The 51,973-nt window shown below is 46.5% G+C and overlaps 1 protein-coding gene across 1 annotated transcript; it reads left to right on the forward strand.

The window, feature by feature from the left end:
* Positions 1-5,042: 5,042 nt before the first annotated feature.
* Positions 5,043-31,057, forward strand: LOC136625192 (titin-like). Its single transcript, XM_066599210.1, has 4 exons — positions 5,043-5,161; positions 15,169-15,453; positions 27,007-27,261; positions 30,723-31,057. Exons 1-4 carry the CDS (start codon positions 5,107-5,109, stop codon positions 30,797-30,799), a joined length of 672 nt encoding a protein of 223 aa, XP_066455307.1. The 5' UTR covers positions 5,043-5,106; the 3' UTR covers positions 30,800-31,057.
* The last annotated feature ends 20,916 nt before the right edge of the window (positions 31,058-51,973 follow it).

Below are 51,973 nucleotides of genomic sequence, written 5' to 3' on the forward strand. Positions count from 1 at the left end.
TGTCCTTTAAACTCTTGAGCTAAAAGTCATTACAACAACAAAATACATTTGGGTTATATTAATCGATAGACATTTTATAAATAATCATCATGTCTATCACATCCCGCTGCTGGCTCCTGAACTGCTGGCTCCCCCCGCCTTCCGGATTCCGATCCCGACCTGCAGCTGCCTAGGAGTTCCTCCAGCCACCCGGCTCCGTCACGGTCGATAGCCTCCCGGATCATCCTCTGCAAATCCTCCATCTGTCTTGGGACTTCTCTCTCTTCTGTCAACTTACAGCCCTCCGATCGCCTTTCTTTCTTCTTCACCGCTGCACGTCCGATGCTGCAACCGCTTGACTTCTGCTGTGCTGCTTGGCTCTTCACCTGGTCTCTTCCCCGCTCTCGTTCTGCTGCTCTGCTTTTAAACTTTCTTTATCTTCTTACACTGCCGTCTTCTCCGCTCACAAACCACCCTCTTCTCCTCGTGTCTTTCTTCTTCTGCTTTCCTTCTTCCGCTCCCCCCTTTCCCACATCCTGTCCTAAGCTCCGCCCCTCCCCCCTTGGCTCGCTCACTTACTTTCCCCCCACTCTCCTACCTCCTGTCCCCAGTCACCTGCTGTTTTCTTAAGCAGCTCACAGCATAAGATGCACGATGTACATTACAAAGTGCATTAATATGGCCATACAGAAGTGTATAGACCCACTTGGTTTCGCGAGACAACCCCTTTAATAGTTTGAGGGATATCAGTCTGTCTAATAAAGGATGAAAGAAGTGGATTCAGTCGTGGACTAAAGTGTCAATTTATTTAGTATAAAGCAGAGATGAGTATTGTGTTTCTCAGTGTCAGGTTCGCTGACTCCTAATAACAGCTCTCTGCATCCTAGTATCAGTATCTATCATCCTAGTATCAGTATCTATCATCCTACATCCTAGTATCAGTATCTATCATCCTAGTATCAGTATCTATCGAGTCGCTTCCTCAGTTACTTATCACACTGTAACTGATTCATCACATTGTGACACTTTAGACAGGTGTCCACATAGAGCTCTCCTGGCTCAATACTTTCATATAATCGGCCGTTAAGATAAGTGTCAAGACTAAAGCATATATCCACAATAAGCCCTAGTGTGGGACTGAGTATACCATATGCAGACAACTCTGATGAGGAGTTGAATATTGGGTTGTATGCATGCATCCACAGATAACTATGCACGGCCGCCAGATTCAATGTCACAGTCAAGCCGTATATCTTACAACTAGCCGCGATACCAGGCTAGATGTGAACCAAGCAGCCTCACACACATACAACCGCCAGTACAAAGTCCCTGCACTGACTGACAGACTCAGTATAGGGGTATATAGTAAGTATATATTACCTCACATGATGGGATTATAAAGTGTAGGGGTATATAGTAAGTATATATTACCTCACATGAGGGGATTATAAAGTGTAGGGGTATATGGTAAGTATATACTACCTCACATGATGGGATTATAAAGTGTAGGGGTATATAGTAAGTATATATTACCTCACATGATGGGATTATAAAGTGTAGGGGTATATAGTAAGTATATATTACCTCACATGAGGGGATTATAAAGTGTAGGAGTATATAGTAAGTATATAATACCTCACATGAGGGGATTATAAAGTGTAGGGGTATATAGTAAGTATATAATACCTCACATGATGGGATTATAAAGTGTAGGGGTATATAATAAGTATATAATACCTCGCATGAGGGGATTATAAAGTGTAGGGGTATATAGTAAGTATATAATACCTCACATGATGGGATTATAAAGTGTAGGGGTATATAGTAAGTATATAACATCACATGAGGGGATTATAAAGTGTAGGGGTATATGGTAAGTATATACTACCTCACATGATTGGATTATAAAGTGTAGAGGTATATAGTAAGTATATAATACCTCACATGAGGGGATTATAAAGTGTAGGGGTATATAGTAAGTATATAATACCTCACATGATGGGATTATAAAGTGTAGGGGTATATAATAAGTATATAATACCTCGCATGAGGGGATTATAAAGTGTAGGGGTATATAGTAAGTATATAATATCACATGAGGGGATTATAAAGTGTAGGGGTATATAGTAAGTATATAATACCTCACATGATGGGATTATAAAGTGTAGGGGTATATAGTAAGTATATAATATCACATGAGGGGATTATAAAGTGTAGGAGTATATAGTAAGTATATAATACCTCACATGATGGGATTATAAAGTGTAGGGGTATATAGTAAGTATATAATACCTCACATGATGGGATTATAAAGTGTAGGGATATATAGTAAGTATATACTACCTCGCATGATGGGATTATAAAGTGTAGGGGTATATAGTAAATATATACTACCTCGCATGATGGGATTATAAAGTGTAGGGGTATATAGTAAGTATATAATACCTCACATGATCAGATTGTAAAGTGTAGGGGTATATAGTAAGTATATAATACCTCACATGAGAGGATTATAAAGTGTAGGGGTATATAGTAAGTATATAATACCTCACATGATGGGATTATAAAGTGTAGGGGTATATAGTAAGTATATAATACCTCACATGATGGGATTATAAAGTGTAGGGGTATATAGTAAGTATATAATACCTCACATGATGGGATTATAAAGTGTAGGGGTATATAGTAAGTATATACTACCTCGCATGATGAGATTATAAAGTGTAGGGGTATATAGTAAGTATATAATACCTCTCATGATGGGATTATAAAGTGTAGGGGTATATAGTAAGTATATAATACCTCACATGATGGGATTATAAAGTGTAGGGGTATATAGTAAGTATATAATACTTCACATAAGGAGATTATAAAGTGTAGGGGTATATAGTAAGTATATAATATCACAAATGAGGGGATTATAAAGTATAGGGGTATACAGTAAGTATATAATATCACAAATGAGGGGATTATAAAGTGTAGGGGTATATAGTAAGTATATAATACCTCACATGATGGGATTATAAAGTGTAGGGGTATATAGTAAGTATATAATACCTCACATGATGGTATTATAAAGTGTAGGGGTATATAGTAAGTATATAATACCTCACATGATGGGATTATAAAGTGTAGGGGTATATAGTAAGTATATACTACCTCGCATGATGAGATTATAAAGTGTAGGGGTATATAGTAAGTATATAATACCTCTCATGATGGGATTATAAAGTGTAGGGGTATATAGTAAGTATATAATACCTCACATGATGGGATTATAAAGTGTAGGGGTATATAGTAAGTATATAATACTTCACATAAGGAGATTATAAAGTGTAGGGGTATATAGTAAGTATATAATATCACAAATGAGGGGATTATAAAGTATAGGGGTATACAGTAAGTATATAATATCACAAATGAGGGGATTATAAAGTATAGAGGTACATATTCAGTACATAACATCACAGATAAGGTGATTATAAAGTATACGGGTATGTAGCAAGTAAATATCACATATAAGGGGATTATAAAGTGTAGGGTTATATGATAAGAGTATAATATCAGAGATGAGGGGATTATAGTGTAGGGGTAAATAGTAAGTATATCATACCTCACATGAGGGGATTATAAAGTGTAGGGCTATAAAGTAAGTATATAATATTAAATGAGGGGGTTATAAAGTGCAGGGGTATATAGTAAGTATATAATACCCCACATGATCAGATTGCAAAGTGTAGAGGTATATAGTAAGTATATATTACCTCACATGAGGGGATTTTAAAGTGTAGGGGTATATAGTAAGTATATACTACCTCACATAAGAGGATTTTAAAGTGTAGGGGTATATAGTAAGTATATAATACCTCACATGATGGGATTATAAAGTGTAGGGGTATATAGTAAGTATATAATACCTCACATGAGGCGAGAATAAACTGCAGGGATATATGGTAAGTATATAATACCTCACATGAGGGGATTATAAAGTGTAGGGGTATATAGTAAGTATATAATACCTCTCATGATGGGATTATAAAGTGTAGGGGTATATAGTAAGTATATAATACCTCGCATGAGGGGATTATAAAGTGTAGGGGTATATAGTAAGTATATAATACCTCACATGATGGGATTATAAAGTGTAGGGGTATATAGTAAGTATATAATACCTCACATAAAGAGATTATAAAGTGTAGTGGTATAGAGTAAGTATATAATAACACACGAGGTGATTATAAAGTATAGGGGTACATATTCAGTACATAACATCATAGATGAGGTGATTATAAAGTGCAGGGGTATATAGCAAGTAAATATCACATATAAGGGGATTTTAAAGTGTAGGGTTATATGATAAGAGTATAATATCACAGATGAGGGGATTATAGTGTAGGGGTAAATAGTAAGTATATAATACCTCACATGAGGGGATTATAAAGTGTAGCGGTATATAGTATGTATATAATATTAAATGAGGGGTTTATAAAGTGCAGGGGTATATAGTAAGTATATAATATCTCACATGAGGCGAGAATAAACTGCAGGGATATATGGTAAGTATATAATACCTCACATGAGGGGATTATAAAGTGTAGGGGTATATAGTAAGTATATACTACCTTGCATGATGGGATTATAAAGTGAAGGGGTAAATAGTAAGTATATAATACCTCACATGAGGGGATTATAAAGTATAGGGGTATATAGTAAGTATATAATATTAAATGAGGGGGTTATAAAGTGCAGGGGTAGATAGTAAGTATATAACATCACATATGAGAGGATTATGGGGTACAGGAATGTGTAATAGATATTTTATACCACACATGGGGGGGGGGGGGGGGAGAATACAGGGGTATGTAAAATCACAGAGGAGGTGATCATACAGAGGTGTGTAATAAATATATAATAGCACTCCAGGGGATCATAAAGTACTGGGGTGTATAATATGTATATAATATCATACATGAGGTATTCCAGTGTACAGCGGTATATAATAACGGTATAATATCACTCTCGGCCGTTATACATCCGGTAATTACAAGCTGCGGGTTTCCAGTTTCGGTTTCCCTCAGTGCCGCTTCCTATCACCGAGACACCGGAGCTCGGCTACACGGTGCGGTGATGGAGTCCACGGCTGCGCTTCTCCTGCTGCTCGGGGTCGTTGGCTGCTGCCGGGGTGAGTGACGAGGTGATACCGGGGAACTGGTGAGAGGAGCGGGGGACGAGGGGCGGCCACACCGGGGAGTCCCGCGGCTATCGGGAGACATGGAGCCGTCACGCCGCGACCGGAGATAACACGGCAGGAGGTTTACCTCCCAGCCGCCGGTCATGGCGCCCGCTCCGCACTGTACCGTATCGGGACCGGCTCCTCGTCGGCCGATCTGGTCGGCTCCTCCCCCACCGGGTTAGATATTACTTATACTTAATGTTCGCTGAGATTTTAGTTTTCTTCAGAAAATCCACCCCCAATATTACTACAAGATCCGTGATGGCACTAAGATTCCTGCCGCCGATCCGCTGCAGATCCGCATGAGGATCACCCCGTTGTTCGTCATTGGGGACATAATTTAGCATTTTTGCCCCAAAAATTGGGCCACGCCAAAAAATCCACCGCGGGGTGCAGATGGTATTGTTGTCAGACCTGAGGCATACACAGGGGCAGTATATCTATTAAAAATCGGATGGAACTCCCGGTAGCGCCCTACATATGAATGAGTGAAACGCACATGGGGGTTTAAAGGGCCCTCGCACAGCCGGAGGTTTCCGCATTCCACACTGCAAATCAGGGTAAATTCTGCAGCAAAACCCGCATGGCTCACTGTGGATTTTGATGCAGAATGGAAATGTCGTACAGGGGTTGTCCGGCCGCGCAGGGCGACATTCTTTTATAATAATGCTGTCCATACATGGGTTCAAAACAGCAGCTCTGCAGACGTATCACACATCATCGGCTTAGATACGTCTGCAGAGCTGCTGTATCTAAGCAGATCCTGTGGAATATGTCTACTAAGCAGATATATCTAAGCTGATCCTGTGTGATTCAGCATCTCAGCAGATGTATCACATTATCGGATTAGATACAGCATCTCAGCAGATGTATCACACAGAACCGGCTTAGATACAGCGTCTCAGCAGGCATATCGAAGCAGATCCTGTGTGATACGTCTGCTAAGACGCTGTATCTACGCTGGCGGCATATGAGCGATAATCATTGCGTGTAAATGCTACCATCCTGCACTTTTTGTCTGAAGGATTATTTTTAGGTGAGTTTAAAAGCCATCATTCAGGCCGCACACTGTGTTCTCCAGGAGAGCAGGGGGTAACGTTGTTTTCTCTTAGGGGCCAGAACAATAGAGCTAATTGCAGAGCTCAGACCACCTACTGAGTTTTGCAACAGCTCCAAGAGGCTCATTTGCACTCTAATGAAGCTGCTAAAGTACTAATGGGCATTAGTGTCTATTAGTACTTTATGCAAAACGATCGCTAAAACTTTCAATTTTTCAGTCTCTTGAAAGATTATCTTTGCGTGTAAATGGGTCTTAACATTTTAAAATCTAATGTACATCAACATGATGGATAGACTGAAGACTACATTTCTAGCTCAAATGTAATGGGAACAGGACCGTACGGATTCTGCTGCTTTGAAGCACTGGGTCGGTGTACTGCTCGTTGCTTGTCATTCGTTCTTACCGCATCTCTCAACCAGAAGGCAAAGTATGAATGAGATCCCGATAAAGAAAAGAAATGACATGTAGACTCAGCCAAGGCAGGTGACAGAGAAGATTCCTTGATGACCTGAGGAGGGTAATAGAGAACATTCCCCAATGAGTCAAGGAAGAACGTAGAGAAAAAGTTCCTGGAAGAGTCAAGGAAGATGTTTGAGAAGATTCCCTGATGAGCCGGGGAGGGTGATGGAGAAATATTTCCTGATTAGTCGAGGAAAAGGAAATAAGATTCCCTGATGAGCTCAGGAGGATGATATACAAGAGCTTTCTTAAAGAGTAAAGGAAGGTGAAGGAGAAGACCTTCCTCGGCTCAACAGGAAACAGAGACGATTCCCTGATGAACTAAGGAAGGTGACAGAGAAGATTCCCTGATGAACTAAGGAAGGTGACAGAGAAGATTCCCTGATGAACTAAGGAAAGTGACAGAGAAGAAATTCCCTGATGAGCTAAGGAAAGTGACAGAGACAATTCCCTGATGAACTAAGTAAGGTGATGGAAACGATTCCCTGATGAACTAAGGAGGGTGACGGAGACGATTCCCTGATGAGCTAAGGAAGGTGATGGAGAAGATTCCCTGATGAACTAAGGAAGGTGACGGAGAAGATTCCCTGATGAACTAAGGAAGGTGACGGAGACGATTCCCTGATGAGCTAAGGAAGGTGACGGAGACGATTCCCTGATGAGCTAAGGAAGGTGATGGAGAAGATTCCCTGATGAACTAAGGAAGGTGACGGAGAAGATTCCCTGATGAACTAAGGAAGGTGACGGAGACGATTCCCTGATGAACTAAGGAAGGTGACGGAGACGATTCCCTGATGAACTAAGGAAGGTGACGGAGACGATTCCCTGATTAACTAAGGAAGGTGACAAAGAAGATTCCCTGATGAACTAAGGATGGTGACGGAGACGATTACCTGATGAACTAAGGAAGGTGACGGAGACGATTCCCTGATGAACTAAGGCAGGTGACACAGACGATTTCCTGATGAACTAAGGAAGGTGACGGAGAAGATTCCCTGATGAACTAAGGAAGGTGACGGAGACGATTCCCTGATGAGCTAAGGAGGGTGACGAAGACGATTCCCTGACGAGCTAAGGAAGGTGACGGAGACGATTCCCTGATGAGCTAAGGAAGGTGACGGAGACGATTCCCTGATGAACTAAGGAATGTGACGGAGACGATTCCCTGATGAGCTGAGGAAGGTGATGGAGAAGATTCCCTGATGAACTAAGGAAGGTGACGGAGACGATTCCCTGATGAGCTAAGGAAGGTGATGGAGAAGATTCCCTGATGAACTAAGGAAGGTGACGGAGACGATTCCCTGATGAACTAAGGAAGGTGACAGAGACGATTTCCTGATGAACTAAGGAAGGTGACGGAGAGGATTCCCTAATGAACTAAGGAAGGTGACGGAGAAGATTCCCTGATGAACTAAGGAAGGTGACGGAGACGATTCCCTGATGAGCTAAGGAGGGTGACGAAGACGATTCCCTGATGAGCTAAGGAAGGTGACGGAGACGATTCCCTGATGAGCTAAGGAAGGTAACAGAGAAGATTCCCTGATGAACTAAGGAAGGTGACGGAGACGATTCCCTGATGAGCTAAGGAAGGTGATGGAGAAGATTCCCTGATGAACTAAGGAAGGTGACGGAGAAGATTCCCTGATGAGCTAAGGAAGGTGACAGAGACGATTCCCTGATGAGCTAAGGAAGGTGATGGAGAAGATTCCCTGATGAACTAAGGAAGGTGACGGAGACGATTCCCTGATGAGCTAAGGAAGGTGACGGAGAAGATTCCCTGATGAACTAAGGAAGGTGACGGAGACGATTCCCTGATGAGCTAAGTAAGGTGACGGAGAAGATTCCCTGATGAGCTAAGGAAGGTGACGGAGACGATTCCCTGATGAGCTAAGGAAGGTGACGGAGAAGATTCCCTGATGAACTAAGGAAGGTGACGGAGACGATTCCCTGATGAACTAAGGAAGGTGACGGAGACGATTCCCTGATGAACTAAGGAAGGTGACAGAGAAGATTCCCTGATGAACTAAGGAAAGTGACAGAGAAGAAATTCCCTGATGAGCTAAGGAAAGTGACAGAGACAATTCCCTGATGAACTAAGTAAGGTGATGGAAACGATTCCCTGATGAACTAAGGAGGGTGACGGAGACGATTCCCTGATGAGCTAAGGAAGGTGATGGAGAAGATTCCCTGATGAACTAAGGAAGGTGACGGAGAAGATTCCCTGATGAACTAAGGAAGGTGACGGAGACGATTCCCTGATGAGCTAAGGAAGGTGACGGAGACGATTCCCTGATGAGCTAAGGAAGGTGATGGAGAAGATTCCCTGATGAACTAAGGAAGGTGACGGAGACGATTCCCTGATGAGCTAAGGAAGGTGACGGAGAAGATTCCCTGATGAACTAAGGAAGGTGACGGAGACGATTCCCTGATGAACTAAGGAAGGTGACAGAGACGATTCCCTGATGAACTAAGGAAGGTGACGGAGACGATTCCCTGATGAACTAAGGAAGGTGACAAAGAAGATTCCCTGATGAACTAAGGATGGTGACGGAGACGATTACCTGATGAACTAAGGAAGGGGACGGAGACGATTCCCTGATGAGCTAAGGCAGGTGACAGAGACGATTTCCTGATGAACTAAGGAAGGTGACGGAGAAGATTCCCTGATGAACTAAGGAAGGTGACGGAGACGATTCCCTGATGAGCTAAGGAGGGTGACGAAGACGATTCCCTGACGAGCTAAGGAAGGTGACGGAGACGATTCCCTGATGAGCTAAGGAAGGTGACGGAGACGATTCCCTGATGAACTAAGGAATGTGACGGAGACGATTCCCTGATGAGCTGAGGAAGGTGACGGAGAAGATTCCCTGATGAACTAAGGAAGGTGACGGAGACGATTCCCTGATGAGCTAAGGAAGGTGATGGAGAAGATTCCCTGATGAACTAAGGAAGGTGACGGAGACGATTCCCTGATGAACTAAGGAAGGTGACAGAGACGATTTCCTGATGAACTAAGGAAGGTGACGGAGAGGATTCCCTAATGAACTAAGGAAGGTGACGGAGAAGATTCCCTGATGAACTAAGGAAGGTGATGGAGACGATTCCCTGATGAGCTAAGGAGGGTGACGAAGACGATTCCCTGATGAGCTAAGGAAGGTGACGGAGACGATTCCCTGATGAGCTAAGGAAGGTAACGGAGAAGATTCCCTGATGAACTAAGGAAGGTGACGGAGACGATTCCCTGATGAGCTAAGGAAGGTGATGGAGAAGATTTCCTGATGAACTAAGGAAGGTGACGGAGAAGATTCCCTGATGAGCTAAGGAAGGTGACAGAGACGATTCCCCGATGAGCTAAGGAAGGTGATGGAGAAGATTCCCTGATGAACTAAGGAAGGTGACGGAGACGATTCCCTGATGAGCTAAGGAAGGTGACGGAGAAGATTCCCTGATGAACTAAGGAAGGTGACCGAGACGATTCCCTGATGAACTAAGTAAGGTGACGGAGAAGATTCCCTGATGAGCTAAGGAAGGTGACGGAGACGATTCCCTGATGAGCTAAGGAAGGTGACGGAGAAGATTCCCTGATGAACTAAGGAAGGTGACGGAGACGATTCCCTGATGAACTAAGGAAGGTGACGGAGACGATTCCCTGATGAACTAAGGAAGGTGACGGAGAAGATTCCCTGATGAACTAAGGAAGGTGACGGAGACGATTCCCTGATGAACTAAGGCAGGTGACAGAGACGATTTCCTGATGAACTAAGGAAGGTGACAGGGAAGATTCCCTAATGAACTAAGGAAGGTGACGGAGAAGATTCCCTGATGAACGAAGGAAGGTGACGGAGACGATTCCCTGATGAGCTAAGGAGGGTGACGAAGACGATTCCCTGATGAGCTAAGGAAGGTGACGGAGACGATTCCCTGATGAGCTAAGGAAGGTGACGGAGACGATTCCCTGATGAACTAAGGAAGGTGACGGAGACGATTCCCTGATGAACTAAGGAAGGTGACGGAGAAGATTCCGTGATGAACTAAGGAAGGTGACGGAGACGATTCTCTGATGAACTAAGGAAGGTGACGGAGACGATTCCCTGATGAACTAAGGAAGGTGACGAAGACGATTCCCTGACGAGCTAAGGAAGGTGACGGAGACGATTCCCTGATGAGCTAAGGAAGGTGACGGAGACGATTCCCTGATGAGCTAAGGAAGGTGACGGAGAAGATTCCCTGATGAACTAAGGAAGGTGACGGAGAAGATTCCCTGATGAGCTGAGGAAGGTGATGGGGAAGATTCCCTGATGAACTAAGGAAGGTGACGGAGACGATTTCCTGATGAACTAAGGAAGGTGACGGAGAAGATTCCCTGATGAACTAAGGAAGGTGACGGAGACGATTCCCTGATGAGCTAAGGAGGGTGACGAAGACGATTCCCTGATGAGCTAAGGAAGGTGACGGAGACGATTCCCTGATGAGCTAAGGAAGGTGACGGAGACGATTCCCTGATGAACTAAGGAAGGTGACGAAGACGATTTCCTGATGAACTAAGGAAGGTGACGGAGATGATTCCCTGATGAACTAAGGAAGGTGACGGAGAAGATTCCTTGATGAACTAAGGAAGGTGACGGAGACGATTCCCTGATGAACTAAGGAAGGTGACGGAGACGATTCCTTGATGAACTAAGGAAGGTGACGGAGAAGATTCCCTGATGAGCTAAGGAAGGTGACGGAGACGATTCCCTGATGAACTAAGGAAGGTGACGGAGACGATTCTCTGATGAGCTAAGGAAGGTGACGGAGAAGATTCCCTGATGAACTAAGGAAGGTGACGGAGACGATTCCCTGATGAACTAAGGAAGGGGACGGAGAAGATATTTCTGATGAACTAAGGAAGGTAACGGAGACGATTTCCTGATGAACTAAGGAAGGTGACGGAGAAGATTCCCTCCTTTACCTGAATACAGTACAAGAAGCAGAAAAAAATCTCTCCAAAGCAGACACACCTGGTATTCAGAGATAGCCTTTATTATATGCTGGCGCACATAGCGGATTCTATCAGTCCTCCAGTGTCTGTCAATGTCCTCCCGCAATACGCAGATCCCACAATATTTCCGCAGTACTCACTGCGGAAGTGCTGCGTGACGGACAGCTTCTATCGACTTCAATGGAAGCCGGCCGTGCGTATGCCGCACAAAACCGCAGCACGCCGCGATTTCTCACCCGCGAACGGAAAATCGCAAATGATTTCTGCTAGTGGGAGGGAAATTACGTTTTGCCATAGCATGCCATGGGCTGGATTTGCTGCAAAATTCTGAGGCAGAATCCCGCTCTGGATTTCACAATGCAAATCCGCCCGTGGGAAGGAGGCCAATGTCCGGAGACAGGAAGTCAATGCTAACAGATTGATTTGTAGTCTTGGCCACAGTGACATTTACACAGTACCATAAGCGTCATGTATAATACACCTGTAACGTACACATATGTAGTATACACTGATAATATACATGTACTGTTGTAGCAAATTTTTACTGGACCCTTGATTCGTTGAATGTTTTGTGTCACAGTTTATTTCCCCTTCAATAGCTTTTCAATGGCTTTTGTTTTGATAAGATAACTTGTTGCAGAAAGTTGTTAAACTTTGCCAAATCTGTATTTATTGTATTATTATACTGTACCTGCATATAATGTACCTGTATATAATGTACCTGTATATGATGTACCTGCATATAATGTACCTGTATATAATGTAGCTGTATATAATGTACCTGCATATAATGTACCTGTATATAATGTATAGCAATATAGTTTACTTGTGTACTGTGTATTATAAATGCACCATGTACATGACCCCAATCTAATTCAATCAAGGGCTCCTTCACAGGGATGTAGGCGGGTCTACCACAGCGTTGTACACATTACAGCCCATGCGCTCTGCAGGCAGAGACTGCATACGGGCTGTGTATGGCACTGTGCATGCCCATGAAAGACGTGGTCACGGACATGCGCAGTGTGACTTTTCTGTGTAATGCATACGTACAGGCAGCGTGTCATACGCAGAGAAATAGAGAATGCTGTGGCTTATTTCTCCAGCGTATCAATACGCAATGCCCAAAGGCAGGTGTGCATAGATCAATGAAAGTCCATTGGCTTTCATTGACTCCATTCACCACGTTACGCACGGGATATACACGCGTGTAATACACGGTGACAATACGCCCATGTGAATGAGCCCTAACTGTGCTGTGCAAAAACTTCTTGTTCTCACAATCCAGCAGTGTAAACCAGAGTGTCATGTATCCTGTGAGTATCAGCTGCAGATATACTGCTGCTGCAACTGTGACAAAGTCCTCAACTGTGAGCAGGTCAGGGAGGGAGAAATAACAGAATAAAGCCATAAACAGCTGATAGTGTTATGTACTGTATGTACACAGTGACTACACCTGTCCACCAGCAGAATAGTGAGTGCAGCTCTGGAGTATAATACAGGATGTAACTCAGGATCAGTACAGGATAAGTAATGTATGTACACAGTGACTCCACCAGCAGAATAGTGAGTGCAGCTCTGAAGTATAATACAGGATGTAACTCAGGATCAGTACAGGATAAGTAATGTATGTACACAGGGACCCCACCAGCAGAATAGTGAGTGCAGCTCTGCAGTATAATAAAGGATGTAACTCAGGAGCAGTACAGGATAAGTAATGTAATGTATGTACACAGTGACTCCACCAGCAGAACAGTGAGTGCAGCTCTGGGGTGTAATACAGGATGTAACTCAGGATCAGTACAGGATAAGTAATGTAATGTATGTACACAGTGACTCCACCAGCAGAACAGTGAGTGCAGCTCTGGAGTATAATACTGGATGTAACCCAGGATCAGTACAGGATAAGTAATGTATGTACACAGGGACTCCACCAGCAGAATAGTGAGTGCAGCTCTGAAGTATAATACAGGATGTAACTCTAGATCGGTGGGGGATAACTAACGGCCTGTATTTCCGTACAACCTGCACCCTGGGGTTCGCTCATCACTATCATCTGTTTGGGGTTGGTAGAATTGTTATATTTTTTTTAACTTTGTTTTATTAGCATATTGCAGAACAATTATTACAGTCAGTTTGTACAATATATTTCTTATTTGCTCTGTATCTTATTTCACTGTTCAACAATACAGTTTCATTTGTAACTAGAGATGAGCGAACCTACTCGGCCACGCCCCTTTTTCGCCCGAGCACCGCGATTTTCGACTACTTCCGTACTTGAGCGAAAAGATTCGGGGGGCGCCGTGGGTGAGTGGGGGGTTGCAGTGGGGAGTGGGGGGGGGGAGAGGGAGAGAGAGGGCTTCCCCCTGTTCCCCACTGCTACCCCCCGCTCCGCCACGCCTCCCCCCGGCGCCCCCCGAATCTTTTCACCCGAGTACGGAAGTACTCGAAAATCGCGGTGCTCTATCGAGTAATTACTCGAAACAAGTAGGTTCACTCATCTCTCTTTGTAACGTTTACCATATAAAATAACAAAAAACCAACCTTTTGATGTGTTTGGTTGTGTATGTCTATGCTTATTTATTATTCTAATTATAGTGTGTTGTATGAGTTTGTCCACAAACCCCATACTTTCTCATATTGTCTGGGCACCCTTTGTGTTGATATACCACCATTTCGTATGGTATTATAGTGTCAACCATTCTCCTCCAGCATGAGGCGGAGGGCGCTCTCGTTGCCGTCCATCTCATAGCCACTGCTTTTCTAGCCACAAATAGTGTTTCTCTGATAAATATTTTATCATGGTGAGTCCCTGCCTCTTCGTCTATCTGCCCTAATATCGCTACTTTGGGATCTAGCTCCTGGGGGACTGGTAGCAATCCAGAAATAAAGGTGATGACTTCTTCCCAGAAGGTTTTAACATGCGTACATTCCCACATTAAATGCCAAAAGTCAGCATTTGGTTGACGGCACCGATGACAAGATGTTGTGTTAGTTCTTCCCATTTTGTTCAGGCGAACTGGCGTAAGATACGCTTGGTGTATAATATATAGTTGAGTGAGTCTGTTATTAATTGCCGGTGATACTAATAGGTGTGACCCCATTGCCTCTTGCCAGTCTTCTGTTGTCAGTGTGGGATGTCATTTTTCCATTTGTCATAGATTGACAGTGGTTCGTGATCCATTTTGGTTGATAGCAGGTGTGTATAAAGTAGCGATATCTATCCTTTGGGTCCCTGTGTTTTAAGGATCCCTACTGTTGGGTATTTGGTGGGAATTGAGCATTCAGAGCATGTCTCAATTGAAAATATCTGCAGATTTGTTCTTCAGGGGTTTGTACCTTCTCCCGTAGCTGCATGTAGGATAGCATTATATTGTCCTCATATATATCGCCCAGTGTCCTTACCCCTAGTGTCTTAGAATTGTTATATTTGTGAACATTTGTATTTCTTTTCAGGTTTGGAGCCGATTGCGGTATGTTCTGGCAGCGATGTGACATTTAGAGCAGCAGCTTCTGCCCGACCCTTGGAGATCAATTGGTTCAAGGATAGCAGTAAAATTGTGGAAGTGGAAGAGGGGAAGGATCCATTCTACTTCACCTGTCAGGGCAGATGTATTGTAAATCTACCACGAAGGACCCTCATCGTCACGAATGTGACTGCGGAGGACAGTGGAAGTTACAGAGCTGCGGTTTTAGTCGGGGGTACATTAGAGGACACGAACTTCAGACTACAAGTGGACGGTGAGTGCGGAGCTGGAGCCATTATTTGCATCTGTTCATCACTTTGACTAATAGTTGGTGCGCCCCTTCATGATTTCTGTATGGCTCATCAGACTATAAGCACACTGATCAGATTACTAGAAGCCATAATCCAGAGTAGATAAAGGGGTATTCCGGTGACATTAAGTTATCGCCTGTCGGCAGAACAAGGTCGCCTGCGCACGACTGGGTGGGATCCTGCAGTGGAATCCGACCCTGTGCCCAGCTGGTTACCCTGCGTACCTGTCCGGATTCTTCTTTATTTTGTACTGTGGATGTGCCGACTGTTGCGTCAGCGCACATGCGCAGTGCTAGGCGATAATACGGATCCTGCAACCTTTCTGCAATGATGATTGACCCCTACTGTTTGCGAGAATGGGGGTCCACTGACCCCTGAGAGATTGGCAAAATGAGCAGAATGGGAGCGCGCATGCTTGGCCATTGCTCCATGCATTTCAATGAAAGCGCTGAAATCAGATAACGTAATGTCACTGGAATGCTCCTTTAAGTGATCAGTAGTAGAAGTGATCGCTGACGGCCAGCATTTAGCTGTAGCTGGATCCGTTTTTAATTCCAATAAATTTTTATTGTGATGTTAGGTAACGTTACATAGTAATAATCATATTACTGATAGGGAGAGGAGTGGGGGGGGGACATGGGGGTGTGGAGGTAATTAGGTGCATCTCTGTTTCCGACCAACATATCACTTTATTCCTTTCTTTTTTAGCAGGACCACGTGGTGCGGCTCTGTAGCCCATCCTATTTTTTGAGGGTTAGCTCGGCTCCCAAGGAATCAAGCCCTTTTTGATCCCCTCTATCCAGGGTTGCCAAGTTTTTTTTAAATTTGGTGATTCTATCTTGTTTTATTGCAAATACGTTTTCGAGTGTGCTGTGCTCAGATAGCATTTTAGTGAGGTTTTGTGCTGTGGGTATTTTTGTGGATTTCCAATTCCTGGCAATCAGTAATTTAACACAGAGCAGCATTTGGGTTATAGATTTTCTGCACTGGGGGGGGGGGGGGGGGATTCCTCCATCTCCAGTAATAAAATCGTCGTCTGTGGTTTTAATTTGATTCTGATCCCCCATAATTTATGGACAATCGTAGGTACCGCATTCCATATTGGGCGGAGACTGGGGCATTCCCAGAATATATGTAGAAGGGATCCTTTTTCTTCGCAGCCCCTCCAGCAGTTCCCCGGGGTACCCGGAAACAGTTGAGCTAGTCTCTGGGGAGAATAATACCACCTCGTTAAAGTTTTTTGGTGAACTTCTAGTAATTTGGCGCTTAGAGAACATTTGTAGGCCCAGTTACAGGTTTTGGTCCAATCATTTAGTTCGTATGAAGCTTTTAAGTCCTTTTCCCAGTTAAGTATATGAATTTGTTTCCGTTTGTTGGGGTCTCCTGTTGCTTCTCCATTGTATATCTCGTACCAATATTTTAATGTACTCTTTGGTATGTTCTGTGCATAAAATAGATTGTACAAATACAGAGGTAATGATAGTGCAAGGTTTTTATTGCGTGACAGGTAGCTTTTTATTTGCATGTATTGTAGGAGGTCTGAATTGGTAAGTTTCATTTTTTCGCATAGTGTGTCGAAGGGTATAAGTTTAGAGTCGTTTTGGATGTCTAGTAGTGAGTTAATTCCTTTGTGTTTCCAGCTGTTTAGCGATAGATTAGGGATCAGTGATTCCAGGACATCGATTGATATCGGTATTTGTTTTCTCAGGAGGTGAGAGTTGGAGATTCTAAGTATGGTCAGCCATGTTTCTATTGAAGCTTTAATAGGTGGGCAGTTCGGGATTTTGATATTTGTGTCGATTGAGGCTGCTAATAGCATTGTGCGGAGGTTCTTCCCTCCTCCCAGGTGTTTTTCAATTGCTGGCCAGCTAATGTTGTTTTGTGGGGCGCACCGGGCTCTTAGCTGTTGTGCTATGGTGGCTCTACAATACGCTGCTATGGTAGGGACTCCCATACCTCCCCTTCCTCTGGAGGAATATAATATGGAGGCTGCCATCCTTGGCCTCTTTTTTTTCCAAATAAATGTTAGCATTTGATTTTGTAGAAGTTTGAGGTATTTTTGGGGAATGGGGAACATCATAGTTCTGAATATGTATACAATTTTTCGTAATACCATCATTTTGTATAACACTATTCTCCCTAGCCATGTGGGTTCTGTTTTTTCGAAATTGTCTAGGTCTTTTTGAAGGGAGCTGAGTAAGAAGTTTAGGTTAGTTATCGGCATGTTACTCAGGGGAATCGTAAGTTTTAGTCCCAGGTACGGGATCTCCTCTGTTTCCCATGAGTATGGAAATTCTGTTAAACCATTTGGTTTAACAGACGCTCCAGTCCTTTATCAATGAGGTCCTCTATAAGTTTCTTCTCAAACAACGGACTAGACCATCAGATAATAAAGTACGGGTCATTGGAACATGTGATGATGGAGTACCATTCATGCAAGGGTTACTACAAAAATATTGGCATATCCTCAAAGACGATCCGGATATTCGAGACATCGTTCCAGAGAGGCCCCTCTTCACTTTTAGGAGGGGAAGGAATCTTAAAGACCATTTGGTCAAAAGTCATCTGGACCCTTCTGTTAACACACGCACCTGGTTGGGCCAGGCTCGACCTATTGGTACTTTTGCATGCGGAAGGTGTGAAGCTTGCACATACATCAGTAAGGGCGACAAATTTCACAGTGTGTCAACAGGTACCTCGTATGTGATTAAGGACTTCATTAATTGCAAATCCTCGAACTTAGTCTATGTTGCCACATGCCCATGCCCCAAGAATTACGTCGGCAAGACAATTCAGCAATTCCGCAGACGTATCTTGGGGCATGTGGGCAATATCAGCAGGGGAGAGAGCACCCCGGTGACAAACCACATGCGTCAGGTACATGTGGGGGACGAACTCAATATCAAATTCCAAGGTGTAGAACTTATACGCTCCTATGGAAGAAGAGGTGACGTTAACCGCAAAGTTTTACAGAAGGAATCACAGTGGATCTATCGGATGGATTCCGTGGCCCTAGGGGTCTAAATGAGATGCTACCCTTTGGGTGCTTTCTCTAACTTCTCTCTGGTTTCTAATTATTATTTATTATTTTACTTTTTACTGTCTTTTTCCCGGTTACTTTTTCTTAGGTCTTATTCATCGTCCCTGTTTTCATTCATTTTAAATATGCAGTAGGCATTTCTCTTGAGTATATATGCACACTTATCTATGTCACCTGGCATTGATGTGGTCTTGCAGTCCATAATATCAGTTATGCGGCTTTTTTCTTTCTTCACAATATCCAATGATGCGCATAAATATCAATTTTCTCAATTATAGCACTTGCAAGCCTATTCATATTGCTTTATCATGCATATCTCCCTTTCTTTTATCGCTTTGTATTACAGTGGTACATCCTCATACTTCATCAATTATCCTAAGTTAACCTTCATATTAATGGAGGCCACTGTTCTCATGTGTATTACTAATTGAAATGCTATGTTCTGCTTAGCCACACTTATTAATAATCATCCATATGCTTACTAACATCATCTACTGCTGCTGTGCATCTTCTATCGTATAGTCATAAGCACCGAATAACGAACGAGCATATCTCTCCGGTCTCCATGACTACGGACTGCTGTTTGTTTACCTACTAGCCACAAGCACATGTGCCATCCTGCGGCTTAACCCCTCCCCTCTCACGTCAGCAGGCCCCCGCCCTGTCCACAACGTTGCAAGGGGGTGGTTTCCCTTTTCTTTTTTTTTTTTTTTTTATTATGGATGGTCACTCATTGGCTTACAGGGACGTGCCCCCAAGTGGGGCGTTAGCCTCCTTTCCTCATTTAAGACACACAACTCCTGTGCAGTCATCATTTCCCTCCTGTCTACCAGCAAGACAGGAGCTGCTGTTCTCACTCTTTTCTTCCAACTTTTCGCTCTGTCTCCTACCGGATTAGGGTTTACCTTTGTGTTAGAAGCTTTCTCCACATATCGTGGGGTTGCTGGTTTTCTGTGGATATTGTTCCCAGTTTGTCATTTCTATCCCAAAACTCCCCTTTTTTAGGGGTTTAATCAATTTTTGGGCTATTTGGGACGCGTTATCTTCTATTTTAGTGTCCCGTTTTAATCTGGTTAGGTTTATCTAGAGGAACGAATTCCTCCTTTTCTCATCCAGGAGGACTTAACTACTTAGGGAAGTTCAGGGTTTCATATTCATTGCCTGATAACAGCATTATTTTCAGTGTATGGCACCTTTGTATCATAGATTAGAGAAACGTTATAACTACCAAGGACAATTTCGTGTCTGATGACACCATCATAGATTACGGTTCCTGATGAGTCTGTGTATGACAGAAACGCGTTGAACCAGTACGAACCATTTCTGCATTAATAATTCTCTCAGAAGGTTTTTCTGAATCTCGTCCTGAATGGTTATTGAAGCTATATTCTGCATGAGAACGCATCAGTACCTTAAGTGTGGTTCTCTGGTTATTTCTAGCAGAATTTGATTCTTCATTGATTGATAACCTGTGGTTGATAATCTATCAGCCACTTGTGTATTTTTTCTCGGGGGGCATCAGCAGAAGCTTTGCTTGTGGTTTGTCCATTCTAAACGAAACTATATACAGTTCTTTTTTCATCACGGACAAGGACCTATCATAGGCTGCTGCTGGTGTCCTACTGTTTCAGCATCTTTAGCCCGGTGCTATTATCCAGATAGGGCAGTTACCTGGTCAAGAACCAGATTTTATCTCTTACTAGCGTACCCGTCGCGCGTTGCTGCGAAGACAGACAGACATACATACATTCGTTTTTATATATCTAGATGACGGCAGCAGCGACCACTGAGGTTTTGTAGGCCGCTGCTTCCCCCTTGCGGGCTGAATAAAATAGCCGTTGTGTGGAACATCCAATTTATCCGGCTGCTGTGGCTTCTTGGGAAGATATCCTAGTACATGTTTGCCCACTTCCAACTCCAATGGAGACTGACTGTAAATGGCTGGCGTGCTCTAGTATTTATGGTTCCTAGCTGTACGTGTCATTGCATACAGTCTATCTATCTATCTATCTATCTATCTATCTATCTATCTATCTATGACATCAGGAAATGAGAGAATTAGATTCCGTACGTAAAATTTGAACGCTAATTCTTTGGCGCTTTGAATTGAATAATCGAGTTGGGACCCATTAACTTTTCCTATTTATGACATAATCAATGCTCGTGCCAAATTTCAAGTTTCTATGACATTGGGAAATGAGAGAATTAAATTCCGTACATAAAATTTGGACGCTAATTCTTTTGCGCTTAGAATTGAATAATCGAGTTGGGATGAGACATAAGGCCTTGCCCATAAGCATTCCCCAACCTCCAAGAACTGAACCTACCTACCTGAATGAGATTTTGTAGGCCGCTGCTTCCCCCTTGCGGGCTGAATAAAATAGCCGTTGGGTGGAACATACAATTTATCCGGCTGCTGTGGCTTCTTAGGAAGATATCCTAGTACTTGTTTACCCACTTCCAACTCCAATGGTAATTGGCTGGCGTGCTCTAGTGGTTCCAAGCTGTACGTGTCATAATAGAGCCTTAATGACATCACAATGCAGCTTATGAGAACATGTTGTGGCATGTTCGCGCGTTGCTGCGAAGACAGACATACATACATACTACGTTTTTATATATCTAGATGACGGCAGCAGCGACCACTGAGGTTTACCGCTGGGGTATGTCACTCTTATTACTAATGGGGGGAGTGTCACTATTATTACTGCTGTGGGATGTCACTATTATCGCTGGGGTGAAGGTGTCACTATTACCGCTGGGGTATGTGTACATGTGGCAGAAATGGGCAGGGCTCTTTCAGAATAGACCGGGTGCAGATTTTGACTGCTTTTTAGATGCGGAAATGCTGCAGAATTTTCCACAGAAATCTCCGCTGAGGACATTCTGCAGTATTTCCGCGTCCAAAAAGCAGTCAGAATCTGCACCCGGTCTATTCTGAAACAGCCTTGTCCTTTTTAGAACGACGGGGGTAAAATCATACGTTGTGATAAGCCCCGCCCCCTGACGTGTTGGCACTTTGCGATACATAAGTGGGTTTTGGGTTGTAGTTTGGGCACTCGGTCCCTAAAAGGTTCGCCATCACTGGCCTAGTACATGTTTGCCCACTTCCAACTTCAATGGAGACTGACTGTAAATGGCTGGCGTGCTCTAGTATTTATGGTTTCAAGCTGTACGTGTCATTGCATACAGTCTATCTATCTATCTATCAGGGTTATTGCATACAGTCTATCTATCTATCTATCTATCTATGACATCAGGAAATGAGAGAATTAGATTTTGTAGGCCGCTGCTTCCCCCTTGCGGGCTGAATAAAATAGCCGTTGGGTGGAACATACAATTTATCCGGCTGCTGTGGCTTCTTAGGAAGATATCCTAGTACTTGTTTACCCACTTCCAACTCCAATGGTAATTGGCTGGCGTGCTCTAGTGGTTCCAAGCTGTACGTGTCATAATAGAGCCTTAATGACATCACAATGCAGCTTTATAGAACATGTTGGGGCATGTTCAAGGGCGTCCGATGTTGATGACATCAGTGATGACATCACAATAGCAGGTGGCTTACTTATTCGATCTACGTGGGGGGGGGGGGCGTAACTTTCGACGAAGCTCGCGCGCCATTTATCGTAGGATATTTGTACTATGCCTATAATCTTCCCAGGAGTGTACTCAACAACTTCCCAAAGTTTCATGGCGATCGGATGAATGGTGTAGTAGCGCATAAAGGACAAACACGCACGCACGCACGCACACACGCACGCACGCACGCAGACAGACATACATTCAATTTTATATATATAGATTTAAGAGGGTTTGTGTACTAAGAAGACATAGGCCTGGTGGCCTCTTGTCATTTCACCTCTAATAATTCTGATCCTTGTTGATGAGACACAATAGGAGCCCGAATGTACGTCACCATTGGAGGTGTTCCGTAAACCACTTACCTTGATGGAACGATCATCCTCCTTTCATCTTTTTGTGAAGGACGCATCCTAATATGGTCCTCTAATCTTTATTGGGTGACATCCATCCCCAATGGTTGACTGAAAAAGAGTGCATTAGAGTGTCTCACGTTGCAGGATACTTCTGCATTGTAATAGAGGTGTCAATTGCATGTATTTTCTCTGGTCCTTTTCCAGGGTTTAAAATTCTTGCTCTGTGTTTGTTAGTTCCAGTTTGTCTGTTTTTTGTGAGGCCCAATCATTTTATATTTATAGATTAATAAAAGTTATATTTTAAGGGATATACCCAGTGAATACCTCTATAAGTTTATCGGCCGCTTTGTTCTGGTTTACCTCAATGATAATCTTATCTTTTCGGCAGATTTTGAGTCCCATATTTCTCATGTCCGTCAGGTCCTCCAGGCATTGCGTGATAATAATTTGTTTGCAAAAAAGGAAAAGTGTGTCTTTTCTGTACAAGAAATCACAATTCTGGGACACATTATTATCCCGAGGGGGTTCAAGATGGATTCGGAGAAGGTCCGGGCGGTACAGGACTGGGTGCTACCAGAGAATGTGAAGGCGCTCCAGAGGTTCCTGGGTTTCGCAGATTATCAGAAATTTATTAGGGGATTTTCAGTGGTGGTCAAACCTTTGACAGATATGACAAAGAAAGAGTGCTTCCCTTCTAAATGGTCCCCAAGGGCATTACAATCTTTTCATGCTTTGAAGAAATGTTTTGCGACGGCTCTGGCTCTGGTGCAACCAGGCTCCTCCAGAGCTTTCGTGGTGGAGTTTGATGCTTCTGAAGTTGGCGTTGGGGCGATGCTGTCCGAGGGAACGTCCTTGTGCGTTATTCTCATGTAAATTTTCTACTGCAGAGCAAAATTCCGATGTTGGTGACAAAGACCTGTTGGCTATTAAGTGGGCTTTTGAGGAGTGGCGGCACTTCTTAGAAGGGGCTTGACATAAGGTGACAGTTTTTACGGACCACAAAAACCTGATCTAGTTAGAGTCAGCCAAGAGACTTAACGCAAGACAGGCTCGGTGGTTACTGTTTTTTTGCGCTTTGACTTTATGGTTACATATATTATCCTGGCAGTAATAATGTTAAGGCCGATGCGCTTTCCAGGAGCTTTGTTCCGGTGGTCTCAGACGAGCCCCCCTGCGCCTATTCTTTCTGAGGGGGCTGTAGTGTCAGCAGTTTCACTAGATTTGGAGGAGTAGCTCCGTAAGGCACAGGATTTAGCCCCAGCGAGCCTTCCAATGCGAAAGCTTTTTGTCCTTGTGAATTTAAGGCCCCTTGTCCACAGCTGAGGCTGAATGTCGCTAGTGATATTCCACCGCGGGGGAGGTGTGAGGAGCTCGGACAGGTCTCCGAGGTGAGCCTATCTGATAGATAGGCCTACCGCGGAGAATTGCGGCATGCCGCGATTTAAATCCTGTGAGCGGAGAATCGCTATGATTCTCCGCTGATGGACACTGGCGCTGCGCTTTTCATAGCAACTCTATGCAAAGCTTCAGAGAGTGTAATCCGCGGGCGATTTATGGCCCGTGGACAGGCAGCCTAAGGCTGCAGGTACTGTCTCAGGTATATACGGTAGTTATGTGATAGCTGGTCATCCGGGGATTAATAATACCCCAAAATTACTCACAAGAACTTTTTGGTGGCCGTCATTACAGCAAGATGTTTTCAGTTTTGTCTCTTAGGCTGGGTTCACACAGGGCGGATTTGCCGCGGTTTTGCCGCAGCAGATCCGCCTGCGGCTGCTAATCTCGGGATTAGCCAGCCATGTGGACAAGATTTCTCAGAAACCTCATCCACACGGGACGGCAAATCCGCTGCGGTAAGTCCGGCTGAAACTGCGGCTGCGTCCGCCGCAGCCACGGTTTCAAAAGAAGCAGCATGTCTGTTTATCTTTTCTTTTTTGTTTATTTATGTCACGGCCGCGCTCTCCTCTATGGGAGCGCCGGCCGCAACGGAAAAGCAAGCGGCCGGGCCGCAACGGAAAACCGCGGCGGTTCTTCTGGCGGAAATCTCGCGGGTTTTTGCTGTGGCCAAACCGCGAGATTTCCGACGGGAATCCGCCCTGTGTGACCCCAGAGTTATTGTGAGGTTTGTGCCAGAACTAAATTTCCTTGAACTGCCCCTGCCGGGAGGTTGATGCCTTTGCCGATACCAGTGAGACCTTGGACTCATTTGTTTATGGACTTTATTGCGGAATTGCCGCTTTCAGAAGTTAATACCATCATCTAGGTTGTGGTAGATCGTTTCAGCAAGATGTGTCATTTTGTGGCTCTTCCCGGTCTTCCCAATGCTAAAATCTTCCCCAAATTGTTTATTTCTCACATTGTGAGATTGCACATGTTACCAGCAAATATCATCTCCAACCTTGGGGTCCAGTTTGTTTCCAAGTTCTGGCGTTTTGTTTGCTCTCGTTTGCGATTTCAGCTCTCGTTTTCCTTTGCATATCATCCAGAGAATAATGGGCAAACTGAGAGATGTAACCAGAGTCTGGAACAATACTTGCGGTGTTATGTCTCAGAGAGGCAGGAGGATTAGTCCAGGTTTTGCCTTTAGCTGAGTTTGCACTTAACAATAGATTGTTGGAATCTACGGGGACGTCGCCTTTCTTTTGTAATTATGGGTCCCATCCATGTTTTGGTCCCTTTTCTAAGGATGTCGGAGGTACCTGAGGAGAATGAGTTCTCCTCTAACATTGAGGCGGTGTGGGAAGATATTCAGAAGAATCTTCAAAGGACGGTTACAAGTTTTAAGCGGGTGGCGGATAATAGACGTTCTGAGGGGATTAACTTCTTGGTGGGGGACTTAGTTTGGTTGTCAACTAAGAACATAAAAATCAAACTCATGTCTTTTAAGTTAGGTCCACATTTTATCGGCCCGTTCAAAATCATCGAAAAGATTAATCCGGTGTCTTTTCATTTGGAGATTCCTAGTTCGATGAGAATAACTAATGTGCTTCATAAGTCTCTGTTAAAAACGTTTGTTGACTCAGGTAATGGTTCATCTCCACCCGCCCCGGCTATGGTTGATGGGGATATTCATTTTGAGATAAGTCGGATAGTGGACTCTCGTCTGGTTAGAAGAGCACTACAGTATTTAGTGCATTGGCGTGGCTATGGTCCTGAGGAGAGGACATGGGTACGGGCGGCAAATGTCCATGCAGATCGGCTTGTGAAAAATTTCCACAGACTAAATCCGAATCGGCCTGATCCTAAGTGTCCTGGGGCCCCTTCTGAAAGGGGAGGTACTTTTGTAGCGGTTTTGGGATTGCTGCCTTGTAGACAGTCCGGTGCTGGTTTTGGACATGTTTCTACATCTTCTGGCGCAGTGGGTATGCTATTTGGTGTGGGGTGCTTGGTCACACCTGGGGATGATTACTTGGGCTATTTAGCCTGGCTGGACGCTGAGCTGGGCTGCGGGTGATTCTCAGTCTCTCCCTGACTGAGCTAGCAGTCAGTAGGTTCCTGCTGGATCTCTTCCAGTCACTTGCTGCAGCGTACAAGCTAAGTACTGCATTTGTTTTGCATTATTATTTTGGTTTTCTGGTTTTGTTTCTTTTCCCCACATAGGGTCAGCTAGGGCGGAGGTGCGAGTGTGGGTCCGCACTTTTCAGATTGATCGGCCCGCTGATTAGGCAGGGTCTTTCCCTGTGTTTGTTTACATAGGGACAGTGTTTCCCATATTTTTGATCCATTTTTTTTTTGTTATTTATATGGATTTCTGGTAGATCTGTGAGTGACAAATCCAGCATGTCCAGGGTGAACGTGACACTCAGCCAGGAGAAGATGTGGTAAGGAGACTGATGGGGGAGGAATAGATTTTTTTTTTTTTTATAATGACTAAACCCTTTAGGCTGGGTTCACACGGGACAGATTTGCCATGAAAATTCCATGCAGAATGTCTGCGCGGCAAATCCGCCCGTGGCTCCTATTCCCGGGATTAGCCAGCCATGTGGACGAGATTTTGCAAAAATCTTGTCCACACGGGACGGCAAAGCTTGGCGAAACCAGCGATGCTGCGCGGAATTGACAGCCACATCATGTCAATCTTTTTTTTTCTTTTTTTATTCCGCTGTGGCCTCACTCCTCTCTATGGGGAGAGAAAGCTGCACCAGAATGTTGGTGGATGAACCGCTTCAAAACCTGTGGCGAAATGCCGTGGGTTTTGAAGCTGCAGCTCTCCCGCGGAAATCTTTGCGGCTTTTCGGTGTGGCCAAGCTGTGAGATATCTGCAGGATTTCCGTCCCGTGGGAACCCAGCCTTAAGTTGCTATACTCTATGAAAATGGAAATTCCTTACATGTGTATGTATTAGCAGAGTGGCGGAGGACGGCTCGCTGGTATCCTCAATTTTTTCTCCTTACTGGAAACTCCTCTATTTTTGTTAGATTTTCACAATATTCTGTTTTAGTAAAAACAGAGTGGATGCATGTGAGCAGTGGGAAGGGGGTTCACATAGTTATATGTACAATGTCATGCTGTCATCATTATTAATGGATTATTCTTCTACAGATCCTGTTTGTAACGTCACGATCCGTAACACGACTGTCCAGAACAATGTTACGCTGCAGTGCGTCTGCTCCTCCTCTGGCGCCGCTCCTGCAAAGTGTGAATGGTATAAATGGGACAGTGGAAATTACCGCAGTGTGTCTGACGGGTGCAGCATCACCGTGCATAAGGAGGAAAAACCACAACAATACGAGTGTGTCGCCTTCAATGGGGCCTGCAACAATTCTGCCACCTTCACAGTGCCTGGTAAAGAACCAGGTGAGTGCGGCTGGTATCCGTCAGTCTAGGGGCGGTCTGGATGCAGCTGTCACTGGTCATTATTATTAATGAGGAGGAGGGATTCTCATTATACCTGCAGTAATGGAGGAATTATCACAGCAGCCATGTGCCAAGTCAGTGTGCCAGCTGTGTACCAATGTGTACGGTCCCTCAGACCAAGGTTACTCTGGTTGGGGAGCAATGAATAGAGGATGACACTTTCCGTATACAAGTAACTTGCAGGGACCATCTAATGCAGACAAGTCCGGTGAATACAGGAGAACCTGGTCTGTAAAACCGTGGTCTAAACCAGAGCTGTATCGCAGCGGGCGTGGACCTGCTGTGCCACTGACTGATTTGATTTCGGGTTACCCCTGAAGGCCGCACTAGGGGGTCCCCTGGTCTTCACCCTTTAGCCAATTTTTTTTAGAGGGATCTGATCTTTACTGAGACCAGTGCTGGTGAAATGACCAGGAGGTTTCCTTGTAGCAAAGTGGCAGCTAGACCCAGACAGGTCAGAAGACCACAAAGGAAGGTACCAAAGATACAGAACACCTTCACTTGGATCACTAGGAGCCTTATTGCTCAGACACATTCTGGAGGGTGCTATAAAGGGTTGTTTGACTTTTTTTTTTTACATATTGTTAGGGAAATCCTCAGATTTCTTAGCGAGTTTCATTGTCTGGTCCGAATTATATGAGTTGTGTACACAAATCACTGACACATGACACAGCCAGTATCATCCAACAATGGTGCTCTTCCAACTTTATTAACACCCTCACGGTTCAAATATACCCTAGATTACGTATCAGACATACACTACCCTGTAATCATAAGAACTGATGATTAGTTCTAGGTGCTAATGGTTTAACCTATGTTAACGCCTTGAGGTGTGTTACTACTAAATACGTAATTCCTAGGAACTGAAACTGGGGCTTCTTTCACATGAGCGCATATCTGCTGGCCGTTTTCACGCCCGGCCGATATACGCTACATTGAAAGAGGGAAAATCTGGTGAACGGGCGCACAAATTAAACATTTGTGCGCCCGCTCGGCGCAAGTGGGCTGAGCTCACCAGGCCATCACCCTCCCAATCGCAGGCTCACCTGTCGTTCTTCCCCACTCATTCTATGCAATAGAATGGGGCCGAACGGGGGCGGAGCTGAGCGCCAGTCCACCCCCAAATTGATGGCTATAGACAAGAGGCGGGAGATCGTGGGCGCTTAGCTCCGCCCCCATCCATAGCCATCAATGGGAGGGGTGGACTTAGCCCCACCCCCTCCCATTGCACAGAACGAGCGAGGAGGAACGACAGGTGAGCCTGCACGGGGGAGGAGAACAGAAGGAGGGAGTTTAGTAGCCACGCTGCTAAACTCCCTCCCACCTACGGCCGCTACCATGGACTCCCATAGGAGCCCATGCAGCGGCCAATGTATTCCCGGCTTAAAAGTTCCAGGACTATCTTTTTGGCCCAATGTAAAAACGCCCGGAACTATATTGGCCTGGCCGGGAGTTTTTACATCACGGGAATACGCCAATGTGATCTGATGCATTGGAATCCAATGCATCAAAACACAGCGCATATCAGCCGATATGTGCTCATGTGAAAGAAGCCTTAAGAAGGGGAATAGGCTCTATTTCATTGTTCAAGCTGCCCCTCTCCGAAGGGAGGGGGTCAGAACACGCTAGCTCAGGACATTCCTAAGCCAGGAAAGCACATGGGGGAGTATGAGTATATATATAACAGTGTACAACTTAACAAGTTAACCATTTAGATGCTAGTTATCTACTAAGAGGGAAGATATACCCATATATACATATACACCCATGTGTTTGCCTAGGCTGATGTAAGAAACATATATACACCATAGAATACATATATTATTACTATAACAATATTTAAGCTCCTACCCGCCCCATACTGTTGTCTAGTAATATACTTTCCAAAATGTTGTTTCGACACTTCAGCATCTGACCTGTGATGTCACCAGGTCTGCTAGCCCAGTGACGTTTCATAAACAGGTCACATGGGCTTCTAACATAGAAGCCACGGCGATGACGTCCTGTTTTGGGGCCTCCTATTGACTGCAGCAGTCACATGGGTAAAGAACCACATGACCCCTGCAGACAAGGTAGTCAGAACTATGAGGACAGGAGCGCATCCGAGGTAGGTGTATTATTATTTTCATTTATTTCATCCCACCACTGTCACCAATGTATTTACAGTATATATGGGGAAAAACCCTTTAAATAACATGGGGAGCAACTGGATAGGTTGGTGATGGGAAAGCTGGGTGCAAGTTGGTCCTTTAACCCTTTCCAATCCACTGTCTGACGTCTGAAGACATTCTGATTGAAGGCTGTACAGCTCCAATGTCTTAAGACATCCAGCAGCGTATTCTTACTGTATATTACTGGCCGCTCTGTTGTCGGAGGGCCTCTCTAACATCTACATGGCCAGCAGAAGGCGCCATTGTATAATGGCAGAAAGAGAAAGCCCCCTAGGAAACCCTGAATCCAAATTTGGATTGCAAAGAGTTAAGAGACAGTTTGTGTGCGCACTCCCATAGACAGAAAAAGGAGACCAATGTGGTGAGCAGATCCCGGCGTGTACAGGAGAGGATTGATATATACAGGAGAACCTGCGCTGATATTTGTCCGCACCGTAGTAGAAATCTGCACGAATAAGCAGCATGTTCATTAGGTTTGTTCACGCTGGCAACATTTGCATCAAAAAGTCCTGACATGAATTTACCTCCTAATCCACAGCAGGAATCCAAGGCTGAGACAACTTTCATTTTGAATGTCACTGATCTGCACATGGATTTACCCCTATTCATTGGGACAGATCCACACGCAGGCACCCAGTGGTGAAACCATCAGGATTTGGCATTGCAACATCTCAGAGGGGTGACCCTGGGCACCTGGCTAACCTGAAGACCTGGGAGGTATAAGTGCTGACTTGTCACGGTGGCTCTTACTAGGCTCTGGTCCTGGAGGGATGACACACAGCCAAGGCCAGTGTAGTATCGCAGGCCAGCTTCAACACCCCTAGGATAGGGAATGCCAATAAACGGGATGGGGGTAGTAGTACTAATCACTTGTGACGCCACCGTTCGCACACACTGGTATGCTACGCGCCGGAGAAATGAACACAGAGATTTGTGTCTAGTACCTCAGGTCCCCAGAAACGGTTAGGGCCCAGTATAACCTTTAGTTTTTATAACAGGTAATGCGGGTACAATTCACAGTAACAGGTTAGTAGGCTATTGCTCAGAGGTAGTGAGAAGGTACAGGCTCATAAAATCTGTCTCAAAATGGACGCTAGATACAAAATGGAGCATTATAATATATAAATAAGCTTGTGCGTAGTGAAACAATAATTCACGCAGAAATAGCTTTAGAGCATGAGATACGGTGCAATGTCTAATGATTTGTTTTTTATTCTTCCGGGAACCAAGCCTGGAACAATCGTTATCAGAAGGGACCCTCCCTGAGCTCTGGGAAAAGAATGAATCGTGCTAACAAGACGCTGTGACCATCCTAACTCACAAGGGAGGACGAGATAACGTCCGGGAGGAATAAACATTTGACGGACATTTCATATATATTCTCACACTGTGCTGTAATGTTTTTTTTAACCCAATGAGACTAACCCCGTGACTAATGACGCATTCCTTTCCTGTATTGAGAAACGCTATGCAAAGTTAATAAAGATTCAGAGTACGTATGCCTTAAGCAGAGTGAGCTGTATACTTGCCGGGGCTCTCTCCACGTATCTGAGGAGAACTGGAAACTGTCTCCTTGTGTAGTTTTTGGCCTCCTTGATGCATCCAGGTACGAACTAATTTGGAACCCAAGGCCTGAAAGGTTAATGTGACCGCGGTGCAGCGGTCCTTAATAGTAGGGAGGATTACACAGGATGAATAAGGTCCTACAGTCCATGTTATCTGTATGTCACCAGTCCTGGATTGAGAGCACTCCAGAGGAAGAAGGGGGGTAGGGGTCACTCCGCAAACTCTCTGGCAGACAATTATTAAAGGCTTAGCCAATACACACCCCGCACGGCAGACACGTGGGTGTCACAATAAAGTACTTCTGTGCGGTGATCCGAACTAGGGACGTCCGCACAGGAAAAGCCTGTAGTGGGGACTGGTACCTTGTTTAGAACTCTTTCTCTCTCTCTGCTGACGGGACTGACTCCTTCACATCCACAATCCACATGCTACGGGATATTGCTCCTCTTCTTTCATCTTCACCTACATGGAAGCTTAAGGTGCTTTAAGGTTGGGACATCGAAAACAGATATATCGATATATCGCTAATGCTTTGGCGATACTTTTCATCGATATTGTTATGTCCGATATATCGGTAACATCGATAGTTTAAGGCGATATAATATTGCTTTTTGTAAAGAAACGTGTCTTGTTGTCTAGTGACAATATGTTCTTTCTTTAGATTCTGCCCTTGCCTTTGAGTTGGCACAGGATGTAGTTTTGCTCGAGGCACTAATGAACTTATAAACAAGTTCTAGAAACTTTTGGAAAGTGTCAGGTGACTCTTTGTCACCAAGAAGGTTTGCACCAGGCAAAACAACTCTCAGAAAAAGTGGGGTCTTCAGCCCCTTTTCCACATGCGTTTGTTCATCGCGTTAGACGCAGGCTCTGAATGCTTGCTCCTAACATGATTGCTGTGGGCAATGCTTTCTAAATGAAAGCATTTCCACATGTAGATGGAGGGCTGCGCTGAATGCACGAAGGTCGCGTCCAGAAAAGCAGAGGCGACATGTCGTGCGTTCAGCATCTAACGCAAACGCAGTGCCCATAGAAATGATAGGAGACCCATCTAACGCAATTACAATTGCGTTCGGGGCACTGCGTTCGCGTTACCAGACCCTGCATTGTTTACAAGTTGCCATGGAGACCGTTGGTCCCTCAGTGGGAACTTGAAAAAATGCAGGGCACGCAGCCCCACAAACACACAGAGACCATGCTCACATCCCGTCAGGTCCAGCGTCCAGCTTCTGGCTTCCTTGTAGCTGGCAGGACCTTGTTTCAGTGTGTTTACCTCTAATCAACAACGACCCCCGCCCCCCCAACAACTTTTACTTCTGAAGCCCTCATTAGCAGTGCATACCTTAGCTAAGCACCACACTACCTCCAACAAAGCACAATCACTGCCTGCATGACACTCCGCTGCCACTTCTCCTGGGTTACATGCTGCCCAACCCCCCCCCCCCCCCCCCGCACGACGCAGTGTCCACAGCGCACACCAAACTGTCCCTGCGCAGCCTTCAGCTGCCCTCATGCCACACCACCCTCATGTCTATTTATAAGTGTGTCTGCCAGGAGGAGAAACCGCAGGCACACACTGCAGAGGGTTGGCACGGCTAGGCAGTGACCCTCTTTAAAAGGGGCGGGGCGATAGCCCACAATGCTGTACAGAAGCAATGAGAAATATAATCCTGTGCCACCGCCATCAGGAGCTGCACACGTGGGCATAGCAATGGGGAACCTATGTGCCACACACTATTCATTCTGTCAAGGTGTCTGCATGCCCCAGTCAGACCGCGGTTTTTTATAAATAGTCACAGGCAGGTACAACTCCGCAATGGGAATTCCGTGTGCACCCACAGCACGGGTGGCTCCCTGGAACCCACCGGCTGTACATAAATGTATCCCATTGCAGTGCCCATCACAGCTGAGGTAACGTCCGATTAAATGCAGGTGGGCTTCGGCCCACACTGCATTCCCCAGTCAGACTGGGGTTCCTTAGAAGTAGACACATGCAGTTACAACTCCGTGTGGACCGACAGCATGGGTGGGTGCCAGGAAGCCACCGGCGGTACATAAATATATCCCATTGCATTGCCCAGCACAGCTGAGGTAATGTCATGTTTAATGCAGGTGGGCTTCGGCCCACACTGCATGCCCCAGTCAGACTGGGGTTCTTTAGAACTAGACACATGCAGTTACAACTCCCTGTGGACCCACAGCATGGGTGGCTCCCTGGAACCCACCGGCGGTACATAAATATATCCCATTGCAGTGCCCAATACAGCTGATGTAACGTCAGCTTTAATGCAGGTGGGCAAAAAATTAATTGGATTACACTGTAGGCGAGGGCCCCAAAAAATTGGTGTACCAACAGTACTAATGTACGTCAGAAAAATTGCCCATGCCCAACCAAGAGGGCAGGTGAAACCCATTAATCGCTTTGGTTAATGTGGCTTAATTGGTAACTAGGCCTGGAGGCAGCCCAGTTAAAATAAAAATTGGTTCAGGTGAAAGTTTCAACGCTTTAATGAGCATTGAAACGTATAAAAATTGCTTACAAAAATTATATGACTGAGCCTTGTGGGCCTAAGAAAAATTGCCCGTTCGGCGTGATTATGTGAGGTTTCAGGAGGAGGAGCAGGAGGAGGAGGATGAATATTATACACAAATTGATGAAGCTAAAAGGTCCATGTTTTTGATGGTGATAGAGAACAATGCTTCCATCCGCGGGTGCAGCCTACGTATTGTTTAGGTATCGCTGCTGTCCGCTGGTGGAGAAGAGAAGTCTGGGGAAATCCAGGCTTTGCTCATCTTGATGAGTGTAAGCCTGTCGGCACTGTCGGTTGACAGGCGGGTACGCTTATCCGTGATGATTCCCCTAGCCGCACTAAACACCCTCTCTGACAAGTCGCTAGCCGCAGGACAAGCAAGCACCTCCAGGGCATACAGCGCGAGTTCAGGCCATGTGTCCAGCTTCGACACCCAGTAGTTGTAGGGGGCAGAGGCGTCACCGAGGACGGTCGTGCGATCAGCTACGTACTCCCTCACCATCCTTTTACAGTGCTCCCGCCAACTCAGCCTTGACTGGGGAGCGGTGACACAGTCTTGCTGGGGAGCCATAAAGCTGGCAAAGGCCTTGGAGAATGTTCCACTGCCTGCGCTGTACATGCTGCCTGATCTCTGCGCCTCCCCTGCTACCTGGCCCTCGGAACTGCGCCTTCTGCCACTAGCGCTGTTGGATGGGAATGTTACCATCAGTTTGTCCACCAAGGTCCTGTGGTATAGCATCACTCTCGAAACCCTTTCCTCTTCGGGTATGAGAGTGGAAAGGTTCTCCTTATACCGTGGGTCGAGCAGTGTGTACACCCAGTAATCCGTAGTGGCCAGAATGCGTGTAACGCGAGGGTCACGAGAAAGGCATCCTAACATGAAGTCAGCCATGTGTGCCAGGGTACCTGTATGCAACACATGGCTGTCCTCACTAGGAAGATCACTTTCAGGATCCTCCTCCTCCTCCTCAGGCCATACACGCTGAAAGGATGACAGGCAAGCAGCATGGGTACCCTCAGCAGTGGGCCAAGCTGTCTCTTCCCCCTCCTCCTCATCCTCCTCATGCTTCTCCTCCTCAACCCGCTGAGATATAGACAGGAGGGTGCTCTGACTATCCAGCGACATACTGTCTTTCCACGCCTCTGTTTCGGAGCGCAAAGTGTCTGCCTTTATGCTTTGCAGGGAACTTCTCAAGAGGCATAGCAGAGGAATGGTGACGCTAATGATTGCAGCATCGCCGCTCACCATCTGGGTAGACTCCTCAAAGTTTCCAAGGACCTGGCAGATGTCTGCCAACCAGGCCCACTCTTCTGTAAAGAATTGAGGAGGCTGACTCCCACTGCACCGCCCATGTTGGAGTTGGTATTCCACTATAGCTCTACGCTGCTCATAGAGCCTGGCCAACATGTGGAGCGTAGAGTTCCACCGTGTGGGCACGTCGCACAGCAGTCGGTGCACTGGCAGATGAAACCGATGTTGCAGGGTGCGCAGGGTGGCAGCGTCCGTGTGGGACTTGCGGAAATGTGCGCAGAGCCAGCGCACCTTTCCGAGCAGGTCTGACAAGCGTGGGTAGCTTTTCAGAAAGCGCTGAACCACCAAATTAAAGACGTGGGCCAGGCATGGCACATGCGTGAGGCTGCCGAGCTGCAGAGCCGCCACCAGGTTACGGCCGTTGTCACACACGACCATGCCCGGTTGGAGGCTCAGCGGTGCAAGCCACCGGTCGGTCTGCTCTGTCAGACCCTGCAGCAGTTCGTGGGCCGTGTGCCTCTTCTCTCCTAAGCTGAGTAGTTTCAGCACGGCCTGCTGACACTTGCCCACCGCTGTGCTGCCACGCCGCGCAACACCGACTGCTGGCGACGTGCTGCTGCTGACACATCTTGATTGCGAGACAGAGGTTGCGTAGGAGGAGGAGGAGGAGGGTGGTTTAGTGGAGGAAGCATACACCACCGCAGATACCACCACCGAGCTGGGGCCCGCAATTCTGGGGGTGGGTAGCACGTGAGCGGTCCTAGGCTCTGACTCGGTCCCAGCCTCCACTAAATTCACCCAATGTGCCGTCAGGGAGATATAGTGGCCCTGCCCGCCTGTGCTTGTCCACGTGTCCGTTGTTAAGTGGACCTTGGCAGTAACCGCATTGGTGAGGGCGCGTACAATGTTGCGGGAGACGTGGTCGTGCAGGGCTGGGACGGCACATCGGGAAAAGTAGTGGCGACTTGGAACTGAGTAGCGCGGGACCGCCGCCGCCATCATACCTTTGAAAGCCTCCGTTTCCACAACCCTATACGGCAGCATCTCCAGGCTGATAAATCTGGCTATGTGCACGTTTAACGCTTGAGCGTGCGGGTGCGTGGCGGCGTACTTGCGCTTGCGCTCCAACACTTGCGCTAGCGACGGCTGGACGGTGCGCTGAGAGACATTGGTGGATGGGGCCGAGTACAGCGGAGGTGAGGGTGTGGGTGCAGGCCAGGAGACGGTAGTGCCTGTGTCCTGAGAGGGGGGTTGGATCTCAGAGGCAGGTTGGGGCACAGGGGGAGAGGCAGCGGTGCAAACCAGAGGCGGTGAACGGCCTTCGTCCCACCTTGTGGGGTGCTTGGCCATCATATGTCTGCACATGCTGGTGGTGGTGAGGCTGGTGGTGGTGGCTCCCCGGCTGATCTTGGCGCGACAAAGGTTGCACACCACTGTTCGTCGGTCGTCTGCACTCTCAGTGAAAAACTGCCAGACCTTTGAGCACCTCGGCCTCTGCAGGGTGGCATGGCGCGAGGGGGCGCTTTTGGAAACAGTTGGTGGATTATTCGGTCTGGCCCTGCCTCTACCCCTGGCCACCGCACTGTCTCTTCCAACCTGCCCTGCTGCTGCACTTGCCTCCCCCTCTGATGACCTGTCCTCAGTAGGCGTAGCAAACCAGGTGGGGTCAGTCACCTCATCGTCCTGCTGCTCTTCCTCCGAATCCTCTGTGCGCTCCTCCCTCGGACTTACTCCAATTACTACTACCTGAGTGATAGACAACTGTGTCTCATTGTCATCGTCCTCCTCATCCACTGAAAGGTCTTGAGACAGTTGCCGGAAGTCCCCAGCCTCATCCCCCGGACCCCGGAAACTTTCCAAAGGTTGGGCATCGGTCACGACAAACTCCTCCGGTGGGAGAGGAACCATTGCTGGCCATTCTGGGCAGGGGCCCGGGAACAGTTCCTGGGAGTCTGCCTGCTCCTCAGAATGTGTCATTGTAATGGAGTGAGGAGGCTGGGAGGAAGGAGGAGCAGCAGCCAGAGGATTCAGAGTTGCAGCAGTGGACGGCGCAGAACTCTGGGTGGTCGATAGATTGCTGGATACACTTTCTGCCATCCACGACAGGACCTGCTCACACTACTCATTTTCTAATAAAGGTCTACCGCGTGGACCCATTAATTGTGAGATGAATGTGGGGACGCCAGAAACGTGCCTCTCTCCTAATCCCGCAGCAGTCGGCTGCGATACACCTGGATTAGGAGCTCGGCCTGTGCCCACACCCTAACTTGGGCCTCCGCGTCCTCGGCCGCGTCCATGTCCTCTAGGCCTACCCCTACCCCTCAGCATGGTGTATTACCAGTAGTGCAGAAACAGAACGCTGTAATTAAATGTGCCGCTTATTGGCCTGTGGTTGGAGGCTGACTTCGCTTACGGAACGCACAGCAGAGGCAGGAAAGAATTTTGCGCAAGCCTGCTGTAACACTTAGCTGGCTGCGTATGAATTAGGACAACTACCCCCAGCAGAGACCCAGTACACTTGAGGACAGGAATACAGCGGTGATGTAAGAGGCAACACAGAGGCAGGAAAGAATTTTGCGCAAGCCTGCTGTAACACTTAGCTGGCTGCGTATGAATTAGGACAACTACCCCCAGCAGAGACCCAGTATACTTGTGGACAGGAATACAGCGGTGATGTAAGAGGCAACACAGAGGCAGGAAAGAATTTTGCGCAAGCCTGCTGTAACACTTAGCTGGCTGCGTATGAATTAGGACAACTACCCCTAGCAGAGACCCAGTACACTTGTGGACAGGAATACAGCGGTGATGTAAGAGGCAACACAGAGGCAGGAAAGAATTTTGCGCAAGCCTGCTGTAACACTTAGCTGGCTGCGTATGAATTAGGACAACTACCCCCAGCAGAGACCCAGTACACTTGTGGACAGGAATACAGCGGTGATGTAAGAGGCAACACAGAGGCAGGAAAGAATTTTGCGCAAGCCTGCTGTAACACTTAGCTGGCTGCGTATGAATTAGGACAACTACCCCCAGCAGAGACCCAGTACACTTGTGGACAGGAATACAGCGGTGATGTAAGAGGCAACACAGAGGCAGGAAAGAATTTTGCGCAAGCCTGCTGTAACACTTAGCTGGCTGCGTATGAATTAGGACAACTACCCCCAGCAGAGACCCAGTACACTGAGGACGGTCACAGGCAGCCCAAATAGATTTTTTTTCCCAAATGTTTTTGGAAAGGCCCACTGCCCATATACACTAAATATGTCTTCTGTCCCTGCCTCACCACTACTGGCCATGGACAATGTAAAATTAGTGCAGGACGCAATGCTCTGCACGGCCGATATACAAAAAAAAAAAATGTGCAACACTGCAAAAAGCACTGCAAAAATCCACACTACTGCACATGGTTAGATGTGGCCCTAAGAAGGACCGTTGGGGTTCTTGAAGCCTAAAATAACTCCTAACGCTCTCCCTATAGCAGCTCCGGCACCAGCAGCACTGTCCCTGATCTCTGTCAGAATGCATCTGTGGTGAGCCGCGGGAGGGGCCGATTTATATACTCGGGTGACACCTGATCTCACCAGCCACTCACTGCAGGGGGGTGGTATAGGGCTTGAACGTCGCAGGGGGAAGTTGTAATGCCTTCCCTGTCTTTCTATTGGCCAGAAAAGCGCGCTAACGTCTCAGAGATTAAAGTGAAAGTAACTCGAACATCGCGTGGTACTCGTCTCGAGTAACGAGCATCTCGAACACGCTAATACTCGAACGAGCATCAAGCTCGGACGAGTACGTTCGCTCATCTCTAAAAGTAAAACATTAAAGAACAAAATAGCCTAGAATCCCCTGTTTTAAAATTACTACATATCCCTTTTCTGGGGGAATTAAGGGGGCTATAGGAATACCAGAGTTTTAGAACAGTAAAGAGAACCCTGGAGGAGAAAGAGGGGGGGAAAGCGTTGTAAGAGTTAGAGCGTTAAGGAGAAGGGGAAAGGATAGTAGAAGAGTAGAGAAAGGGAGAGAAGGGAGTGGGGGGGGGGGGAGGGAAAGAGGTCTGTCCAGTCTAAAACACGCGTGGGTAGACTCGTCTACATTAGAGGGTGTTCTGTAAGCTTTTAAAGAGCAGCGGAACCACCACATAACCATGTGTCCAGCCTAGGTGAAGCCTGAAACTGTAGCCACACCGCCCATGTGTTGTAAAATTTAGCGTATCTCATTTCGTCTTTAGCACAGAGTTCCTCCATCTGTTTTAAATTATCCATAGCTTCCAGCCACATCAATCGTAATGGGGGAGTTACTGATTTACATCTTCTGGGGATGATCTGTCTCACAGCCAGTAGGAAAAAGCGCAGCAAGGAGTTCTTTGCTCGCAACACTGACCCTGGAATCATGGACAAAAGTGCCACCTCCGGGGTAAGATTAAGCGGATTTTTGCAAATAGCTGTGTACAGAGCCTCCACCTCACGCCATAGAGGTTGAATTAGTGTGCAAGACCACCATAAGTGAATGAAGGTCCCCTGTTCGCCAGGACACCTCCAGCAGAGATCCGGGTACTGGGGGAAGATTCTGGCTAATCCCGCCGGGGTCTTATACCACCGGTTCAGGATCTTATAATTAAGCTCCTGTAATCTACTGGAGATGTTCAACTTGCGGGTCATGGTGTAGGCCTTCTCCCATGACTCTGCCTGAAAATCTATTCCTAGTTCTCGCTCCCAAGTCAATTCTAGGGTCCTATTTCCGCCAGATGTGTCCTTCTCTAGTAGTGACCTATACAGTGAGGAGATACAGTGAGTCTGTGGGGTGTCTGGTTTAGACATACAGATCTTCTCAAAGGCCATTATTGGTCTCCTCAATTGTTGCGGGCATCCCAGAGACCTTATGTAGTGGCCCAACTGTAGATATTAGTACCATGCTCCGGCTGGGGGGCTCCTTCCGTCTAATACTTCTTGTAGGCTCCTCAACCCAGTGTCTGTTAAGATGTCTTGTACCCTGGGAACTGGGTCCGTCATCCCCGCAGTCAGGGGTGTGCCCCTTAGGAAGGTTGGGACGTCCGGATTACCCACCAGTGGGGTGAGTGGGCCCGGGGATGTAATCAACCCGGACTTGATGGCTGGACCGATCCAGGTGCCGAGTAAATTTTCTACGAAGGGCGAGAACCCTAAGTTTCTGTGTCTATCTTTTCCTGGGATCCAGATGCAGCCCAGTCCCCCAAATAGGGCCGAGTCCCGTTCCGCCTCTACCCATCTTTTATGTTCCTTGCCATGGAACAGGTCTAACACGCATTTGGTCAAGGATGCTCTGTGATAAAGTGAGAAGTTGGGGACTCCCATTCCTCCATTTGCTTTCGGGCTAGAGAGGGCCTTCCAGCACCGCCTAGGTCTGTGATTACCCCAGATAAATCTTATTACTAACCGCCGAATCCGTGACAAAAATACGCCTGTTAATTTTATGGGGACAGTTTGAAAGATATACAGGAATTTGGGAAGGAAGTTCATTTTGATCGTGTTTATTCTTCCGAACCAGGACAGCGGCAGAGACCTCCATCTATCCAAGTCTTTCTCGAGGGTTGTAATCAGCGTGGTGTAGTTTTTTTCAAAAAGCCTAGCAGGGTCCGCTGTGATGACAGTGCCCAAGTATCTGATCCCATCCTCTCTCCAGGCAAAAGGAAATGCTAGTTGTAGGGATTCTTTCTCTCTCCTGGACAGGGTTATATTTAGTATTTCAGATTTATTGAGGTTAACTTTAAAGTTAGATATTCCACCAAACACCTTGAATTCTTTTAAGATACAAGGGAGTGCTATTCTAGGATTGGCGACGTAGATCAACAGGTCATCTGCGTAAAGGGCAACCTTATGTTCTACCGGGCCCACTCTAACCCCCTGTATACTGCGATTAGCTCTTAGGGCGTTTGCTAATGTCTCCATCGCCAAAATGTAAAGGAAAGGAGACAGGGGACAACCTTGCCTAGTACCATTGTTAATACTTATTGGCTGGGATAGTTGTCCATTGACCCGCACCCTGGTGGTAGGGCCATGATAAAGAGCCATGACCCTACTCAGAAAACGTGGACTCAAGCCTACCATCCGCAGAGTCACCTCTAGAAACCTCCAATCCACTCTATCAAATGCTTTCTCGGCATCTACGGATAGTAGGCATAGCGGGTCTCCCGAGCGCCATGCCTCGGATACAATGGCCAATGTTCTAATTGCGTTGTCCCCTGCCTCCATCTCAGGTACAAAACCCACTTGATCTCTGTCTATCAGTAAGGGGACAAGCGGTCTCAAACGAGCCGCCAACATTCCAGAATAGATTTTAGTGTCAATATTTAACAGCGATATGGGCCTATAACTACCACAGGCAGAGGGGTCCTTTCCAGATTTAGGGATGACCGTGATTATGGCCTGCAGGCCTGCGGAGGGAAGAGGCAATCATGTGAGATGGCGTTAAAGGCATCTAACATTATAGGGGCTAGCGCTTCCCCACACATCTTAAAGAAGCGCAGAGTGAAGCCATCGGGTCCAGGGCTCTTTCCCACTTTGAGGGTCTGAATACCATCCTCAAGAGAGAAGTCCTCCTCTAATGGGCGACAGTCAGCTTCGGGAATGTTTTTAGGGCAATTTTGTCGCAAATAAGCGTCCTGATTCCTTACTGTCTCCTCTAAGTTTCCTGTGTCCTTTTTCTGCAGGTTATATAGATTATGGTATAAGGAATGAAAACTGTCCAGGATTTCCGTGTTAGTATGTACCTGTTTCCCTTTTTGCGACTGGATGGAAAATATATGTTTGCGGGGACCTTGGGTTAAGGAACCTAGCTAACCCTTTACTACATTTGTTCCCGTATTCGTAAAAACTACCCTTCGCCTTATCCCTCTGGCAAAGCGAAGCCTGATCTAGCAGAAGCAGGATTTGGCCACGGACATCTGATATCTCTGCCGCCCCCTGGTCCGAAGATGTCGCTTTGTTGGACGACTCTAAAAGACCCAGCCTAGCAACCAAGCCCTCAAGTGTGCTGTTTCTTTCTTTTTTCAGGCGTGCCCTGTGTGATATAAAAATACACCGTAGCACGCATTTAAGCGCTTCCCATTTGATTGGGGCTGAGGTGTCATTTAACTGATGGTTGGCTTTGAACTGCTCTATTGCCTGATGAATCTCCTGCAGACAAGCCCTGTCCAGTAAATTGTCGTTTAACCTTCAACTACTATTAGTGTTGTCCCTTTGACCCCAATCCAGGGACCCCCAGACCGGAGCATGGTCTGACCACAGAAACGACCCCATAGAGCACCTCGGGCCCCTATCTAAAAGTCTATGTGAAATGAATAAGTAGTCTAAACGGTGATAACTATTATGTGCTGAGGAGTGGTAACTATAGTCCCTTACTTTGGGGTGTAGTACGCGCCATAAGTCTATTAATCGAAGGTTTGTCAATTCTCTCACTAATCTACGTGTTGCTGAGTGTGATATGCCAGACTTACCCTCCGATGAATCGAGGCCAGAATTCAGACCCAGGTTGAAGTCGCCTCCCAGTATTATAGAGAACCCCTCTGCAAAGGACGCCAGAGCCCCCAGCATCCGGATCCCAAAACGAACCTGCGCCTGATTAGGAAAATAGACATTGGCAATTGTGAATATCTCCATACCCAATTGTAGTTTCACGAACAGATAGAGTCCCTCTGGGTCAGACTCTGATGAGAGGATTTTGTGCGGAAGATTTTTGTGGATGGTGATGGATGTGCCTCCTGCTTTTTTTTGCGGGTGGGGGCTATGGAGCCATGTCGTGTAATGGCGGTGTTTGCACCCGGGGATACTTCCCGCTTGGAAGTGTGTTTCTTGAAGTAATGCGATCATTATATGATGCTTATGTAGGTAATCTAGGATCTGCCCCCTTTTGGCTGGTTTATTTAGGCCCCTCACGTTAAAGGAGCCGAATGTAAGATTAGCCATCATGTGGTTGTCATGTGATGTCTTTCAAAGACTGGACAGACGTAGGATAGCAAGGGGAGAGGTAGGAGAGTAGAAGAGGAAGGGAAAAGATCAGATGTGGGAGAGGGAAAAGAAAAAGTGAACGGCGCAAAATGGCCATTAGTTGGTGAATCTGCGATACCAGCGATTCGCCAGAGGTCGGGCTCATTTGCGCGGCTATTCACCCAGTAGGGAGAGTGAGAGCGCATTAAGGGCCAAGAGGCACCCCCCGGCTGCGGCCACCCTTTATAATGTTAAGAAATCAAACATATGACCTCAATGAGGGCTCAACTAATAAACCCCAAACACCGACGACCCGGTAAGATTAAGTAATCTCAGAACAATGGGCCCCCACAGAACTGGGCCCCTTGAACAGGAAGATATGAACAGACCCTGTGCCCCTTGACAGGGTCCATCCCCCCCCCACCACACCCCCGGCAAATGGCCGGAGAAGAGGAGCCCTCGGAGGACAGACCCCGCCATTTCCATGCAAAGGAATTGGGCAGATATTCGATTCTCAGTGGTCCTGCTGAGAATGCGGGAAACACGCATTAATAAACTATCAAGACACAGAAGTCTCTATTCATGTAGCTTGGCTCCCTCCTCTGCGGCCCTCTCGTTGCCTCCTGGGGCGCGTTGTCTGCCACTGCTCCCGCGTGGTCTGCGTAAGCAGGCTAGGAGGCTGGGGCCATTCAGGGAGTGCAATCATTGGCAGTTCAAATGTTCCCAGCAATTTGGGCAGGTCACCCAATGAGCGGAAAACTGCAGATCTGCCTTCTTTTTTCGCTGGGAGTGAGAATGGAAATCCCCAGCGGTACTGGTTTCCATGATCTTTGAGTGCCATTAGGAGCGGTCGCAGGGCCCTTCTCAATTGCAGTGTGTGACGGGCCAAGTCCTGTAATATGATAATGGATTTGCCCTCGCATGTAAGGAGGTCTGGTTGGTCTCTTGCTTTGCAAAGTATAGTGTCCTTGTCCCGGAAAAAATGGACCCTGCATATAACGTCTCTAGGACGGTTTACATCAGTCGCTCTAGGGCCCAGTGCTCTATGGATCCTGTCAAGCGCAACAGGACGCTCAGGTGGTCTGTCCAGTAAACGCATAAAGAGAGCTTGTGCCCACGGTTCTAGCTGGTTTCCCTCGACTTCCCCAGGAAGGCCTCTTGTGCGCAGATTATTTCTCCTATTTCTGTTCTCTAAGTCATCTAGGTGCATGGTGAGATTGGCGATCTGATCCGCTTGCGCCTGGATTGCTTGTTTATGTGACTCCAAAATGGCCACCATTTCCCCCTGCACCTCCTCCACCTGGTGCAGCCTGTGGCCGATCTGGTGTACCTCTGCATGAATAGACTCCAGGGCCTGTCTGTTGGAAGTTTCAAATTTGGCGAAGAGGGCGCTCAGCTCGTCCCTTGTGGGTATCGCCATAATGTGGGTTTTCCAGCTATCCTCCCCTGTGTCATGTGGGGACACGACCGGCAGCACTCTCCTCGCCTTTTTTTTGGGTCACAGTGTGATATACTGTGGGAGATTGAGACTCACACCCTGATGAACTACTACTCCTCTCAGGCATCTGTTCCTGTTGTTCAGGAGGAGGAGGGGGTGAGGGGAGCTGGTGTACAGTGTAGCTGCAGCTTGCTGTACTCACTGTTGCCCCGCCATGGGCGCTGATAGGTGTCCTGGAGCTGCTGTTTCTGCCCTCATCGTGGGCTGAGGGACTCTGTGAGGGAGATCCCCGTTCTGCTGCAGTGTCGCTGGACACTTCGGAGGTCCTCCCCGCTCCTGACTGAGCCGCCGGAGCCTCCTGCACGTGGCGCCCGGCGCCATCATGGGTCTGCCGGAGGCTGAGTGCGGGGTGCTGAAGAAGCGCTCTATAGCCCCGCCGCTGCCATCGTCCGCCGCCGCCTCTGATATACAGTTGTCTGAATAAGCCCTAACATTGATATCACTTTTTTGGAGGGCCCAGTCCCTTCTGATAACATCCATAAGAAAGTGAAAAATCCAGATAAGGGCCCGGTACCAACAAATTGCTAAATTTACCAACTTCGCATCTGGTCATTAGTAGTATTTTCCTAGAAAACAGCATAGAGCACTCGGCTATTTGTATAAGTCCCAACCTTAAGTCCTTGCCGCTGCAGTCAGCCGGGGGCAGTGAGGACCAGAACTAGCAATAGCAGGAGGATTCAGAGGTGTGACCCACATCTATCAGACTTTCATGGCATATTCTTTTGATAATTTCCAACCAGAATGGGACACATTTAGAGAATTACCATACAGAACAGCCAAAGCCTAAACCTGATCATTGGCCCATGTGAATACACACACGATCAATATAAAATTGTTTGTGTAGAATGGGAGATGTGCTGCCAACGAATGCAATTGGTATGGGGACAAATGATCATAGTAATGAGCATTCATCCCTATAATATCAATAATTTGCCTTTGTACACATTAACGAATGCCAACAAGCATGCTCATTGTCCATCAGAGCTCGTTAGCATGGACAGATAACCGTCTGTATGAAACACAATGTATGTGTCCTGCACACAGCCTGAACCCTTAAAGGGGTTGTCCCGCGGCAGCAAGTGGGTCTATACACTTCTGCATGGCCATAATAATGCACTTTGTAATGTACATTGTGCATTAATTATGAGCCATACAGAAGTTATAAAAAGTTTTTCACTTACCTGCTCCGTTGCTAGCGTCCTCGTCTCCATGGTTGCCGTCTAATTTTCGCCGTCTAATGGCCAAATTAGACGCGCTTGCGCAGTCCGGGTCTTCTTATCTTCTCAATGGGGCTCCGTGTAGCTCCGCCCCGTCACGTGCCGATTCCAGCCAATCAGGAGGCTGGAATCGGCAATGGACCGCACAGAAGCCCTGCGGTCCACGGAGGGAGAAGATGCCGGCGGCCATCTTCACCGGGTAAGTAAGAAGTCACCGGAGCGCGGGGATTCAGGTAAGCGCTGTCCGGTGATCTTTTTTAACCCCTGCATCGGGGTTGTCTCGCGCCGAACGGGGGGGGGGGGGGGTTGAAAAAAAAAAAACAACCCGTTTCGGCGCGGGACAACCCCTTTAAATCTGCGTCCTAGCAAGTGTACGATCCAGGCTTAATCACAGGCGATCATGCAGCAAAAGGATGAGTTCTGGGATGCCAAAGACTGCTAGCCACCAGTGAAAGTAGAGTAGTATTACTAGCACTTCTGTTTATTGTGGTTTACTATATGTAGCACTCAGTGAGAAGTGCCGTTGCCTCTGTATTCACAGCTGGATGCTCCTGCAACTGATGCTCTTATGGTGGCCCGGTTACACTGAAGTTATAGTGTGAAAAATGCCTATTAGTGGAATGTAAAAATACCCTGTTATATCACAGATATAAGGGCATGAGGATACATGGAGATCAGTGGTTCCCATCACAGATACAAGGGGTTGAGGATAAACGACTTTACTACCGGTAGTTCCAAGCACAGATATGTGAGAATGAGGATTAGAGATCACTGGTTTCTATTACAGATCTAATAGTATGAGGATCAGAGGAGATCACTGGTCCCCATTACAGATATAACGGGGTTGGGGGTCTCATTGAAATTTTTCCCCGTTGCAGGTTGTAATTGTGCTTGTTTTCTTTCCAGCTTTCTGACCGCTCTGCACTGGAAGAATACTTCTCAGCTTTATGGACTGGACCTGCAGTCATGCACTATGTACAGTATATTACCGCCTGCTACAGTTGCCACTGATGTGACTGCTCTTATTTCACTGATGAGAGGCAGACACCCTGAAACAGCTGTCTGTGTATGGTTTTCTGGCTTGGTTTCCTATTCCCAATCATTGTTTTAAAGACTTGTTTAAAGTTGTACATTGATTTGAAGGAATGCTGCAGAGGTGTTGTTCCATCTTCCTCATTTGCATATATTACCCAGAGGAGCATGGAAGGCCTTATAAGTCTCCTCACTCACCTCCTAGATGTCTTCACAATCCTTCTGGGTGCTCTCCTTGGGGAGAGACGATGCCCCTCCTGACCCACTCACCCTGTAGGTGTCTCCATGCACCTTTTGGGTGCTCTCCTTAAGGAGAGATGACACTACTCCCGATGTTCGTATTTCAGCTCTTGAACCTCATCAGTCACTCTTCACCTCCGCAGTCAGTTATGTGTCCGGCTATCAATCACATCCATGCTATCTATAGGCCTAAGGTCTCATGTCTACGGCCCGATTCCAAATGCGGAAGCCCACAGCGGAATCCGACCCTGCCTGTGGCCGAGGACATTGCGGTTACCTCTCCAGGTCTTCTGCATACCATGCGGGTCTTCTATTTCTGGGTCTGCTGACACTTGCAGAATCGCGCAGTACAACTTTTTTTTGAACCACTGCTTTCCTGCAGAATCCACAATTCAATTGTGGACGGTCCGCGAATCGGACAGCTTCCATTGACTGCAATGGAAGCCATCCGTGCCGAATCCCCACTGAAATGGAGCATACTGCAATTTTTTTCTGGACCACATGCTTTATTTCATTTGCGGACGCCCATGTATCCCTATGGGTGACTTGATTTGCAGATCTTCCGCAAATCAGATCCACCCGTGTACATTGGGCCTTACATACCCACAATCTTTGTATGATACCATTGTACCAGACAGTCTGCGCCTCCATCGCTATATTAAGCCTTGTACATTAATTTTTGCACAGTTGTATTTTATACCTTTTTGCTTAAACTTATTGCAGTTTTTATCATATAAACTATGATGGAATCCTGTGCTAACGGCAGCCGCCAGGACCGTCATCCAGGACTCTGACATCTTCTATTATTCATCAGGTGCCGTGAATGTTGGCAAAGCGTGCCCAGTATTATTTCCATGCACAGCGATGGCTAGTGGTCCTAGCGGGAGGGGAGAAGTATGAGAAGGAGATTGTGCCGACCTCTAGTCCATTACCCCTTACTATACTGCCAAAGACGTCTAAGGGCTCATCCATGGACGATATTGCATTGCGTTACTCACGGCGATAATCCGGTCGCGAGTAATGCAGTGCACGCTTTCCATAGCGTTGGTATGGAAAGCGCAGCCCCCCTGTCCACGAGCGGAGAATCACAGCGATTCTCCGCTCGTGGGACTCAAATCGCAGCATGCTGTGATTTTCTTCGAGTCTCCACGGTGAGTCTGTCAGATAGGCTCACCGCAACAAACTGTCAGTTATCTCCCCTGCCCCCGGCGGTGCAATATCACTAGCGATATTCCGCCTCGCCCGTGGTCAGGGGGCCTTAAGGTGACATTTTTGCTGTCAATAGAAGTTGGAAGAAAAACGCTCATTGCAATTCACCCTATGGACACTCGCCATCCGTCCACTCTTCCACTTTTTCTAGCATATCTTCAGTTTATTCTGATTTATCTATTATGATGGACGCAATGATACAAATTTCATTTCATTCATTTTTTTGACATGCCGACTGGGAACAGAAAGTTGGCCCAGAGACAATGCACTTTATGCTGTTATTGGACAAACGCCATTCAGGAAATGGAACTAATTTTTAAAATGTTGCCGAATGTTGCTGAATCTGTCCAGAGATATGGAGCTACTTTGTACACCGCCCAGCTAATGGAGTGACATTATGACAATTTAAAGGGGTATTCCGGACACTGAGTGAAATTTACAAAACTTTCCACTTACTGCCATTATTCCAAATGTCCATCTGAATCATCAAACTGAACGGCCTGCACCACCGCTGCTCTCCAGCCCGCTTCAGATTTCCACAGTGTTACTTTAAATGGCTGCCAGGGAGTGCAAAAACTACATCTCCCACAATGCCGCATTTCCAACTACTGATAAGTGCTTATTCACACAAACTGTGTCGTCATTACAGAGTTTGAAGGTACTGCGCATGCCTGACCAGTAAAACAGCGCAGCCTGCAGGTCGTATCCGTTGGATACCAATGGAGAACTGAGGAAAGGAAAGACCACAGATATACCAATATCTACAAGTTATAACATTATATTGCAAAACTACATGTTATCACGTTATGAAGAGTATGACTTTCACTTTGACTAGAAACCTCACTACATTCAGACCCCGCCCCCTTTTCTAGACACTTTTGAAAAGTGGAATGGGAGGAGTAACAACTGTTCTTTTTGGTGCAAATCAATAGTAAATTTGACTAAAATTAAATTCGGCCAAAAAAGTGCAATTTAAGCCATAATTATGGTGCAACGACTGTGTCCCAATATGTTCCATAGATGTGAGAATGCCATTTGCCTATTGAGCTGGATATTTAAACTTCGTAAGACTACCCAATGCATAGCAGATGGATGGCATGTGGTCTGGAAGTGAAGAATCTGTGAAACCTGGAGAGATTCCCATTACCAATGCATGATGCAGTATACACATTGAAAGCAATGGGAGATGATGTGACCAATGGCTGAGCGCTGTCTCTGATTGGTCACATCGCTCAGCCAATCAAAGGCAGCACTTTCAGGAGGCGGGTTTTTTTAAAATCCCTGGCCAGAAGAGATGCCAAAGAAGATTGCCGGGGAGCTGCAAGAAGATGCGCTGGAGATGACAGCGCTTCTAAGGTGATGTATTTTTTTTTTTCTGCAGATAGGAATTATTTTTAGGGTCCCGAAAATCACCGCCATGGGGAGTCCCCTCATCAGTGAACACCGTGACACTGTTTCTCTGTGAAAACGCCTCGCATCCAGGGCTTCAAAAGGATTGCGAGAGAGGGCTATGGGTCCATCAAACCCTATGGCTCCTTTGACATGGTCTTGTACAGATCTTGTTATAAGTATTTGGCGCTTATTTACCAGGAAGGCCAATTCAGGTAATACAAGGGACAAATAATCATTCATACGATTGTTCATCCGCTGTGCACATGGGGAAATGTACTGCCAACAATGATTTTTCTTTTGTGCCGCATGCAAGATGTCATCACCTGACGGGTCCAATGATTTAGCCAATAAACATTCTGAGTGTTTTTGTCCGATCATCGGGGTTGTGTAAAGGCCTTTACAAACTTAATATGTAAAGTCTGCAGGACGGAACGAACAAGGGGAACATGATCAACAATTTGGAAATGCTTTTTATAAGAATGGGCAGCACTGTTACCTTGCCACGCTGGGGTCCTGGGTACATAGACAACATCTACATGAAGTTTCTATGGTCTGCCTGTGTTGGCATGGCTTTTCTTCCACACATCAAAAACATACTGATAGGTTAATTTGGAAGTTAAAATGTGAAGACAGAGACCAGTGTGTCTGTACAGCATTGTGGAGTAAAGCAGAAACTAAGTATGTACCATGTAACTTATGTGTACTATGCTGTGAAAAAAAAAAATGGAAAAAATAGTATCAAGTTTATATATATGTGGACAGCAGACCGATACGTTACCTGCACTGGAAATAAGAGAGATTATGTGCTGCTGCACTGTGTATGTACCATACAACAGTACTATTTAGGGGTTCTGTTGTATCTTGTCTCCACCACAAGAATGGGTGGAGACTTACTGATTGCCTGTATGCGCCCTGTTCACATCCCCAAGCTCCTGATTGGCTAGGGTGGCGGTTTGCCATGGCAGGAGGGTTAGGCTTAGGCTAGGGTGTAATTTTGCCGTGTCTGGAGGGTTAGCCATAGGGATAAGCTTACAGGAGTAGCGGACGGAGGCAGCTTGAGGAAGTGGCAGAGAAGTACTGCTGCATCCGGGCATTGGATCGGCGGCATGCAGGGTGAGAGTGCTGTTGCCGCCAGCACTCGTGACAGGTGGGGAAGGGAACGCAGGGTGTGATCGGACCGACGAGATGCAAGGTGTAAGAGCGCTGTTGCCGCCGGCGCCCGTGACAGCTGGGGAAGGGAACGCAGGGTGTGAGTGCAAGTTCTGAGCTAAGGGTCCGGAATCTGGGGATGGCATTATACTCACAGCAGGGGAGATTGCTGCGAGCCCAGCGGGGACAGTCACAGCGGAGGACATGGGAGCGCCCCTGCCACCTTTAAGTAGCTGAGGCGGCCCCCCCCCCCCCCTCCCACGACGCTAGCAACAATGGGGCTACTAGCGGCCAAAGGAGCTTACATGGGGACATGGCAGAAGGATGACAGCGGATAGAAAAAGGGGGCCAATGAGCAGCTGTTGGCGTAACCTATATCTCCCTCAGGACAATCCCATGTCTCCACCCATTCTTGTGGTGGAGACAAGATACAACAGTACCCTGTTTAGGTATCCTGCCCACGGATGGATATTTGCTGCGGAATCCGTGGCGCAGATCCGCAGCAAATAGCTCTCATAGCATGCTATGGTAATTCGATTCTTTCTCCACACTTGTGGAAACCAAGTTTCGTTTCCGCAAACAGAGGAAACATTGCAGCAGGCTCCATTTTTTCATGGATTTCGCACTGATGGCTTCCATCGAAGCCAATAGAAGCCGTCCGATCCGTGGCCTTTCCGCAATCGCGATAACGCAGGAAAAGCAGGACTTTAAAGAAAAAAATCTGTACTGCCCATGTCCGATGGCTCATCGTGCAGATCATCCACAGTATAGATAAAAAAAGAAGACAGCAGGTACACATGGGGGCCGCTGCTGACAGAGACTGATTACGCAGTGTGCAATCGGCTTTACGTGTATAATACAGCAGTACTATTTATGTATAAAATATAACAGGCCTATTTAAGCATATGGTGCACTGCTTACACATCGTGAAAGGCAGTATCAATGCTGAGCAGTATATGGGGGTTTTAGAACATATGCTCCCTTCCAGAAAACATTTCTTTCAGGGAAGGACTTGCATATTTCAGCAAGACAATGGTAAATTACATACTGCACCCATCACAACAGCATGGCTTCGCAGAAGGAGAGACCGGGTGCTGAACCGGACCTTTCACCAATAGAAAACATTTCATGCATTATGAAATGAAAAATGAATCATGTTTTCCTGTGCTGCGATGCAACAGAGAGGAAGGCTCCATAGGAACACATGGGCTACAAAACCTCCCGAGTCGCGGGCATATCGCCGGACCCACAAGGTTTTTGTGTCAGGTTGTTGCATGCTACAAACATTACATGTGTGAAGTAACCCATAGGAAAGCATGGGCCTCACATGTATGCGATTTGTAGCATTGTGGCAATGCTACAAAGTTGCACGACTTTGTCACCCGTGTGAAGGAGGCCTTATTGTGTTTTTGGGAGGCAAAATGAACAAAACAAGAATTTTGC

This window comes from Eleutherodactylus coqui, chromosome 4 (assembly GCF_035609145.1).
Source record: "Eleutherodactylus coqui strain aEleCoq1 chromosome 4, aEleCoq1.hap1, whole genome shotgun sequence".
Lineage (NCBI taxonomy): Eukaryota > Metazoa > Chordata > Amphibia > Anura > Eleutherodactylidae > Eleutherodactylus > Eleutherodactylus coqui.

What these genes read in the sequence shown, in the direction of transcription:
- LOC136625192 (XM_066599210.1), top strand. Translation starts at nt 5,107, where the DNA reads ATGGAGTCCACGGCTGCGCTTCTCCTGCTGCTCGGGGTCGTTGGCTGC. An exon ending in GGTCGTTGGCTGCTGCCGGG is followed by an intron (nt 5,162 to 15,168) that starts GTGAGTGACGAG and finishes ATTTCTTTTCAG; the next exon opens with GTTTGGAGCCGATTGCGGTA. An exon ending in AGTGCCTGGTAAAGAACCAG is followed by an intron (nt 27,262 to 30,722) that starts GTGAGTGCGGCT and finishes CCGGGAACCAAG; the next exon opens with CCTGGAACAATCGTTATCAG.